Source organism: Phragmites australis, chromosome 4, assembly GCF_958298935.1.
Source record: "Phragmites australis chromosome 4, lpPhrAust1.1, whole genome shotgun sequence".
Taxonomy (NCBI): Eukaryota; Viridiplantae; Streptophyta; class Magnoliopsida; order Poales; family Poaceae; genus Phragmites; species Phragmites australis.
Genome location: NC_084924.1, coordinates 38,617,243 through 38,678,190, shown reverse-complemented (window position 1 = coordinate 38,678,190; position 60,948 = coordinate 38,617,243). Strand labels below are relative to the sequence as shown.

Below are 60,948 nucleotides of genomic sequence, written 5' to 3'. Positions count from 1 at the left end.
TTTTATCAACTACATTGAAACCTTGTTGATTTGATCATTATTGAGTGTCTCAAAGTTTTGGTAGAACATCATAATCAATATAGTAAACTCGTCTATTGATGTTGATACTTTTCTAGACTAAGGGTGTGTTTGGATCTTGGGCAAGAAAGCTTCTAGCCTTGCCGAGCAATGTTCTATGTTTGGAACCTATAATTTTTTTTGGTATTTAGTGGCAAGATTACCTTCTGGGCGAGTAAAACCTTGCTCCATGAGGAGACCTGAATTGGCTAGCTTTTGTCGGCAAGAAAAGAGAGCATGGCAATAAAAGATTGTAACCTCTTGCTGACTACGTAACCAAACTATCGGTGAGGACGAGCACGTTGTAGCTATAATGAGCAAGTTTGCTCATACAACCTATAGTTTCAGTTAGTTAGAGACCCAAACGTACTCTAAACTCTTTTTAAACTGACCAACAATCTTTCCTAAAAAGCTTTTTAATTCTATTAAATGTATAAAGTACCATCAGTAAATTATGCCTTGTGATATAATAAAAATTGATTTCTCCCCAGATTTAGTTTAATGGTACATCTTACCATGATGGTAAACAGACTGGCACTTAACACCCTGCAAATTTTACGCTGTCGAAGACATGGTGGAATTATCCAATAAACCCGGCCATATTTTTTACATGGTGACTTTAGATTTTAGAAACACAAAGTCCACGAACTTCTTATCTAAAAAGTTTCTGGTCCAGCGTTGAAGAACTCCCGGAATCTTAGCACCTTTTCGGCATCACCCCTGGACATCCTCCACCACGAACACCACACAGCCTTCCCCAAAAAAAACAATACAGAAATAAAAATACAAATAAAAAACGGAGGGCCCCTAATTAATCCCGAGACAGAGAAAAGAGAGGGAGACTGAGACAGTGGCCCCACAAGTATTAATCCCCACGTTTCTTTCCTAAAAACGCCCCGCTAATCTCCACCGTAAACCCCACCGGTTAATAGGGATCACTCCTCGTGTTCGTGGTCACGAGGGACTCGAGGGCCACCGCGGTTATCCAACGGCGCGGGGAACGCGCCCGCTCCCACCGACGGTCCGGATCGGAGGCACGTGGCGGAGGGAGGAACCGGCCGACGCGTGGGGTTTAACCGGGAGCAGCCGGTGGCGGCCGGGAGGGTGGCGTGGGCGGAAGCGAGGGGGCCAGTGGGGGGTTTAAGAAGGGGGGTGGTTTTGAGGGTTTTTGGCCAACCCTTAACCACGCTCCACCACCACCAGAAGGAGGAGAAAAAACCAAGGCGGAGGGAGGAGAGAACGGGCGGAGGGAGGAGAGAACGAGAGGAGAGGGAGGGGGAAAGGGGAAATAAAAATAAAAGAGGAGGAGCGAGGCAAGGAGAGGACCCGGAGGAAGGGGAGGGAATAATTCCGCGGCGGTGTGTGGGATTCTCTACGGGTTCGGCCGCGGAAGGAGCCCTGCGGGCGGTGATCCGAGGAGGGCGATCGGAGCCGGGCGCGCGTCGCCGGCGGCTAGGTGAGCCCGGCGTGCGAATTCTGGTGAATTGCGGTGGATTGCGGGGTTTCGGGGCCGGGTCTCGAGCTTTGGTGCCCGGGGTTTTGCTTTCCGTGTTTTTCCGGTGCAATCCTCTCGGGATTTTGCCTGGTTTGGTCCGATCCGCGGCCCTCCGCGGCGAGGTCGGACTGAATTCGCGTTGTTTCGGAGATTCTGGCACATTTCGGAATCGGCTTTTGAATTTGCTTGGTTTTGGCAAATTTCGCCTTGGAGTTGCGCGAATCGGGTGCCGAGATCGGATCTGGCGTCGCTCGATTCGCGAGTTCTTGGACGTTCTTGCGCCAAAGGGGTTTGCAGTTTGCTCCCTTTTTTTAACCGACGCGCTCGCTTTCCTTTTGGCAGTTGCTTAATCCTCACGGATTCCGATGCACAAGGTTTTTTTAAAAAAAAGTTTTTTCTCCTTCTGTCTCTTTTTGATCGCTTGGCGTGCTCGTTTACCTGGCGAATTTATTTGCTTGGGTGCATTAAATTCGGCGGCGAAACCATTTCGCAAAAAGCATCATTTTCTCTCTCTGAAGTCTTAATTGGGATCACGAGTGGAAGTATGAATTCTCTCCATTTCGTTTGCTCCTTCGACGTTCGTTTAATTAATTCGGGTCTTGATACGCTCTTGGAGCGCAGTCAGTTTAAAATTCTTGCCATTTTGGGCGTTCCACGTCTGGATCTCTCACCTTGGGGGTTTGGGATTCTAAATTTGTGCTAATTAATTACACTGCAAACTATGATCGTTCTCTGTTTAATTAATCAAGGGTTTATCCGAGATTTATCCCAAGTTCTTGCGGAGATCCCAATGAATGATTTTCTGTCTTTTTTATTTTGCTGACTACCAGTTTTCCTTTGGTCGATTGCTAATGAATTCTTGAATACTTGCTGTGCAGATTTGTGTTCGGGAACAAGCCATGAACGACGCAACCACCGGTTGTTAACTAAGCAACCCCCTTGTAAATTACAAGCAACTGAAGCGAGGCGCAAGAATGGTGTTCCAGAAGGGGTCGTCGTCAGAGATGGAGTCGTGTGGCGGAAGCCAAGTCGCGGAGATGCCGCGCGTCCCCAAGTCCGCGAGGGTATGCGGCTTTCAGCGCATCGATACGGCACTCGCTTCGCTGCCTTGGCTGGCGAGTCTGACAACGATGGCGTTTCTTGTTCGGTGATATGTGCAGGGCAAGAGGTCGGTGCGGAAGAAGGAGGCCCAGAGCCAGGGCCAGATGATGTGCGCATTTGACCTTCTCGCGACGGTGGCCGGGAAGCTGCTTGAGGGCGAGGGCTCGTTCGGGGACATGAGCGCCGGCGCCCCGACCTTGGCTGCGTGCTCCAAGGATGTCCGCGTGAAGCATGAGCAGTGCGATGAGGAAGTGAAGCATTTCAAGCATGAGGTGACGGATCAGGATAGCTGCAATGAGAGTGCGATACTCCCTCACATTCCCTTTCAGCGGCCCGTGAATCATGCTCGGAATGAGGATCCAAAAGCAAAGTGCGATGCTCAGGACAAGGAATCCTCTATGATCAGTTGTACCAAGGCTGAATTGGGTTGTAATTTCGGGGCAATTGCGGATAGGTGGTCGCCTGAATCCGTGGAGTCAGGAGCCTTCACTGGGGATGCAGTGGCAAGCGTGTTGCCGACGGCTGCAACGGGCTTTCATAAGATTGCACCTGACAGGTATAATTTGCTCGACCCAATGGATGTGGACGTGAAACCGCCTCCTTTGGTCAGCTCAGACAGCACCGGCGAGATACCATTGTATGGCGATCAAATTCGCCGCTCAATCTCCTTTCCAAGGGGTCCGAAGGGAGCGATGGGGTATGCTGTAGATAGAGATGATGATGACGATAAGTCTTCCGGGTGCACTCATCCGAGCATCGCCACTAACAGGGGTTTCAGGCCCAATTGTACAACTGAGCATAGTAGGGTAAATAAGTTGCTCGCTTGTAAGTACAGGAAAGTTGCTACATCCAGGATGCACAGAGGAGATCTTTCCTATAGCGGTGAGCATTGGGAGATCTCAGTCTTCCTTTTCTTTTCAGTAGCATTACATTGATGGTTTTCATGTTCAAACCAGCTGTATCTCACTTGAATTCATTGATCCTGTCAGATGTCGAGCGGAAGCCTTCTTTCCGTAACAAGAAAATGCATTATACACGACAAAGGACACAAAGGAGTACATTTAAGCGGAGGAAGCAGTTTGATCGTCATTCGGTTATAGCATCTGAAGAATTTGGAAGAGCAAATGGAAAGGGAAACACAAAGGCTACTGCAAGAGACTCCCATGCTGCTTCTTTCGAAGGTTTGTTGTACTTTCACCTGGGAATTTCCTCTTCATGCTATTTCCTTCTGCGTTGTTACTTATCTGTGTGTAATAATTTTTTTCTGCAGCACACAAGGGGACCAATTCAATGCCCTTCCAGAAATCTTGTGAATCAAACGATTACCATGGTAAATTTTTAGTCCACAGCAAGTTCATTTAATATCTTACTGTCCATATTTAGTCCTAAGGCTACCTTTGTTTCTCCTTGCAGTGAAACTTGGAATTAAATCTTTCAACGTGCCTGAACTTCTTATTGAAATCCCAGAAACTGCAACGGTTGGCTCACTAAAGGTATGTACAGGACATCTGTTTATTCGTATGCGAAAAGAGACTGCCTGAATTTTCTCCTCAATTGGGTTTCCCATAGTTTAATCATTATTTCCAATGCAGAAAACTGTTCTGGAGGCAGTGAATGCCATTCTTGGAGGTGGTCTACGTGTTGGTGTTCTTCACCATGGAAAGAAAGTCAGAGATGATAGTAAAACGTTAATGCAGGCTGGGATTCGTCATGATGATATGCTGGACAACCTTGGCTTTTCACTTGAGCCCAACTGTACAAAGAATCCGTCACAACTCCCAGCTCCTGAAGATACCAGTTTCCTGGAAACTATTGATACTACTGAACCCCTAGCAAGGTAACAAACTATTCATCAAAAGAAGTTGTTCACATGCTATAATTGGAGGTGAGCCTTCACCCTGACCAATATTGGTACACTTTTAATACAGGATTGCGCCTTCTGACTCATCTTCCAAGCATGGTGAAGTTGATGCTTCCCAGGAACTTGCATTGACCCCCTTAACAGCAAACTATCAGGGGAGTGATCACGATTCTGTGCACTCCCCTGGGGGTATTTCATCGCCTGATAAAGTGTCCACAAACATGCGAGCTATAGTTCCAGTTCCATCTACAGATCCCAATGCAGGGGCTGTAGTTCCCACAAATAAGTCAAAGAGGTCACCGGAGCAGGGGCAGCGCCGAATCAGGCGTCCATTCTCTGTTTCTGAAGTGGAAGCACTTGTGCTTGCAGTTGAAAAGCTTGGAACTGGAAGGTACATAGCTTATTTCCCTCATTTCACCTGACATATAAAATCTCTTGGCCTCTGTTTTCTTACTGTATAGTTATGGATATCATGTAGGTGGCGAGATGTTAAACTCCGTGCTTTTGACAACGCGAAGCACCGGACATACGTTGATCTTAAGGTAATTACTGTCAAATGCTTGACTTTGACTTCAACTGAAGACTAAAACAAATCTCTTTGTATTGCAAATGCGTGTCTAAATATGATAATTGCTTTCCTTATTATCGTTTCCTGATTGATTGATTGATCCCCATGGTTTTCTGTTTTTTGCTCAACTTTTTAATTGCTGCGAAAAGGACTCATCTCCAGGACTTTGCATGGAATTCAATACTTAGGCTTTATGCAGTCCTATTGGGTTAGGTTACTTGGCCGATTCAACCAATAGTTCGGTGCTTGTGGATTTTAGGTTCCTTACCAACAGAACAGTCTAACCGTAATGTTTTTGTGTTCGTAGAAGATTGCAGCCAGCCTCTTGTTCTGCGAAAGCCTTTTGTCCTTATGATTCAGTTAGTGCTGTCCTCACGCTTGAGCTTTGTTGTTTAAATGGGTCATGTGGGTGTAGTACCAGAACACGGTTCACCTAGAAATAAAGGAGACCTATTCGTACACGTCAACTAACTCGGTCCGGACTTTAGAAAAAGTCTCACCGAAGGATCAGATAGCCTTTCCTTTATTGGACTGGAAGCTTCTTTGGCTGCTTTGCATCGCACTTGTTGGCAACTGACTGCATTCTTTGGTCAAATTTTGACTAGGACTGTGAAGTTTGAACATGCATGAACTAACCGTATCAAAATTCTTGTCCCAACAGGACAAGTGGAAGACGCTGGTGCACACGGCGAGCATCTCACCGCAGCAGCGGCGTGGCGAGCCGGTTCCACAGGAGCTGCTCGACCGGGTCCTTGCGGCCCAGGCCTATTGGTCTCAGCAGCAAGCCAAGCTCCAGCCTAAGACGCCCCTGCTGGCTGAGGCTCGCTTGCTCACCTAATAATTTGATCTCCGCTAATGGTCTCCTCGGAAACCATTTGCAGCCTTTGTATAAAGTCAGTCAGTCCCTTCACAGGAGGTTAAGGAAGATATTAGAAAAAAATACATATATAAGGTACAAGAAGCATTGACCGATTTGTTGTAATATCTACTCACCAATTATTCTTTAAGCCAGGTTTCTCTCTCCTTGTGAATTTAACCGAAGGAAAGGGTATTTCTTTGGCAAACTGTACATGTAGATCTGCAGTGTCTACTAATGACTCACAATTTTTACAATTGTGGTTAGAAAAGGGAAGGTCCTGTTTGACCAAGCTCCGGCTCCAGCTTCTGGGTTATATAGCCCAAGTTCTGAAGAATTTGCCTCCTTGAGAAGCCAGAATCCAAAAACCAGTGTGTTTGATTTGAACTGTAGCCTCAAAAGGGTAGCTTTTCCTTTGTAGTTCATGTTAGGCTTCAGAGCTTAGCTAGGGCAACGAAGCCCAGCTTCAGAGCTAGGTCAAAGCGGCACCTAAAGCTTCAGATTCTTTTTGGTTCAATTGAATTCATTCATTCTTTTGTTAGAGGAGAATGATGCAAGGAAAGGAGCGATGGATCTTTGCTTCTCTTTTTTTTCTATTACATTATGTGTACTATGTTCTTTCACCAACTTTGTAGTTATCTCGGTCCACTCACATTTGTAATTGATCAAATTAACAATATGGAAAGGAATTTTTTATGCCACTTGATCACCCTCTTAAACTATGTCTCTTGCCTCTGTGTCCTGTGATTAATTTTGTTCCGAGACTCTGCAGGTGATCCTGCCTGGGATCAGGCCTCAGGCGCTTATTAATTTGTTGTCCTGTGTCAGTACTGCCGCCGGAGATTAATTATTAGAGATTCCTATCCATTAGCCTCAATCATAACACCATGTGCTAGAAGTTTACTGCCGCCATACTACTACTAATCTTATTTACACAAAGGATTTACATGAATGGGTAGTAAGTTTGTACCTCAAACTGTAAAAATCTCAACTTTTAACAGTCCTGGCAAGTTGACTTTTAGTCATGTATGTTCATACAGGGTGCTTACCTTACAATTGACATGTTTCTAGATGAGAATACTTCTCGTTGCTTGCAAAGACTTCAAAGTTTTGAACCGTTGACCTCGGACCCAACTAAGAAAAATCTACCGCGCCAGGCCGGTAGATCCCTTGGGTTGAAGCACGCCCACCTGGCGATGGAGCTAGGTGTTCCGTTCCGTATACTGAAAGTATACTGTGTTGCAGTTGCAGTGTGAGGATTGAAGGACGGAAGCTAGAATATTCCCATGTGTAGATGGCGTATAAACTAGGAGTACAAAAAGAAGGAAGCAAGCAAGGCAGGGAGAGAAGCAAGAGAGCGACGACGGCACAAACCAAACCGGCAACAGGCTGGATGCATAGCTGTTGCTTGCAAGTAAGATTAGGGGAACACCGACACCTTAGCATCTGCAGTGGCCATTGGCCACAAGGCTTGTTAGAATAGAACAGTGCATGCGTGCTAGCTACAACCTTTATGGCCAGATGGATGGATCACCATTAGTTGGGATCAGATCACATGAGATCACGGCAAGTGCTCCTTACCTCCTAGTTGCACAGCCTGGGCCCAACGCGATCTATGCATATACAAGCACGCACCATGATCATTCACACGGGCCTAGCTATATAGAGATATGCATGTGAGACGTACGGGTACATGTATCGATCCATCGATCTCATTCATTGGCATGCCCATACCGATGTATATGTACATCTGTGTGTGTACCATTATCCTCAGATGAAGTGATCGATGTGCTAATTAAGCGGTCCAGCTCAATACAGGTCTCTCTCCCTCTCTCTCTACAAGGAACATGAGAGTGTTTTGAGGCTGATCTGATGGGTAGACGGACGGCACCGCATGCCATGTTCCCTCCATGTGGCTCTCCTCGCCCGATTCTAGCGTCTGGCCGAGATTTGGTCGCGAGGAACCCGCTCCTTCCCGGGCAAATGCAAACGCAGGTCGGCCGGCGGAACCGGCGAGTTTGTTGCGCGCCAACGTACGGCACCCGTCACATGAGCTGAGCCGCTGCATGCGCTTGCCGGTGAGGATATTTTAAAAATTTATCTCTTATAATACTGTTACAACATCCTTAATATTATTATAATATTCTATCTTTATATTAATAATTATACTATTTTCTAACTTCTCACTCTCTCCCTTCAAACCCCAATCATCTTCTATGAATAATAAAAAAAGATAAGAGATAGTATCCCAAATATAAGATATGCCCTCATTCCAGGGACCATTTAGCACTAGATGGAAGAGCTGCTGAAGCGTTCATCCATTCTGGGGAACCAGCAAAATGACAGTTATAGTAGCTGTACAGGGAAGCAGATGGGTAAAAGTTGATGCTGCTGGAGATGGATAGGACGCATCATTTGGAACCGGGAGTCATCGTGGCACGAACACAAGAGATGTTTGAAGAAGCTATGCTGTTTGAGAAAAAAATTGGTGCAAATAAGCAAATGAGCAAATGAATTTAAATATATAAATAATGAATATTGTCCGTTGGATCTCTATTGATCTTACTATTCCACCCGTAGATAGGTTAATTTGCGAAATATCATAAAATAATCTTTTTTAGCAAAAATAATCCTATCAAATTATTATTATGATTTTAATTATTAATAAAAATATAGTTATTAGGACTAACATGTTTATCAAATACATATATACTTTAGTATATCTTATAGATATAATACATAAAGAAAATATCATAGTCAGGACAAAATTTAGTTGAATTGGAGAAGTACCAGGAGATTTGTTCTCACCAAATAGCCTAGTGTACTGAAGGCAGTACTCATCGAAACATATTTAGCAAAGGAGATAGACCTCACTGGATAGTTCGGTGTTGAGTCTCGAGCACTCACCAGAGTGTTTCTGCTTAGAAGGTAAAATAAAACAACCCATTAGATGGTTCGGTGATCAGAGGAGGATACACACCGGAACATTTCTACCAGAGAATGTTACAGCCATTGAAGATGGAAGATCAACTCACCGGATAGTCCAGTGATCACAGAGATAGTTGCATCAGAGTATTTTTATGGAAAAGAAGAGAATGTTCAACTCACCGGATAATCCGGTGTGAATAGGATGTACACCGAATGCTTACACCAGAGTATTTTACACAAAGAGGCTGCAAAGGCGCGGATTGACTAAGGATAACTTACCGGATATTCTGATGATGGAGATGAATTATACACCAGAGTGTCAACTGTTTACAGTGACTTTAAGTGAAAGTCCAAAGGCTAGTTTTTAGTGGTGTATATACTGAATGGTCTGGTGCTTGTATTAATGTTCTCACTGGATCATCAGGTGTTAACAGTAAAGTTGAGTCGTTTTGGCAATGGTTAGTTGGTGGATTTGAGGCTATAAATATTACTCTACTCGGTTATTTGAAGGTAGTGGAGTCCAAAGATACACATTGACACATGAGAAAATATCCAAACCACCAAAGTGCTTAAAGTGAACATTCAAGATAATTAATCACAAGATTAATGAGTGATTAGTGCTTATAGGTCTAGAGATAGTGTTGCTAGGTGATTATTGGCTAGAGAGTGGATCAAAGAGTGATCCTAACTTATACCGGATGGTACGCCGGTGTCTTAAAGTCTTGGTGACTCGTTGGCACCTTGAGCCAGAGTTTCTCAAGCTTGTTGACTCTCTGACTTGGTGTGGAGCGCCAGCAAGACATGTGTACAGGAACGTAAAGATCCTTATCTTGGTGGCTCAAACTCCAAAGTGAAGACGGTGACAAGTGACCGGGAGAGAGGCTAGTCGTGAGACCTTCCCTTTGTGGCTTGGTGGCTCATCCGGATTGAGACATTGTCTTTGTAACTTGGTGACTCAAGAGCAGTGACGGGAAGAGTCTTATGACCGGGATCATATCCTTGGTAGAGCTCTAATGTGGACTAGGAGTGACATTTATGCCATCGATACTACATGATAAAAATCTTTTGTGACGAGTTTATTTTCTCTACCATCTTTACATTATTGCAATTTACTTTTGTACATTTACTTTTCTAAGTAGTTTGTTAGGATTGGTTATAGGTTACAAAACTTTTGAATGGTAGAATAGACATACTAGATAAATCTAGAGCACATTTAGATAAAAATTAATTAAGTTTATCTTGTAAAGTTTTTAAACCAATTAAGTTAGATTTTTAAGTGTCCCAATTTATCCACTTCTTAAGACATCATTAATCATTTCAGTCCTTTAATATGGAAATGCTAAGATCAACAGTAGCCTTTGAATGAGATCAAATAGACGGTATTAATTATATGTAACTATTTACTAGTTTGCATCGAAGATTCTCTGGTTTGAAAAGTGTACCAAGATTTTTAACCCTGACGGTGGAGACTCGTCATCTTTTCTCTGAGAATCTCAAATCCCGGCTGCTCTCCCATGAACCTAGCTGGTGACCCAATATTGAAATATGCTGTAGATTTGTTTTCCATTCAATCTTTTCTATTGGAGTATGCAGGCCTAGCTGCAATTGAGCGTACTTGCTGGTGGCGGTGGTGGGTGACGATGTCAACAGTGGCGTATGCACCAGCTGGAACTGGTCCATGGTGGCGCTTGATTACTCAAGTCAGTCTCTTTATTATCGCCACCAGCCACGTAGGTGCGGATTGACATTTGAATCTGTCTAGTTGCGAGTGAACAAACCGTTATATAAGAATACTCCTAATACTAGTAGGATTTTTTATATTGTCATATCACTTTGATATAATAGTAAATATTTCTCATCTAATGTGTTGTTTCTATAGCTGGTTCATCTAATAAATACTCTCTCTTATGGTCTGTCTAGGGGATTAGAATAAAATCTATGATATCATTCTAGAGCTGTAAATTTCACAAGATAATGCTATCTCATTTCTCTTTTTTAATTGTTTAACATATCAGTAAAAAAATTTACATAACACTTTATTTATATATATGATATCCTACACTAGTAGTAGCCGATCAGATTCAGGAAAAGAAATGGCATCGTCCAATCTAGCTAGTACTTCAAATATCTTCTCCCATGAGGCCTTGATTTATCAGCTAGCTGTGCAGCCGGCATATGCATGCTTCTTCGACGCTATTCCCAGGAATGTCAATAGGCCTCGATTCCCATTTCCGACAGGGAATCCTTTATTAAGATATGAGAATAGGGCTAATTTTTTCATCGTAGGTTTAATAGAAGAAAAGCTCCTCTATCAGATATGATGAAGGTGGAGACGGTTCCCCATCCCTATTCCCGTTTCCCCGCAGAGCTATGGCTCAGCGTGTGTGGTGGCTTGGTTGAAGCGGGTCAGCTGCAGCCAAGGTTGCTGACCCAAGCACAGGAGCGAAGCAAGCTGCATGGCTTGGTGCGGGTTCGGTTGGTGGCCCAGCAGGTGGTTTTAGTGCGAGGCCCATGCGGGAGCAAGCTGAGACTAGTGGTACAGCCTAGCACAGGAGTTGGCCCAGGCGCCAAGTTGTTTCGTGGGCAGTGGGGCAGAGCGTGACCCAGAGCGTGGCCTGCTACTGCATGGGAGTTGTAGCGGGGATAAGGATGGGAAGAAAATATTTCCCACGAGTGGGTGCGGGAATAGGGACGGGGACGAGAAATTTTCTCGGGGATAGGGAATCATTCATCGATGGGGAATTTCCCGTTGATATCCCTAGCTATTCTGAGAAATTAAACATGTTTAGGGCTCATTGTTTTAAAGGATTTTCAGAGGATTCTCCGTTCCTTTGGAATTGGTTCTGTTCATATCGTTACTGAGAAATTAAACATGTTTAGGGCTCATTTGTTTAAAAGGATTTTAAGAGGATTCTACATTCCTTTAGTTCAAAGAATCAAGCAAAGGAATTTCATAAGAATATTGTACCAATCTTATAAAAACGCAGGATTTCCAACATCCAATCGGAATTCATTTTTTGCTAGGCTCGAGACAAACCTATCCAAAATGACTTTTACTCTAAAATTCATGTGTTTTTCAATCCTTTATTTTTCCCCCATCATCCTATCCTATTTCTATATTTTTCTATTCCTACGTTTTTTTTTCAATCTTGTGTTATAAAAGGAGCCATAAACTTTGAAACAAGGTAAAATTAGAACAAGTTGAGAGTAGTCTGCTTTCCGGATCCTTGCGTTTCCTGAGACCGGAGAAAGCACAGAGTTTAAGCATATCCCAAGCTGCCGTATCTATTTTTTGTTTTTTATCATTTCCTGAGCTCTGTATCTTTGCAAAAAAAAGTCCTGACCTCTGTAAGGAAGAACATTTGGACGAGAGATCGGATGAAAACACACGGGAACGATAGGCAATGCGAAGCCGGCAAGTCCCATGCCGCGTGCAGCCATGAACTAACGCGTGGGTTTTGCTTGCTCTCTGGTAGTAGGAGGCTTTAATCTTCTAAGTTGGCCAGGTAAGAGAGGTGGCACCGCACGAGGCGACACGTGAAGAACAAGGACTCCGTGGTCTTTTACAGACGGCTGCAACTCCCAACCAACGCGGCCCGAGGGTTACCTACTCCATCGGTAACCAGCCTTGACGCTGCAAGATAACGCCAAATTAAAACTGGTTAGCGATAGTCTTTTCCGGACAACGACTGCTGCGAACAACGGGCGATAGTCGCTGTCAGTGCAAGCCTCTGTGTGCACGAGAAGAGAGCATGGCATCGGACGGAAGCTTCTTTCCGTTCTGGGGTAGGGGCGTGGCATGGCACGCGGTGAGGTGGTGATGCGAGCGAGCGGAGTGCAATTGTTTGACCCGGGCGACGATGAACGCGAGGGGCTGAGCAGCGGAGCAGGACGACTTGGACTCGTCGCGCAACGCGTATTCTGGCGGCGCCTAGCTGCTGGGGGCATGCGTGCGATGAGACGACCGACGACGTGTGCGGTGTGCGGAGGCGCTGGATGCTTCACGCCGCGTGCTGGCATGGCGGCGTCGGTCCGGGCACGACATGTGGTGACACCACTGTTGTTTCTTTTCCCGATCCATCCAAAAGTTCTGCTCTTTTGTGTGATGCATTCCGGAATACGTTCTACTGTGTTCGAGGCATTGCCAGATGATTTGGTAAAAAGAACAGGCCTTGGTTTTTTTTTTCCGTTCCTTGAGAAGCACAAAATGTAGACTGGAACTATAACGATCAGAGCGACGATCGATAGAACTTGCGCCAGGCTGAAAGCCTGAAACTGGCCCAAAGCAGATCTCCCTGGAAGATGCATGACTTTAAGTTTGGACTTGTTATCACTAGCTTTTTTTTAGGGAAGTGATCACGAATATTCAATCGTCGACACATGCCCTGCTGTTGCACTACTAAACAATGAGAAGCCCAAGCTTGGAGAACTTGGGCCCAAATGACAGCTGCGTCAACCTCCCCTGAGTTTTTTCTTACATTTTCTAACATTACTCCCTCCATTCCAAAATATAAAGCGAATTAGTATTTAGAAAAATCAAACTTGATGAATTTTGATAAACAATTAATTAAATTAGACATATAATTTAATGTACAAAAGTTATATCAATAGATCCGTATTTTATATATCTTTTAATATGATATTAATTTTGTAGCAATTGATAATATATTGTAAAAATAAATTAATGATCAAAGTATATTTTTAAAGACTTTTCTAAATCTTAGTACACCCTATATTTTGGGACGGTGGGAGTAATATTTAAATAATTAGACTCATGATGAAAAGAATTATAAGAATATGCGTCTACCGTCCTCTGAAAGAGTTACAAAGAGATGATAAGCATGCAGCGGTAGTATTGGTACCCTTTACCACTCTCTCAAAGGGTGGTTAGGCCCACCCCCTTACTGCCTCATATCCCCTTACTAGCCTCTTAGAGGACGGTTAGAACTTACCACCATCTAAGAGGGTGGGTAGGCCTCACCACTGGGTGTATCGCACCGTACCGCTCCTCCTTTTGCCACTCTCTCAGAGAGCGGTTAGTCCCCTCACCCTCCACGCTATAAAAAGGTTGAAATTCAGCCAAAATAACCATTCTAATCAAAAAAAAAGAGAGGGGGGGGGGGGGAGAGGAGAGGGAGGCAGCGCAACGATATCAGTTTATGGTAATTTTTCTAAACTTATATTTTTATTAGTAATTAAAATACCACTAGATTTTGGATTTAGCGACATAACAGTAGTTACATTATATAAGATGTAGGGTTTAGCAAGGTAAAAAAAATTGAGGTTTTTCTGTCTTTTTTAGCATATTGTAAATATCTAGTTCAACATGGTAGGATAGCCATCAGATATACAGTTGTATTTAGAGTACGGTATTTTTGATTATCTAGATTTTACAAAATAGTGATGTAGGTAATAATTATAGATAATTAAGTATGCGGGGTTTAATTAGTTTAAATTGGTTAGTTTCTTATGAGCAATATTGATTGTAGTGAACTAAATGTATTGTTAGGTGATCATCGGTTCCGGTAATTTTATCAAAGTTTCGATAATTAGAAGTATAATTTTTGGTGTTAACGTTGGACATATTTTTGGATGTTTTCATGTATATCATATAAGCTATATTTTTAGATATATTATGGTGAAGATCAGATTGGTTACGGCCCTAGTAGTGTAGATCTTTTTGGATTTCAGCATGTCATTAAGGGGCTTAGTAGAGCCAATGAGAGAATCATATTAGGTGTGTGCAAGCGGCTAATACGTGATTTTCAACTGGATCCCTAGCAACATAAGCTTAAGCTAAGAGCTGTGCTAAGCCGTGCTACTCAAAGGTGCTTTGGAGAGCTCGTCCCGATTAATACGACATCTGCTTGGAGGCAACACGTATATATAGCATGTGAAAGTGACCTCCCTCTTGTGCTGCTAGTTGAGGTGTACCAGAAGGATCTAATAGAGATAAACGTTGAGAAGCATTAGTAGGAACAAGTTAGGCAGTGGTGGATGAAGCAGGCAAGGCAACTGTGGGGGATGAGAAGGATGTTAGGGATGTGCAGAAGATGCAACCGAGAGGTGTGGCCGATGAGGAGTACATCTCTAGCACAATTGAAGAGATGGAGAGGGAGGATCAAGAGCTCGAGGAAGCTATTGCCGATGAGGATTCATCCGACGAGGAGGAAAGTGCTCCTGTTTGGGTCCAACAAGGGTAAGGGCAAGATGAGCCCTTACGAGATATGGCGCAATATCCTTGATAGACTCAAACGTGAGAAAAAAGAGCGAAAGAAAAATGAAGACCCAAGCGGAAGAAGAGGGAGATAGAGCTACAAATAGAAGCGCACGAGGCACATATGCCATGGTATAATTGTGGTAAAATAACACGCTAGAAACCGTTCCCACTTGCCACAATTGCTTGGTACCGATGTGGGGTAAGTTTGCACGATATTCTACCGTGCTACAAATTTCATATAATTCACCTACTTCCCTCTAACAATACGACATGTCCAGGTGTAAGTACGAATTGCGTGAACATCAACTACGACTACGATGAGGCAAGGTAATGAGGCGTGCGAATGTTGAATGGTCGAAGATTGTGCTATAGGAGCTTAACAAAGAGTGATGGGATAAGTACCTCACTACATGCGGTAACATTCATGTTCCCCTGCAATGTGTGTGTGGCCTACCGGCTGTGTCGAGACCTGTGGCATGTGAACTGGCACAAGAGTACATGTACAACAAGCTCTACCCCCATAGATGCAACTTGCAAGAGATCTGATGGGAATATCTAGATGAGAAGCCTCCATCTTTTTCACCCACCTAGTAGATGTTTTCTTGCACCTGATAATTTATCTTTCCATAAGGCATGGTTTATTTACCAATGGAATATCACATGCTATTGTAACTTGTAGTAGATTCTATACGAATAGGGTACGAGTCAGTATATATTGCCTTATATACTGATACTGTAGCCACAGATAGGCAATGAATGCTTACGATGACCCTTTTATGTGATGTACTTTAATTTCATCAATGAAATAATCAGGGTTTATCATTCTATCAATATATTTTTTCTAAGCCCAATGTTTTCATAGGATTTCATACATTCCACGTAGAGACAACAATAACTTATTGCTGGATTTTTATAGAATAAAATAACCACACCAAACAATAGCTTCTACAAAGAATCTCTATCAAACATCAATACCATAACTTTTCTAGCTTTCATAAAGAATCTCAGCTCATTTGTCCTTATGCATAATACTACCTTGCTCTAGCCTCTAGTCATGCACATACACTCAGTCCATGCACTAGCCTCCAGCCACCGTAAATAACCTCACCCTCAGCTCTCTCAACCGCAATGTCTTCCTCAGCTCTACCAAACCCATCCAAGAAACATTATAGGATTTTCATCCCGAAGGGGTCGAACCGCTGATGTGCTTATATGGTGACCCTTCTATGTTCCGCGGTCCCAGAAATCTCCTATACCTATGGCAGGTGCTTTTTCATGTGTACCAACTACCAGCATAACCCGTCTCAACATGGACCGTATGAGTACCTACCGGTATAGTGACATAGATCACTTATGTATCACTTTTCATACGATTTCATTCACTGTCTTACTAATCTTTTCTCTTATTTTATTTATTAGTCTCCTCCACATATCTGTGACTTCATAAAATGATTGGACATAGAACAAAACGAGCACCATAAGCAATTAGTTGACATGGAGATACGATAGAGGAGGGAAGCTTACGAACGCTAGGAGTACGGGTAAAAGCATGAGGAACTACGACTGAAGCGTCAGAAGAAGGAGCGCATGAGGAAGATAGCGAAAGAGCGCGCTATGACTGAAGCACACGAATAAGAGAAGGAAAGGAAATGAGAGAGGACTCGTCGCGCTAGGCGGAAGGCCCCGATGCCTTATGAAAGAGCAAATATCCTAGGTGAACTCAGTACAAAGCATATATTGTAATCCAGCCTATTTTTATTCCCTAAAACATGTTAGGTTTAGCAGCGATAAGCTATTTAAGTTAGTCTTTAGACGTACCGTACATGCAAACAAACACCAACGTTTATTGTCATCTTATCTTTATAGTTATGATTCATTCGCATAGCGATAAAAAATCCTATGTCTCATAGAATGTTTATGAACGGATTTAACTTTCGTACCGGGTTATATGATAATAGTAATTGTTCGATAAATTAGATTTTGTATCCTTCTAATGTTACAGTACTAAAAAAATAACTCACACAATTTTACATCAATTAAATAATTAAATGTCAAAAAAATACATATATGATAATTTAAAAATCTGAGAGGACGGTTAGTCCCTGACATTTTTCGCCAAATAAATGTACAAAGTTTTTTTAAATTGTTATATACAAAAGTTATATTAAAAAATCCTAACCATCGATTTAAAGGATGGTAAGGGTTAGGTGACGCTGATCGTAACACCGTGGCAAGAGGGCAGCAAACGTTCTATTACTATAAATATTTTTTGCGAGACATATTTTTGTTAATATTTATGTAGAAAATATATAAATAAAAAAGTCTCGACTAATGCCCTGCCGGTGCAGTACTAAACAATGAGAAGCCCAAGCTTGGAGAACTTGGGCCCAAATGACGGCTGCGTCAACATCCTCCAGGCCCCTGCAGAAACAGAGGGAAGGCCGAGGCCCGCTACCTATGGGCTGTACACGGACGGTTCTACCGGTTCCGTGTGAATTCATCAGATTTCGGCCCATGCTCCCAACGACGCGAGCTCACTAGTCGCGACGCTGAGTTGCTTCTCAAAAAGAACTTTAATTTTTATATTTCTTAATAAAAAATTATAAAAATAGGCAGTAATTTTGAAAAATCTCACATCTAGATAGATGTGGCAAGAATTTTTTCATAACTATTTCGTTTAGTATTTCAAATTTAAAGAGCAATAAAACATAATATTTTTATATTTAAACCTATCGCCTGTTGAAAAAACGACACAAGTAACAGGAGTTCGACTTTTTAAAACGAACGTCTATTTTTATATTTTTCGATATAAGAAATATGATAATAAAAAAATCTTCTCCAAACCGCTTCGGTCTCGTCACCACTTTCGAAGCTGGGCTCGCCACTGCCAGCCCACGTGAACCCGCTCGCGAGTCGCGACTCGGCTCCCCCACGCCCGCACCGCACGGCCGCACCCCGCATCTCCCCGTCCTCCAACCACGCCCGCCGTCCGCGACGCCTCCGCCACCGTTGGCACCCGCGCTGGCACGCGCGCGACTCGAAGGTGAGTCTTCCACACCATCCTCCCCCCCCCCTTCTGCCCGATGCCCGTGCCCGCGTAGGCGCAGTTGCGCGGATAGCCTTTTGCGTGTGTGGTGACGCCCGGTGCCCCGCAGGGTTGCGTGCTTGCGTGTAGCTGCTCGTCTTAGGGTTTGATCCTGAGTTGTCAGGATCTTTTCCGGCTCGGTTTGATCGGTAAAGTGATGTTCTTGTTAGGGGCGCGAGGCTTAGGTTCAGATGCTGTCGCCGTGCCCAATCGCTATCGATTACTGGTAGCAGTTTGTGTGTTCTGTGGGTACTCGTGGAGGTAGTCTGCAAGTTACAACGGGATTTGGGATACCAAGAAGCTGACGCATGCAAATTTGCTTTGGGCTTTGCTGATCTGTTGGACCCGATTGTTCGTGATGATGTCTCGACGATATGATATCTTACTGTTTTGCTTCCCTTGTGTTTGTTTTGAATTGCGTAATTAGATGATACAGATTGCTGTGGTAGTGGAGAATTCAGTATTAAATCATGACAGACTTAAGCTGATGTTGGTTCATCTGGGTTCTTGAAACATTGATCTGATGCGTTATGTGTTCCTGTGTTCCAGATTTCCAGACCGTGATATGTTTTTACTGAACTTGACATGATATGTTGCTAACCTTGTTGCTTTTTGTGTTTCGAAGATGCAGGATAGAATGAGGCGACAGGGACAATACGGTGAAGCGGACATCAATTCCATGGTTGCTTCCCAGTTGCATCACTACCAGGCACAGCAAAGGGTACAACAACAGCCTGACAATAGCTACACTGGAAGAGATCCTGTGCAAGCTTCTGGGGAGCATCAGTACGCTGCTCTGAAGGTGAGACAGAGTCAGTGGGATCGAGGTGAACCAAACATCCAAAGCCAGGTTCCATCATATGCGTATAAGGAAGGCATGTACTGCTGCTTGTTAATTTGATATGTTATTCTTTTGTTTGAAATAACTGCTTCATCTCTTGCAAAATATAATTAATTTCACTTGCACACTCTATATTTTGCAATGGAGGGCCTGAGGGAGTAATTGCATAGCAATTATAAGTTTATTATAATGGGAATGTAGCCGATGTAAACTATTGCTTATTGGCTACAATTCTGTATTATTATGCTGACTGTTAGTGATGCAGGCCAACGAGCTAAGGGTGCACCATCCTTTTATGATGGGCAGAGATCTGATCTAAAGGTTGGTCTAGAAAAGCAGCCAAGCAAGGAATCGAGAGATCAGTCTCGTGCTGATAGGACTGAAACAAGATATGAGGATTATAATCTTCCTCAGACATTTGAAGGTCTTGAGCAAAGTTTTCATGAAGACATTATGATACTATCCAAGGAACTACAGGATGCAGAGGGTTCTGAAAATTCTAGGCACAGGGAGGTATGTCAAATAAAGTTGTTTTTTTCTTTGTTACATGAAGCAATGCATGATCCTAAGTGTCCTCTACCTAGCAAGAGTAGTTTAGCTGGACTAGCAATACAGTAAACGATATTAACAGTTTGATTAGTTTTTCTTCCTGATATTTATTTTCCTTCCTACCATTGCCAGGAGGTCTTTATCCATCTCTTACAAATATTCAATATCATTTTCTTCTTACTGATTATGTCTCTTTGGGCTAATTCAATATTTTTGGTACAATTGTCCTTTTTGAGGAAAAAATAATGCTAATGTGGATGTTGGGAAACTGATAGTTTTATGTTGTTGGTTTTCATTTTTGTATCTTGTACGTTGGTCAGTTTATGTACATTCTCATCCTTAATGCCAGCTTCAGCCCAGACTCATAATAGTTTATAGGGAAAAATGCAACCCCCTAAAAGTCACTTGGATTTTGACTTTACCCCCCAGAAGTTGTATTGTTGCAACCCCCCCCCCCCCCAAGTTTGACTTTGTTGCAAAAAACCCCTCAAAAATTCAAAAAAAATTAAAAAAAATCACAAAAAAATTTCTGAAAAAAAACTAGAGACAATTCTAAGACCTTCTGTGATTTTTTTTTCAAAAATAATATCCTTTGCATCATATTTCATGGAGAGGAAGTTTGAAAAAAAGAAAAATGTGCAGCTCATTTATTAACTCATCTTATTTTAACTTTGTCATGTCTACCATTATTTTTCCTACACAAATCATTGTTTAAGTAAACTAATAAAAGTGGTTTCACTAATTTTGGGGGTGTTATGGATCTATGTAGCACCGATACGGATACGTGTATCGGTATCGGGCCGATACAGATACGCGGATACGTCATTTCCCAAAAATTCTGATACGCGGATACGTTTTACTAATTTTTTTTAAAAAGTAATATAGTGCATATAAACAATAGTAGCATGAACAAATTATCTTGTTCTTGTGATGTTTCTTCTCTCTTTTCCAACAACCAATCCAATGATCCAAGTAGCCAACAGTCAAGGAGTTCCTTCCCCTTCCAGTTCTAGCCAGCCTCCTTATTGAATCAGATAGCATAACAATTAGCACATAGCTACTGCACATATGCAGTTCACATATATTGAAATTGACATAGCAGTTCACAACAATAAGCCATAGAGATAGAGTTCAAAGTTCATCAGTTTGCAGTTCAGGTCTACTTAAAGCTCTATTACATAACAATAAGTCAATAACATAACAGTCTCAAGCGTATGTAGCCACCGTCATGCATACAACCAGTCACCTCACCTACACCGGTCGCCGCCGCCGGAGTTGGGACGAAAGGGAGGCGGCGCAGCTCTCCTGCGGCATGCGCCAGTGTGCGTGAAGAGTGAAGACGGCTAAGGCAGGGAACGCCAGTTCGTTCGCCTGATGTACGCCCGTTTGCGTGGAGTACCTCTCTTGGGCTGGGCCGTATCGTGAAGATGGGCTGATACGTATCGGCCCAAGTATCCCGAATTATGTTATTTATTTTTATTTTGATACTTCTTCGATATGTATCCGTCGCGTATCGGAGGCGTATCGCGTATCGGAGGTGTATCCGATACGGATACGGCACCTAATTGAAGTATCCGTGTTTTAGAGTTATGGATTAGTTATGAATTAATCTATCTGCAACACATTTACTCAATCTTGCACGTTACAATAACTATTTCAAGATTTCATGTATTTTTAGAAGATAGAGGATCATGTAAGAAGACTAAAAAAAATTGGTTTCATGATTTTTGGATTAGTAAATAATTAACTATGCATTTAACTCGAATTAATAAATGAGCTACACGTTTTTCTTTTTTTTCAAACTTACTCTCCATGAAATATGATGCAAAGGATATTATTTTCGAAAAAAAATTCACAAAAGTTCTTAGAATTGTCTCTAGTTTTTTTTAGAATTTTTTGTTATTTTTTTTTGAATTTTTGGGGGTGTTTTTGCAACAAAACCGAACCTTTGGGGGATTTTTTCAACAAAACAAAATCCAAGTGACTTTTTTTGGGGGGGTGGGGGGTGTTTGCATTTTTCCCTAGTTTATATTCAATCGTCTAGCATGGACGGTTCACAGCTTTCAACGAATCTAAGAGGATTTAACATTTAGTTCTCACAAATAATTGCTAAAGAAATATATAAGAATATTATATTCAAAGAAGTATGATGATATATCATGCTTAACGTACTAAACTGAAATGGTGATATTTCCCCTTGCCCTTCATACAATTGTTGTATATTCGTTGGCTTACACTATTATTGTGTTTTAAGGATTCTTCATGCTTAGATTTGTTTCTATAATAGTCCACAAACGAGCTAATTGAAGGTTTTGGTGCATGTACTCAAATTCCATGCTTCTCTTAAAAAAGCTGTCGTAATGCTCGATAATTTTCCATATGCCTTTCTAACATGCGACATGTGAACTCCCAGAAACTGAGGTTGCTGCAGTGAATGTAGTATAGTGTCACCTTCACAGCACTCTGGAGTTGCTATATATGATTGAAGAAACTGTTACTGACAGTATAGGGGTTCTGATTTTTCCGTAGATATACATTAGTTGAAACTAAGACAACTGTTGTTTCATGTTTCTTATGTCTTTGTGCAGAGATTGAACGAGATAAATACACAGTACCAAGAGAAACTATTAGCACTTCGAGCTCGCCAAGCAACCTATAGAGAAGAATTCCTGCATAAGGAATCTCTGGCACGCCAGCAGCAATACCAGCAGGCCAGCATGAGTCATTATGCCAATAATGCCGTGCCTGGGGAGCAGCATGGTTATCATCCAACAGCAGCAGTCACACCTCCTCCTCCTGTTGCTGCTGGAGGTGCTTATGGAGATACTCATAGGGGTTATGCTTCTGGACAGTACGAATCCATGGGTGAGCATCCAGATTACCCAGAGTTCCATGGTGGGGGCAGAGGTCGTGGTTTTGAGCACCCTGTTCAATACCCTGGTGGTCGTGCTTATAATTCTGGTGGCCGGCGATTCTAGAGTTGCTGTCGAACGATCAGTTGATTTGGCCTCAACACCTGATCTCAGTTTGGTGTGCTGTACTCGACACAGGTTGGTTGCAATCTTCTTGAAACCTAAACGCTTGTAAAACCTGTTCTACGATTCAATGCCCCTGGTATGCAAGCATTGAACTACCTTTTCCATTGAGGCTTGCCTACTGCCACTAGTGGCCGCAACTTTGCAAGAGTTTCTTCTGGTTGTAATTTGTAGAGGAAGGAGAGAATAGTGTACCTTATTGTTTATCTGCTATCCATTCATGTTCAATGATCTCGGAGGCGATTAAATTTCATGTTCTTTGTTGTTTCAAAATGACAAAACCAGAGTGCGTCTGCGTCAAGCATCAGAGGTATATTGACGCATCAGAGGTATAAACATCAATGGCTCTGCATATGCTACTTCATTTTTCAGCAGAGTTTTGTGCTGCTTCTTGTTCGGCATGGTTCACTTTTAGCCGACAATTCTTCAGAGAAGCAGTTCAAGAATCTGAGGAAAATACTAACTGGGGTATCTGGAAAACTGGGTGAAAAAAAAATAATTTTGAACTTGCGATACAACGCCGATGTACTGCTAAGATATATAAGTAGAAAACAAGTTGCAACAAGGATTCAACTAGCTATACACAAAGCAAGATATATTACACATTCCCTTCAGAAGCTAAGTTCAGCCCTTCCAAGTCCCTCATCCGTTTCCTGTTTTTACTCCCTTGATATATTACAAAAGGAGGATACTACATTCCAGAGAGGTATGAACATCAGTAACCAGCAATCCTCCTACTTGCCAGTTTTCACTGCACCCTTGGCCTCTTGAAGCCTTTCTAGCACAGTCACAACCTGATCCATGCCTGGCCTGCATCGCGCGTCCATCGACAAGCATTGCAGCGCAAGGGCTGCGGTCTTCTGTGCTGCAGGAAGCGAATACTGAGAACCCAATCGTGAGTCGAGGACATGCATGACCCTCCTCTTGTTGGTGATGTAAGGTCTAGCCCACTCCACAAGGTTGTGTTGGCCAGGCGGGCGGTTCTTGTCCAGAGCACGGTGCCCAGATAGCAACTCCAGAAGAACAACACCGTAGCTGTACACATCGCTCTTTGCGGTCAAATGGCCTGCGCAACATGAGGGCAAAGAATATAAGTTGCCACCAATTATACACACGAAACTCATTCTTGACTTTTACCATCAGAGCATGTGCACAATTTGTAGGTTAAAGAACAAGATGTAAGCAATTGAGTAATCAGAATCTGTGTGTTGACTATACTTGAGTATTAGTAGGAAAGGCGTGTGCAACCACAATTTCTGATTTTATGGTAGTTCGTGCATGGAATCAGCTGGAGAATCTAGTTATATTTTTTGGGACTAACCAAAGGTATGGCAAACATAAAGCACCATTCAAGTAGCATAATGTGCTGCTTCGATGTTTTCCTCTTTACAGGACGGCATACATCATACAGTTCATTCTTTGAGTATTTAAATCATAAGCGTCACATGAGCGAAACATCAAATATCAATCTAGAAGGGACTTCCTTGAGAATTATTTTATGCCCCCCTGATTGCAATAGAGGAATGCGTTGCTTTAAACAAAAGGCACATCTAAGCACAGTGGAGAACCACACCATATAAAACATGGATCTAACACAAGGAAGTATCCTTGTCTTGGAGATTATTTTTCTCCACTAGAGAGGTGTCTTGTAGCCCCACTGTTAGCAGGGCATTGTGTTGGCAGAAACTAGGGACATTGCTTGATCATGAAACCTGACCTATGAATTCTATGCTAGAAAGAATGGGCCTTCTGAACTATAACAAATTAACGTCCTCTCTGTCCTTGTCACTAAACTGTATGAAAATAACAGAAAAGCAATATGATATATCATTGGCTGGTAATTCACGTTACAAAGATTACCTGTTGCAAGATATTCAGGGGCAGCGTAGCCCTGTGTCCCCATGACCCTGGTTGATACATGACTCTTATCACCACTTGGACCATCTTTTGCCAAACCAAAATCAGACAATTTTGCATTGTAATCCTGGAGAAAAAGAAAAAACGAAATACAAATCTTTTAGATCAAAGTTCATTTGGCTTGCACATATTGACTAATATTGTACAGAGACTGATTTGCATGCACACCGAGTCGAGAAGAATATTGGAGGTCTTGAAATCACGGTAAATAACTTTAGCCTGATCACCATGCAGGAAAGCAAGACCTCTGGCAGCTTCAAGCGCAACCTTCATCCGTAAGTTCCATGGGAGCGGTTGGAAGTGCGAACCCCCTGCGATATTATAGCATTATCCCTCTTTAAGCACTCTTGCCTAAGCACTTGCATTGTATATGCCCTAAAGCAAGAAGCCAAGAATGAAAGATATCGCGAAAGAACACTTGAGAGCTTACTCCTGAAAAGATGATGCTCCAAGCTGCCTCTTGGCATGTACTCGTACACCAGAAGCCGTTGTTCATCCTCCAAGCAGTACCCAATGAGTTTCACAAGATTAGGGTGGGATAACTGCCCTAGGTAATTGACTTCAGCCTACAAAGTTATTGCAGTATCAAATCAAAACCACCTTTGTCTCACTGAAGGTTCATCCAAACAGACACAATTGGGATAGAGGGGCACCGACCAGCCATTCCCTGTGCCCTTGGAAACTATCGAGCTTGAGCTTCTTCACCGCAACCATCATCCCAGTACCTGGCTTGACAGGCGCAAGCGTGCGCTCATCCATCCATCCCTTGAACACTGACCCAAAGCCCCCCTCCCCGAGCAGGTTGTCCGGCCGGAAGTTCCTTGTGGAGCCTTTCAGCTCGCTGAACGAGAACTTCCGGAGATTCGAGGACTCCAGGATCTCTGTCTCCGTGCGAGGAGTCGGTGGCACCGACGAAGAAGAGCCAGATGCCTTGGTACCAAAGGTGCTGCTATCGGTTGCATTCTTGCTGCTGTTCTTGGAACCGGTCCCTGGATTACAAGCATCTACTTACTTGGCAAAGAAACTAACACTATTTATGCTTCCAGAATTGAAGTGCTACTTCTTTTGATAATAAACCTGACATTGTTGTAAAGAAAATTTGTTCACCTAAAGTCCTAAAATTGTACAATTTCGCTCACCACTTGTGACTCAATAATCCCAAAAGTGGACCACTAAATTGTTCTCTTCTCGGGGGGATATAAGGGAAACATCGCAAATTTGTTCAAATCAAGGTCGACTATTCTTTGTTCTTTGCAAGTGCAACACAAGGAACCAGTAAACGCCCATTCCCTCTATCGAAAACAAAACAACAATCGCTGCAAGAACCATAGTAAAGAAATGCACTAGGTTTTTAACACGCTGATGTAAACAAGAAACGAGCTTAGCACCTGACAAGTTAGGGGCACTGAAGGAAGGGTTGATCTCGGCGTTCCCCTCAACGCCGGCGCAATTCCCCATCAGGAACAAAGATTCCCAATCAAACCAACCCCCCGAACGAGGCGGCGGCCGCGTGTGGTGCTCCCTGCTGGATTTAACCGAGCTTCGGGGTGCAGGGTGGCAGAAGAACCCGTGGGTTTATTTGGCTTGTGGTGTCCTACTTCCCGTGCTCCGCTGGGCTGGAAGAAGATGTATCTTTGCTGGAGCTGGTGCTGGCGCTGCTGCTGCCTGCCTGAGAGCGAGGGTGGTGGTAGGCGTGGGGTCGGTCAGCTCATTAATGGACAGGCACGGCGCCTTTTCATACACGATTCTCTTTTCTACCTTTTTTCTGTTTTTTGCTCGCATGCGTTTCACCTGTTTTAATTCCGTGAATTCCGTATTGACGGCTATAAACTCCACTGTATTTTACAAAAAATATGTCTCCATCAGTTCGGATAAAACAAATGTGTATTGCCCTAGAGGTGAAGTACGAAAACCAGGATTCTAGATAGCTAGCTGTAGTTGCCATAACATTTTTGGGACATCGCCAAAAAGCTGCGAAAACAAAAAAGAACTAAATAGCTAGTTATGGTTGTGTCGTACTACCTCCATTTTTTAGTTGTCGTTTAAAAATCAAAACGGTCATCAATGCATGTCTTTAGCCATTGTTTTTTTCTAATTATTTGTTATCAAAAGTTACTTGAAATATAATTATTTGAAAGTATTTTTCATTACAAATTTATTAATATCATTTTTATGTGATAAATATTAATCCTTTTATACATATTAAAAGTCAAAAATTTAAGATTTGATTGTAAGTATCCTAAATGTCATATATTAGAACGGAGAGTAAAGTTTTATTGGGACCGTGTCGGAGGGTGAACTCCTGTCGCAGGGATCCTAAGAGACCCCTTTTTAGAGATTCGGCCGGGGGATGATCCTGAACGAGCTTGTTTGGGAAATAAGCGGGAAACGGAAATAAATGCAGTGGCTGGTGGGAGATGATTGTCCTAGTGCGAGAAAGATGGGTGCACCGGGGTTTAGACAGGTTCGGGCCGCACCGGGGCGTAACACCCTACTCCTGTGTGAGTGCTGTATCTATCCTTGAAGGGAATTCTTCAAGGATGTATCTGGTTACCAGAGAGAGCCACTTACAGAGAGCTTGAGGCTCTCGTGTTCTAGCTTGGCTTGAGCTGGTTCGAGCGTCTGCGTCCTCTTTCTTTTTTTTCACCCCTTTACGTGTTCTCCATCCTTTCCTTTTATAGGCGCGCCGACCTCGACATATCCTGAATGGGAAAGAGGGGGTGCGAGTGCCAAGGTGCCACGGAGAAAGGCGTCATCATTCCGTCTTGGCGAAGTGACAGGGGCGGTGGAAAAATGCAGCGCGCATCCGACCACTCGCCACTGTGGATGCCCTCGGACGCCATTAAGGGGGCCCACCGGGCAGCCTCAGAGGTGCCCGGTGCGCCCACCCTGTCTTGTTCTTCTGCCAGGGCAGGGTGGCAGGCGGAGCGCTTCGATTCTGGCAACGTTATCCCGAGGCACCCGGATAAAACGGGACGGGACCCGTGCATTTAATGGACCCACGCCCCCCTGCCAGTGCATGGCAGGGTCTGACACTGGGGCGTGGGCAGCTGAGAATGTCAGGATGTCAGGCCGCGCGTGCCTATTAAATGCGGCATTGGGCCTTTGACTGGCTGACACCCCGACGATAGGACCCTTCGGGTCGTCGGACGATCTTGTGCGAAACTTCGGGGAACCGAGTCCTCGGGGGCTGCCACGTGCAGCCCCGAGCACTCTCTCCCGAGCACTTCGGTGAGACCTTCGGGGAACCGAGTCCTCGGGGGCTGCCACGTGCAGCCCCGAGCACTCTCTCCCGAGTACTTGGGTGAGACCTTCGGGGAACCGAGTCCTCGGGGGCTGCCACGTGCAGCCCCGAGCACTCTCTCCCGAACACTTCGGTGTGACCTTCGGGGAACCGAGTCCTCGGGGGCTGCCACGTGCAGCCCCGAGCACTCTCTCCCGAGTACTTCGGTGTTTGGATCATCGGGGGACTACAGTACTCGGGGATAAGTGAGAAACCTTCCGAGCACTTCCTTCCCGGTACTTGGACTCTGCGGATCATCGGGGAACTGGGGTGCTCGGGAACCTAGAGGCTACGGCCCCGAGCACCTTCCCCCGGGACTTAGTTTCTTCTTATCCTGCAGGGTGGACCTCGCGGGATGGTGACATGTGGCGGATGGCCGGCCCGGTCTCGGGATTCAGGGACCCCTGGTTCCTAATACACCGACAGACCGCTAACTGCAATTTATAACCACTTAAAAAATATTGCATTCCAACTATAAGTTGTGCGTTTGAAATGTAGGTAAACTTTTCGTTTTCTATTGTGATCAAACTGTTTTCAGTTCCCACATTCGAAATAGGTCTAAAAGTTAGTGTCGAGGGTTAGTCTCTCATAATAATTTTGAGGTGTATTAGTTGATGGCGTGTGATCAACATCTTGAATGGGTGTATCTGTTAGAATTTAAGAACATCAAAGATTATTTAGGTTCAGACCTTCTAAGAATAATAGTCCTATATTTTATATATTTTAGTATAGGTGTTTTCTGAACTGGTTATAGATAAGATACTCTCTCGAATCCTAAACACGTTCTTTTCTTTATATACAAGAAAAGGAAAACTTACAGATGAGCCTCTTCCCGTATATCCATATCTAGCTAGATATTCTTTTCAAAGACCATCACCACTCGAAATGCACGCTATACCTTGCACTGGTGGTATTACGGGGACCATCCCATCCCCATAGATATCTCCACTTTTATTTTACTTTGATAACCCCACATGTTCCCTTGACGTGAGCCACAAGTTTATCTGTCAAGTTATTCCGTTCCAGCCCCCTGTGAGTCCACCTGCGAACTCGTCTACTTGCTTGATCGTTCTGCAGACCATGCCCCATATGTCGCATGGTGCCAAGTTGGTTCGTAAAATCTCACTCCTAGCATTTAATACTACGGAACGAGCACTGCCTATATGCGTCGGTTACGATTTTGTTCGCTGAAGAGAAGTGCCTCAGGAAAGAAAATATTTGAATAGAAATTAATAAATACGATTAGACATGTTATATATAGACTTCTGTGATTAACAAAGATTGCTTGCGGGATTCCAATATATCACAAGAAGGTCGATCGCCTAAATCTCATACTGATCGAGTAAGCTTTGACTGATCACGCTGAGTCATGGTTCAATAAATATTTCTCGCCGTTCGTCATACCTATTATGGGGCCTATTAGCTAGAACGTCTTCGTACCTCAATACTCCGACAGTTAGAGTAAATTTTGTTCCCTTCCATCTTTTCAAAATATCACTGTCACTATCGAGACAATGGGTTTTACATAAGCTCGTGGATTTCAATGTCGGTGATTCTAGACACGCTACAGTGTAAATGAGCCTTATGAGCATGGAACTAGAAAATGATTTAATCTCCCAGAAGAATATGAAGGGAACCCTCTCCGTTCCGAACTGGGCTACCGCTGCAATCACTCATGGAACAAATAAGGGTAGTTATTTCTAATTTCTAGTACAACTCAACTTATTCAGCATAGCGTTTTTAGCATTTTGGTCGTGTACAACACACCCCAATACTCTCTTTTGACCCTAATGGTGTTCTCCTTGCAACGCCCAACAAGAATGCAATCATTTATACAACCAAAATACTACTAAAATTTGTATGAAACAGCTGGCCGGTGTTGCAGCAGTGTTGACCAGAGGAGCTACGGTGCAAATGGTGGCGGTGGTTGTTGGAGCTTGGAAGCGTATGGCGCCACCTCCGGGGCTCCGGCAAATCAGGTCCGCATGCTCTTCGCTGTATTCCCTTGAGTCTGTACGACTTGCGAGCTGCACCGCACCGTCTGTGCACATCCTCTTCAGTGTTGGCTAGTTGACAAGTAGCCGCCTAACTGAAGTGCCGAAGTGAGCAATAGTCCCGTTGCAACTCGGAACCACTTTTCGGTGTAGTGGTAGTGACATGAGCCTACGACTCTGTCATCAAGATTCAAGTTTTGCTGCTTAGATTTACGCTACGCTCGCATATGAGTGAGTATAGTATGTGTATGTGTGTGTCCTTATAATCTTAAAAAAATAGTCTAGTTGCAACTTGCAAAACTCTCTCCGGCCAAGACGTCACGAATTGGGGCTTTTATTAATATTATAAATTTGTACGGAAATTTCAAAAATAATATAAAAATACTGGAATTATAAAAATAATACATATTCCTAGCTTGGTCTAAAAAAAATGAGTTTTCGCTTCCTCAGTACGTGAAATATGGGTTTTCACAGTCTCATCCTGCGAAATCTAGATTTTCGCGGTCTGGATATTCGAAAACCCCGTGGAATCCTCACGCAGGTGTAGTAAGGTGGTTTTTATGGTTGAAGGCGCGAAAATTAGTTGTAGCGGTATGAGGGTGTGAAAACAGGTTGTTGCGGCCTTAGTAGGTGAAAAATTGGGTGCTAAAAAATCAGAGGTTTTTGCGTCCTAGGGGCGCAAAAACTCTCCGCCCTTATACGCGCGACAGGTGGCTCCTCCTCTCAGTGCTATTTGCATTCTGCATGATTTGCGTTCGGCCGAACGGGCCGAGAGAGAAAAGAACGAGGAAGAAGGAGGGGAGGAAGGAGGAAGGAGAAAGAAGAAAGGAGAGGAAAGAGAAGGAGTGAGAGGGGCCAGAGGAGAGAGGAGGAAGTAGAAACATCTTTATTGGAAGGTTATTTTTTTATTTTTTTGGTTCATATAAATAATGTAAAGCAGTTTAGAAATTTTAGAAGTAATTTTAGTATAGTTTAGAAATTTTAGTTTAGTTATAGAAATTATAGTGCGATGTAAACATAGTGTTAAGAAATAGTTTAGAAAATGTAGTTTCAATGTAGAAATTATAGCATCAGTGTGAAATAATTAATATTAGGTTATAATTATTAGACGGATGCAATATTTACTATAGGATAAATGAGTTGAGAAATAAAATATATATTTTGTAATGTTATCATAGGTGTATAGTTTAATTTGAGATATTTGGTAGTTGTAGATGTCCATAGAAATAACAAAAATTAGGTTGTAATTATTATACATATGTAATATTTACTTTTGGATATACTAGTCGAGAAGTTAATTATAGAAGTAGCAAAGGTATTATAGATGATATTTGTTGAACGTTACATATATTAGCTAGATGTAACATATAGTTTTATTTTAGACATTTGTTTTAAGTTTAGTTAGATTTTGTATAAATTTTTAATATACAGTAAATTACATGTTTAGGTTGAGCATAATTTTATTACGTTTAAAATTATGTCATGTTACAGATATATCTTGAGCACTATAGGTCTTAGATTAAAGTAAATATTTTGTACATAATATTTATCTTTGTAATATAATTTTAGAAATGTAGTTATTGTTCATTATATTTGAAGTTAGTCACATGAAATTAACTTGGTAATTTATTCGATATATTTATTTTAAGCTATAGTTATGTCAAACACTGTAACTCTTATAGTTTTTTTTATGTAAATAGCAAATCCGTAATAGTCCACGGGATATTGATTTGAGCAATTTCTGTTTACTACCATTGAGCAGTGATCGCCCTCTCCATCATTCCACTTGGTTGGCAGCAGAACTTGTTCGAGAGGTTTCAGGGAGTTCTACCTGAGCCATTGGATAGGGACATGCTACCAATTGCAACGAATCAGAAGCACGGTCCGAAGAAACAGCGGCTGGAGCAGTTCAGGGTTAGTACTAAATTTTATTTTCTTCATTAATTTAAAATTTAAATTAGTTTGTCTATTTATTATCATTACTAACAACCAATGGTATTACGTAGGTGGAGGAAATGGCCGAGGACCCCACAGACTTTCAGGTTGCTCGACACCTGAAGGCTTACTTGCTATGGTTGTTTGGTTGGGTGATGTCCACATCCACCCATAGCAACACCGTGGATGCACGTTGGATAACCTATGCCCAGGCTATTGCTGATGTAGACGATGACGATGACATTCCTCAGGTGTCCTGGGGTTTAATAGTTCTTGGTGCCACATATCGCGGCTTGTGCAAGGCATGTGTGAAGGCACATCCAGAGTCTCTTCTGACGGGGATGCCTCTACTACTTCAACTATGGTCATTTGAGCAATTTCGGGTTGGATGACTCCTTGTGCTGCCTATGCACTACACCTCAGATATGTACAGCGGCGACCACATCGATAAACCAACGATGGGATCACTTTGGACACGTCGACGGGTATGTCATTCAAACTAACTACAAATTTCGTATCCGTAACAATCATTCTCTAACTTAGATGCACCATAATTTTGCAGCCGCAGTGGGCGAGAGTGTAGGTTTGTTCCACGTACGAGGCTTTCACAGAGCAGTTTGACCACTTGCAGCCTGAGATGCTCGTTTGGGAGATGTAGACCACTAACTTGGTGCTCCGACGATCAGCCGAGTGTGGGATCTCCACCTTGTGATATAGGGACTCGACGTTTTGGATGACAAGGAAGAAGCTGGTGTTCGACATATTCGTCGAGGACTATGCTATGCACCAAGTAATGCGCCAGTTCGGATGACACCAGGAGTTCCCTGTTCCATTGGGAGACAGTGTTCCTAGTACAGTGCACCCATAGGTTATAATGTTATGTACCTCATCGTATTTTGTTTGTTGCAATTGTAAAAAAAAATTGAAAGTATATTATATGTTTTCGATGACGGGGCCACATAAGAGCTTAGATGACCTGACCAACAAAATGCAACACCGGTTACAACAGTGGAGCCATGCTCCTGAGGATGTGATCAAGTACGGTGCGCCTTACGATGACTATAGTTAACAGTTGTACCTCCAGTGGTACACTTTGCTACCACTTCTGCCCTGTACCCTGGCCACGCAGGAGTGGCATTGTACTTTGCGGTACGTGAACTATGCAAATTCTCATTATTTTTATATCCATATAGCTACTGGTGGTAATGATTTCTTGTCTACTGCAGTCTGATGACGGGAGATAGATTCACGAGGAGGCGACGAGTTAAGCTACGAGACTGCGCAAGCATGACACAGGTGGGATGGTGATCGATGATATCATTGAAGCGTTGTCCCGTTTGGTCACCAAGGGCCGATGTGTCGTGGAGTGCAAGTCGTGCCGGCAGCCCATCACCTTTGCACATGACTCATGTGCGGCACATTCCACACAGAGGACCCCACGACCTTTGTCCACTAATTGTACACTAGTCTGTAGCGCCCAGACCAGCCAGGAAGCTCTGGATGGCCCGACCACCAACAATACGCTAGTACTCAGCCTCCGCGCCCTTACCAGGCAGGAGGCTCTAGGTGGATCGACCATGGCTATGATAGTCCTCAGCCTGTGCGACCTGACCAGGTAGGAGGCTCTGGTTTTGTCACCCCCGTGTTTATTCCTACGCCTGGTATGCCTGGTATGTGCCTACTCTTTATTCTATAATACTCACATGTTTCTGCATTATACAATACATGTATGATCCGCATGGAGACAATCGTTCAGGTTTTCGGGAGTTCACATGACTGCATTTCTTTGACTATGGAGGGTTGTCCATAATGATGGGCCCCTCTCAGTTGTACAATGTAGCTCCGCTCAGTCTACGCAGCAGGAGGCATAAGGCACCTTCGATCTCCACTAGTTCCCCATACGCGAGCGCCACACGCCCGATTGGTAAACACCTTCCACATATGAGCATCCTTGGGAGATGGAGGGTGTGGACTTTCCAGCACCAGCACGTATGAGAAAGCATGCCAAAGGCAGGCCCAGGGTAGGGGTGCAGGAAGGGGTCATGAGGAGTCTGTGTTGCTTTTATGTTTAATAAAAGTAATTCGTTTTACTTTCCATTTCATTAGTTCAGACTATACTTTGACATGTTTATGTTATTTCTATTTTGTGGTTGTCATATCATGCAGAATGTTTATTTTGGTACTATGTTACCATTCATGTTTTCACTACTTGTGTTCTCGTAGCATCACAAAGTGTAGCAGTGTGCAATCTTAACCGCTTTCAAACTTATCTGCGTGCAACTTTCCACAACAAAACCATTCGCAATATGAACCCTATCACTAGTAATGGATGGTGGCACCATTGAAGTCCTTCAGCAAGGTCAAATGTGGAATGTACGTGATATCGTCTAGAGGGGGGGGGTGAATAGGTGTTTCCTGAAATTTAAAACTTCGCAGCAGATTACTGAATCTGGATACTCCGGGTCAATCCGGAGACTCCAGGTTATACAGAACCCGGATACTCCGGGTTTATCCGGATAATCCAAATTATACAGGAAATTGAAACTTATGAACTTTCAAGCAAATCTGAATGAGTTTATAAGTTACCTCATGTTCTAAGAGATACCTAAATACCTTATCACCAATAACCTGCAGTCACACACACAAACAAGTAGATCAGGAAAATCCCCAAAAATCAACTAGAACAAGTAAATGTGCAATAAAGTAAGCGAGACAAGGATTTGTTCCCGAAGTTCAACCACCTCACAAAGAAGTGTCTATGTCTCTGTTGAGGAACTCACAAAGAGACATATCTCTTTCAACCCTTTCCTTACCAAAGCGAACATAAATATCAAGCTAGGGTTATTTCTCAAATCAAGGGGTAATTCAGACTTTCCGGGGCACTCCACAAGCTTGGGTGCTCTCCGGGTGACACCTTGCCATCTAGGAACTCAAAGCTTCAAGAGTAAAGAACGCGAATCGAAAGCTTGGCGATGACCTCAAGTGCTCAAGATTGGATTTTTTGCTCTCTAGCACTCAATCTCACTTCCCAAACTATAATCTCCAAATCTAGCAAGAATTAAAACTCTAGAGGAGTTACGAGGACTATTGAATGGCTTTGAATGAGTTTGTCCATGAGTTGGTTCAGCAGCTAATGAAGAAGGACGTGTGGGGTATTTATAGTCCACTTCAAAAAACTAGATGTTACTGTGTATTTTGTACTGACCTGGAGTATCCGGGTTCACCCAAAGACTCCAGGTAACACATGGGCACGCAGGCATAAACACTGTCCGGAGCCTCTTCGAAGGGTCCGTAAACACCAGAACCCGGAGTATCCGGCCAACCCGAAACTCTCTCGCGGAGTCTCACAAAGAGACTCCGGCCACAAACCAGACTTTGGAGTATCTGGGCTAACCTGGAGACTCCGAGTTGATCTCTCATGCTCAAACCAAGACTCTCTGCCAGAGTCTCACTCGGAGACTCCGATCACATACCAGACATCGGAGTATCCGACCTGAGCCAGAGACTTCGGGCTCAGACAACAAAAGCCTTTTTCTCAGTGTCCGTGGGTGATTGTGTCTCTCAACTTTTGGTTCTAAAAGAAGATTTTGAGCACTGAGGCACCTTCAAGACTATCAACATGCATCCATCTTGATAGTACGGCTATCCTTAACTCAAATTCAAAATAAAATAAATTAAAGCCTATTGAGTAGCTACATCCCGCTTCTCTTTTCTTTTTGAGGAACGCCAACATCTCTTAACTTATCCAATGGGACTTAAAACCTGTTCATAACTTCAGCAAACCCATTAGTCCCTTAATCATTTGTCATCAATTAGCCAAAACCCACATAGGGGGCCTAGATGTACTTTGAAAATGCAAAGTGATAAATCGACCTGATGAATCAACTCTCGAAGTAAACCTAGCCTTGCTAGGGTAACATAGGTTCTTTCTTTACATCGGTTTGCAAATTAGATGCAATTAGATGTATACTCAATTTTCTATAAATATCATTTATCATTAAGTAAGAAGGTATCACCATCAAAGACAACTCATCAACATTGCTATAGAAAAAGCAATGTGTCTAGAAAACATGTCATGTTTGAAGACATTGAAGGTGGTTCCGAGTTGAAGAGACTGCCTACTCACATAACCGATGCACCAGACCCATGAGGAGGCCTCGAATCTCGTGATCGCTATGACACCGCATGATACCACCTTTTATGAGCGATGTGACCGCACGCTGCCAACTACTCTACGTCCACTGACCCCTCGTTGCAGGAGGATTCCATGCCTCATTGCAGAGACAACAACAACTCATTGCTGATCTTTTTCATAATAAAATGATCATACCAAGCATCAATGTCATAATTTTTTCAGCTTTCACAGGGAATCCTATGCTCTAGCTTACATCTGAGCCGATGCACTCAATCCATGCACCAGCCCCTAGCCATCATAAATAACCCCACCCTCATTAATGGATACACCACTTCTTCCTCAGCTCCCTCAACTGTAATGTCGTTCTCAGCTCTACCAAGCCTACACAAGAAATATTAGGGGATTTTCATTCCCCAGGGGGTCAAACCGTCAATGTGCTTCTGTGTCGACCCTTGTAAGATTCACGAGTCCTAGGACGTCTTCTACACCTATGGTCTACACTTCTTCATGTGTGTCGACTACCAGTATGATAAGCCTTGACATGGACCATATGAGTACCCATCGGTATGGCGATATAGATCACTCATGTGGTACTTTTCATATGATTTCATTCAATGTCTTACTAATATCCCTTCTTGTTTCATTTGTCCAGTCTCCTCCACCTATCTATGACTTTATGCAATGGCTGGATACAGAGCAAAATGAGCACCAAAAGCAGTTGATAAACATGGAGATACGATGGAGGAGAGAAGCTTATGAACGTCGTGAGTACGAGCGACATCAAGAGGAACTATAGATGAAGTGGTATGAGGAGGAGTGCATCAGGAACGTCGCGAATGAGCGCGTCGTGGCTGAAGCACGTGAAGCAGAGAGAGAAAGAAAGTGGGAGAGGGCGCATCGAGCTAAGGCGGAGGGTCCCGATGCTTTGAGAAAGGGCAAATATCCTAGGTGCACTCAGTATAGAGCATCTATTGTAACCCGTCATATTTTCTTTCCCTAAGGCATGTTAGGTTTAGCAGCGAAACACTATTAGGTTAATTTTTAGGCGTACCGTACATGCCAATGTTTGATGTCGTTAGCTCTTAATGGTTCATCAGCATATGTCACATATAACATTTATCAGTATATGTAACCTTCGTATCGAGTTCTATGATCCTTATCTTGCCATTTTTCACTCCTGCAGGTAGCGATAACCTTTTTTTGCGCTCGCAGTATGTAAAGACCTATTTTTGCGCCCTCAAGTCACGATAACTTATTTTCGCGTTTTCAGGCCCCAAAAAACAATTTTTAAAGCCTTCAGGCCATGAAAACTGGTTTTCGAATATCCTGGCTGCGAAAACCTAGATTTCACGTGCTTATGTTGCGAAAACCCAGATTTCATGTGCTGAGGACGCGAAAACTCATTTTTCGCAGGACCATGCCATGAATAGGTATTTTTTTTTTTATAAATTTTGGTATTTCCATTTTATTTTTGAAATTTCCATACAAAGTTATAATATTAAAAAAATGATTAGGAATTTGGGTCGATCCTTTCCATGGCACCGGTCGGAGCAAAGTCCATTGCGGTTGCGGTGGTGGATGTGTACCTATGTAAGTTAGTCCAACTACCTCGCGCTGCTGGATTGACATCCAGTTTTTTTACATATTATTGTATGCAAAAATTAAGAAACATATTTGTATGCATGCACGGTGTACCAGCTAGTAACAGGCGTTCGCCAGTTTGTCGTGAGACATGCATAATATGTCCGAGCATTGTAACAGAATAAAAAATATATAAATCACAACTTTTAAATTCTTACGAATAAAATGAAAATGCGAATTCAAAATATTAGACATCTGTAAAGCACAAATTAATAAAACAACACCTATTTAAATCATTGTATAAAATTGGTGAAAAATAAAGATACAATACAGAGGTAACTGATTCATAACCTACGTGTTCTAAAATTACTCATTGCCTTTGGCAAATGTGTCCTGTGCTACCACCCATTTGGGTTTAGATGACCATGAAAAATATTGGAACAATTTTTTTTATCTAAACTCAGTCCACATATTGAGAATAAAAATGGAATACAATGAAATACGAAGTAAAGGGAGAAAAAGAAAAGGATTTATTGTCCACTGAAACTTCTCCTTTTTATTTCTCATTGTGTGCATCATATTATCTACTGGTGGATACTTAAACATTGTTGGTAGCACAGTAACACACAACGGTTGTAGCAACTATGAACTTGGTGGTAAAGTTAGTGCATGTAATTTCTTAATAGCTCAATAGATAAAAAAAAATGGATAAGTTATATTATTGGTTTGACCTATTAACTGTATGACAAAAACAAATGTAACTTATTCAAAATGAAGCCTACTGCTTAGTGAGAGCATATAGTAAATGAGGAGTTAGCTTCTCTCTGCACAAGTATATCCAAATTTAGAAGCACAAAGTAAATGACCTTAGTTATGAGCAGATGATAGAATTTTACTTTGGCAAAAATATCATCAGATAGATCCACCGGGAAATCAGTTGGCATGCTAAGATGATGACAATTTGAACTACAGTTCAAGCAATTAAGACCTCTCCTATACCTATAGTAACATGAAATAGACATAAGTAAGATTATTACTGGCAACATTGTCTACTGTATTTTTATGCGGCTGCAGAAGAACAAAATTGATGTTCAGAAGGCACACCAAATTTTATTGTTCAACATCAACTTTAGACGCAGTAATTCATTAGAAATAGCAGCCAATTAAACTACTCCTCTAAGCTTTGATGCACTCACTGTCGCTTATACTTCCAACGCACTCTTGCAACAAAACAAATGTAAAATTCTAATAGAAACGGCCACAAAATTGAAAAAAAAAGCATGAGCATGTTGAACCCAATTCAATTTCATTCTTCGAAATCCAAACCAAAGCCATACCTAGTCTAAGGAACCTCCTCTTCATCACCTCGTCGACCCAGTGCTCCCTACCACTGCTACCTGGTTGTGGTGGCAAGTCCCCGCACCCGTCAAAGAAGTGGCATTGGTGGCTCCATCTCTACTCCATGTGCCCTATCTGAGCAAACAAATGCATGGAAGTTACACGAATCGGACAATGGGGTCAAGTCGAAAAAGACGAGGAAGAGCTTGTCCTCCTAAGAGGTGGTCGACTCGAGCAGTAGCGTAGACGATGGGATCAGCGACGATGAGGATGACGTGCTAGCGTCGCCGTCGGTTGGGATGAGATCAGGGCACGTTGGGGAGGGAAGGGTAATGGGGAGGGCATGGACGGTAGTGATGAGGTTGGAGCGGGTGGTTAGGGAAGAAGGACCAACGGATAAGACGGTCCAGTAGCGATATGGAGCCAGGAGCTATCCCAAGGCTACAGTGTGGCTCGATGGTGTTGGGTTCAGGTGGGAACTTGTGTAGGGAGAGAATGTGGTCGGCCACATCCTCCTCCTCCCCAACCTCCCATTGGAAGGCCCGGCTCTATGGCATGCGCGACTGTTGGTCTCGTCGACATGCATGCGTGCATGCATGGGCCGAGGAGAGGAAGAGATGCGGCGTTCGACGAGGGAGGTGAATATGGATAAACACACGAGGTGTGGAGGATAGGGGCGGACGGGGCGGGTGGTTGGAGGAGGCAGGGGCGATTTTCCAAGGGGGGTTCCCAGGTCGGAGAATGAGAACAGTCATGGTTTTGTGAGGTTTTTATCTGTTTTTTTATTAGGTGAGAGTGGGAAAGAGAGATGAGGTGAAGTACGAACTAACTCATACTTTATATAGTAGACTAACCATACATATGTGTTGGTAGTAGGAGTGATTCATATATAACTAGTAGGTAGATTCAGTTGGCGACATCTGCCAGCTGCTTTGTGATAGAAGTATCTCTCATTTTACAGAGATCTTGCCATCATACAGAGTTTTGAAAGGAGTAGGTTTTTCTTCTAGTGATTCGTATATAACTAATAGGTAGATTTAGTTGGCGATATCTGTAAACTGCTTTGTGATGGAAGTATCTCTCTCGTTTCGCAGAGAGTTTACCATCATACAGATATTTTAAGGACTCCATTCCTATGAGAACTGCTTTGTGATGGAAGGAAAGGCTAGCCTCGTGATTAACGACACAGAGATTGTGACCAGCTCCGATACAGCTTATATAATTGCAGTGCCGTGCCCGGAGAAGCATGTGGCATCAGGCTACAAACTGGTAGAACCGCAATGGGAGCGAGGGGGAGGAGAGCAATTACGCAACTCGGGCAGGGTGCCCCGCCTAGCGGGCTGCAGTGCAGGGGAGCGAGCGGCACTCCGAGAATGCGTGTAGATGCACGCATCTGTCTGTCTCAAGCTGGAGTAGCTTGGCTTTTCGCCGCCGCTCGATCGTGGCGCTCGGGCGAGGCAACCGGCCGGGTCAAGATGGGCGCGAGTCCGCCGGCCGAGGACTCGCCGCTGCTTTCTGCGCGCGGGCAAGAAGCGACCGGCGCGGCTCAGCCACAAGCGCGCGCCACGCCATAAATTCTGCCACTACTAGGCCGGTTCCGGGATGAGTTGATTGACTCCTCGACCGTCACCGGAACCGGATCGGACCGTTTCTTCGGTCCTCTCCTGGAGGGGATGGACCATGTGTGCATGCTGATGCAGAAGAGATCATCGTACCGACGCCTTCAGCTTACGCGGCGTGATCTCGAGTTCTCGATGCGATGTAACGTCCCACGTTGAGTCTTGATGGTACCAAGCGAGGCTAAATATGACCATGGTGGCGCAACTGTCCTCTTAAGGCCACGAGGCGCAACCTGCAGGAATGTCGTAGCACATAGCGAAACCGTGACAGCCGCGGGCAACGTTGACCCCAAGAGCATGCATCCATTCCACTCGATTTTTTTAAAGATAACGGAATGATACATATTCCAGCTATTACATTTAAAGATGTACATAGTTATTCATTATTTTACGATATAAACTGCATCAGTGTCGGATCCAGCTAGGTGGCACGGTGTGCCGTGAACCATCCTAAGAATTTACACTAGTCTAAGGCTAGTATAGGTGTGTAAGCTTATTTAAGATAGATTTCAGACTTAATTATATTGATATGTTAAATTATATTAAGTTGAATCATACTTTCTTACAATTCTAAATCTGCCGTCAGACTGTATCTACCATATAGCTGAAATCACCAACTAAGCAATTAAGATCTAACAGGTAGATAACGTTCATCTTAAAAACCTATTATACTGTTAAACCATCATCCATATTTAATAAAGATATCTATGATCATTGCCTCTAAAAGGCAGTATGCGGTACGTATTGTGCACTGCTCCTCCTCCTTCTATAATAATGTCCATAACTAAATCAAATATGTAGATTTAAAAATTACCTATATAGAAAACTGATTATGTACTTTATCAAACACCACATCATTCCGACTGAGCCAAAACGCCCAACAAATAACGCTTGCCTCCAACAAAAATTTATTTTGAGCTTCATTCCTATTCCATTTAACCATGATCTAAACATATTGGATATACTAAGAAAAGGTTATAAACCAAAAGTGATTTGTAAAACTAAAACTACAATTAATCAAAAGGTGTTGAATAATTTTATTTTTACTAAAAAACAATGATTTTCAATCTTACCAATTTCGTTTAACTAAGTTATCTTTTATAAAAAAAAACTCCAATACATAAAAACTGTACAAATATCTTAATTTGAAGGAAAAGTTTTAGGTTCCACACATAATGATTACGATCAATTTGAATCTATTACAACCATATAACAGAGAATTCCACGCGATCTTGGAGTGCCTACAGTGACAGGTGATGCCAACAGTTTCCTTTCAGGAGGAAATCGACAACCGTAGACTCGTGTACGGCTCTTCCACGGCATGCGTTCCTGGACGAAAAGGAAAGGAAACGAAAGCTGGCTTTGCTGTTGGGCCAATTTGGGCCGACTATAGCTGACTCGTACACTTCTCAGCGCCTAGCGACGATGGGCCGACAGCATCGTTTCGCGCAGTGGCCCCTGGGCCGATCATAGCGCAGGGACGATCACGCGCGAATCGCCGAGAAACGCAGGGCTGACGAGCTAACAACTGGGTCGCACGTAAAGCTCGGCCGCGCACACGGCAAACGCACGCCTGGAGGAAATCTGCCACCGCAAGGCCCTCGTTAGGGTCCAGGCCGCGAGTTCAGAGCTGGCTAGAAATCAGCCCGCGCGCCGCTAGAAACTGGATTCGGCCGTGCGGCCCACGAGGAGAAGGCCGTGCGGCCCCTCAGAAACTGCGCCCGCGCGGCGCAGCACATGCGGCTGGCCGCCGGGCCGGGAGACATCTGGAGAGATCCGATGGACGAGGCGCTGAGATCGGTGCAGTCACTCACGCGGGAGAGATCCGATGGTGTGGTGGCGTCAGCCGCCGAGGCGCCGATGCCCGATGGCAACTTTGTTGGCACGTCCTCCTCCCCGGCAAACGGATTTTACCGTAGCGCATCGCGGCCTGGTTTGACCTCCCTCTCCCAGACCCGGTTCTTTATTCGCGCTCCATCTGCTTGCGCCCCAACCACCCAGTTCGAGCGGCCTCACCTCTCGTTTCCGTGTACGCCATTGCCGTGATAGCCCAAGGATCACACACACTCACACGTGCAATGCGAGTCTGCGAGTGAGGTGCGTGTGGCATAACCTCGCTTCCACGTGAGCAGTACAACACCACGCGCATGGCATAACCTTTTCATCAGACTTCCAAGCCGTGCCTTGGCTAATCTGATACAAGATGACAACCAAGGTTTCCTTTGTTTTGTCTAGACTCTGCACTACGGGATCGATCATACAGTTTAAAAAATAAGGGACGCACCGGCGGACCTATTGTTTTGAAATATGGGAGTAGTTAGTTCTTAGTCTTGTGTCTACTCCCATATAGTATAAACAATTTGGTTTTGTTGGTCATGCCACCAGTGAAATTCAATCGAAGCTATTAGTCACGTTACTTGCTATGGGCACCAAGCTTTTAAGTCCACATTTGGAAGGGTTGCACATTTGCACTTACATACTCAATTCTGATATAGTCTCCCAGCCTCCACGGTTGATTTTATAAGCTGTAGTTCGACTTACATCCATGAAATTAATGTATTTTATTATCTAAAAAATTAAATCAATGTATTTTGATATCTAATAGAGTAACAGACGTTCATACATAACCTTACTCTTTTGCGGTGGCCATATTACCAGTAAACGGTGACAATTGATAAGAAAAAAGGGGTCACCATTAGCACTAAAGTGCATGATGTACCTCATTTATTAACACGAGAAAGGATACTTCACATCTCAAAGAGGATGCGATATTTATAACTGCATCGAGTTAGAAAGTTGAGGATACCGAAAGAGTTGTACGTCATCTCATTGACCTCATCAGAACCTCCTACAAAGCTGCACACAGATCGATATATTACCCGCCATTGCATTTTTGTAAGTTATAGACAATATATAACTGATGAAATTCAAAAGTGTCATAATAATGATGACACCTGTAAAGTAGTTTAGCATGGTGGCACGCCTCCTACAGACCTTACACTCTGTCACTTGAGGGTGAACTGTGACCTGTTGTCCCTTCTACGTGTAATAAGTTCCTAATAGTTGAATCGGTGTGCCTGCACCTAGAAATGAGTGCGTCTCTTGTCATCATATCTTCAAGATATAGAGACATTTGTATATATATATCTCAATGAATTCGAATATATCCCACATTTAGATATGGCTGCACTAATTGTATAAATATCCTGTTACCCGCATCGCCTCTATATAAGGGAGGAGAAGCAAGCCATTTTCAATCCACCATTTCCCTCAATGGCTTAAAAACATTCCATAGGAAGCATTGCTAGAGAAATTATGATGTGTTGAGTTGTAGGTACCCCAAGCAAGTGTGCCTCCATTCACTCAAAAGTGGGCCTGCCCCTTGTGGCATCACTCAACTCCAACTAGTCAACTCCCATAAACAAACCACCCTCTCCCCCTACCCTCCCTTTCCCAAAAGGTCAACTCACCCATCCCCTCCACTCCGCCGATCCCCAAAATCCAAAGCCCAAGGAAACGAAATGGGCAATGGCATCGCCAAGAACCCATGCTTCTCCGGCGATGCCTACGCCGCCGCCGTCGCGTCCGACACTCTCCCCGACGACAGCCATGGCCACTCCTTCACCTACGTGCCATCGGTCGCCGCCTTCGACCAGCCCCCGACGGCTGCCGCCATGTCGTCGGAGCCGGCGTTTTTCTCGCTGTCCGGCGCGGCCATCAGCGCTAACGTGGCGACGTCCGCGTCGATGCCGTCGTTCCGTCTGCTCAACGAGCTAACGTGGCCGCCGACGACCGCGTGCACCTTCGAGAGCTCGCGCTCCTTCGCCGCCGTGCCGCTCCAGGCCGCACCACCTAGGCTGTCCATGTCCGGACCGCTCCAGTCGATGTCCAGTCGTTTCTCCGAAACGTCCGGCTCCGCGTCCACCATCTCCGGCCCGCTCTCGGACCGTCCCTTCATGTCTGGCGCGCTTGACCGCTCCTTGTCCGTCTCCTACTCCGTGAGGCTTCAACCCAGCGTTTCTCAGCTCATCGCTGGGCGCCGCGCCGCGAGCTCCTCCCGCCGCAATGAGCGATCACTTCTCCGGTTCTTGTTCAGGGCCGCCTCCAGGCTCCAGTTCAGGTCGCTGCGCTATGGCCGTCGGCCACACGAACCTGCTGAGCCGATAAAGGTCTCCTTCAGCGACGGGGACTACCGCTCGCCGTCGAACGGCAATGTGGAGTGGGCTCAAGGCATGGCCGGCGAGGACCGGTTCCATGTCGCGGTATCGGAGGAGCACGGCTGGGTGTTCGTCGGGATTTACGACGGCTTCAATGGCCCCGACGCGACCGACTACCTCTTCGCCAACCTCTACGTTGCCGTGCACAGCGAGCTAAAAGGCGTGCTCTGGGACGACATCCAAGGCGGCGACGGCTCCAGGTGCAGTCACCAAGAACCTTCTCCAACCAATGCCGGACGCCTCTGTTTCGCGGAGGAGGGAGGCGACAGCGCGGAGGCTAAACGTAGACGAACGGAACGGCCCGTGGCAGGCAACGCCTCGGCAATGCATCGCGACGTCCTGAGGGCGCTGGCGCGGGCGCTGAGGAACACAGAGGAGGCGTTCTTCGAGGCGGCGGAGGAGCGCGCGGCTGAGAGCCCGGAGCTGGGGCTGATGGGGTCGTGCGTGCTGGTGATGCTGATGAAGGGCGCGGACGTGTACGTGATGAACGTCGGGGACAGCCGCGCCGTGCTGGCGCGGAGGTCGGAGCCCGACCTCAAGGACATCCTCGGCAAGGCGGCGCAGGACCTGCAGCAGTTCAAGGCCGAGATCATGCGCGAGCTCGAGGCGCACGACAGGGACGGCCTCCAAACCGTGCAGCTCACCCCTGAGCATAGCACGGCCGTCGAGGAAGTACACCATCTTTTCCTCTGTCCTCTTATTCATAGCTTGAATTATGACTAAGAATTCATCGTCATATGTTATCGTTAGTTCATAAAAGATATTTAACTGTGCTGAAAGAAGCCGACATGATAAGACAGCAAACCTGTTACAATTGGATTTTTTTTAAACTGTGCTCCCTGCAACATCCTCGATCATGTGGTGCATCGATGTTTAGTTCATGAAGCTGTTCTTGTCGGGAATTTGGGTGATGCAGGAGGTGAGGAGGATCAAGGGCCAGCATCTGAGTGATCGGAATGCGATCGTCAATGGCCGGGTGAAGGGGAAGCTCAACGTGACAAGAGCATTTGGGGTTGGCTACCTGAAGCAGGTACACTTCTGTTTCCTTTTCAGTGTGCATGCTCAAGTACATCTCTGTTGTCAGTCAGGTTTCTGCAGTTGGCGGAATTTCTTCTAGATAGCGTTAAAGATGTGCAGTTCTTCTGAACATGCTCTGTGCATTGTCCTATCACAATCTGGGACTAGAGTAACCAATCACGCAGAAGGTTCCGATTAATTCTGTATGACGAGTTGTTCTTTGCATCTGTGCGTAGGCCCTCCAAATTATGGTTGATTAGTGACTGTCGAACAGTAGCTCAGTAGCCTCTGATTCTACGCATGTCGGCGAAAATTACAGAAAACCTGTGATTGTGAGCGGGAATTCATACACCCCGTACTGTGATTCGCTCAAATGTGGATCTGCATATCTGACGGCTCCGTCGACGTCCATTATTTTCTCTGGCAGCCAAAGTGGAACAGCAGGCTGCTGGAAGCCTTCAAGATCAACTACGTCGGCACGGACCCATATGTGACCTGCACCCCGTCGCTGTGCCACCACCGCATCGGCTCGGCGGACAAGTTCCTGGTGCTGTCCTCCGACGGGCTCTACCAGTACTTCACCAACAAGGAGGTGGTCGACCAGGTGGAGACGTTCACCGCCGCGCAACCCGACGGCGACCCCGCGCAGCACCTCGTCGCGGAGCTCGTGATCCGCGCCGCGAGGAAGGCTGGTGAGCAATGGGCCCCCTATTCAGAGACTCAGACCCCGGTCTCTCGACAGCCGCGCAAACTTTCTTTTCTTGACACTGCTGTGTGATCGGATCGCAGGGATGGCGTCGCACGAGCTGCTCGACATACCGCACGGCGCGAGGAGGCGCTACCATGACGACGTGTCCATCATCGTGATCTCGTTCGAGGGGAGGATATGGAGGTCCTCTGTCTAGGTGCGAGTGTTTCAGGATGCAGAGTTAGAAGAAGAGATGGAAATGGAACCGGATGCTTCGTTCAGTAGGGTACAGTCGACCATCTGAAGGGCGAGAGTATTGTGCTGCCGATAGATTGCTGGAGCACATGCGCCATGAAAAGAGCTGCCTCTTGTTTCACCTTCCGAGACAACCATGTTCGCTTCTGCCGAAACTGTTGTACATAGTTCGCCAGGAGGAACTCAAGTAGGCTTATGTAATCCTAAAAAAAAAAAGGGAAAAACAAAAACAAAGAAATAGTAGTAGCATGTAACTAGGCTTATTTGCGATCGAAAGAAGAAGAAGAAGAAAGGGGTATATTGAATAAGAACTGCTCTTGTCTGTCGCGCTCTCAACTTACAGTAGAAACATTGGAATCGGTATGTTCCGGTTCCAGGACACCTGGGGGTAAACATCGGCTGCATTCATATCGCTAACACCAAATCATTCAAACAGGTGTCTCATGGGTGGTTAGCATACTAGTCATTTCATGTCTTCTGCAAGGGGAAAAAAATACTAGTACCGTGTGACTAAACATCCTTGTCTGACGGAGCAAACGTCATAACGCCCATCACAAGCTCTTTTTCCAGTGCAAGAAACATAGATTAAAATAACCCCCAATGATTCATCAACGTTCAATTCGACTGTGTCAAAAACGCTATCGTAATCATACTGTTTAAATACCGTGGTCATAACGTCAAGGCGAAATTCCACTACACAACTAGAAAGATCACGTGTTAAAATACAGTCAAATGTGACAGTGGCAAGATAAATTTGTCTGAAGCGATGCCCCATCGTTTCGTAGTTTCGCGAGTGTTATGAGAGCAAATCACACTGTTTAAAAATCACAATGTTTATTAAGTATATCCCTATATCTTACCGCACGCCATAGTTGCGTGTGGTTCTTCGTGTCCAGTAGGTTCGGATTTGTGCATGCGTAGTGCATCGGCCTATATCTTGGGCTTGATCGCCAGCGATTTAGCTGTGTCAGCCGTTTAATGGAAGTCCTTAGTTTCTGTACAAAAATCACATTGTCTAAACTACTATCTATCTATTATATTATTAATTGGGGAAAAAAATAAGCCACTACATTTACTCTCAAAGTCATGAAATTATCACGTTAATCAGAAAAAAGAAAAGGATTTAGACCCTCATTGTTACGACTATCTGACAGTCTAGATTAAATAAAAAGTCCATACAAATACGATTAATAAGTAGGTAAATTCGGAAATCAAAGAGTACATATCAATTAAGATTAATAAATACCTATATTCGGAATTATTTTTTTTTAGAAAATTAGCAGTTCGATTTTCATATTGTTTGGGATGCAAAATATCTAAATAAAGAGTCCAAATAAAATAAAATAAATAATAATTAAAATTAGGGTTAGGTTAAAAAAAATAAGAATCCATATCAAATATAGTCTTATAAAAATATCAAATCTATTATCTTAATATTTGAGGTGAAAGAGAGTCAGCACGTTCGCTCTCAAGGTTACAAAATTAACACGTTAATCTGAAAACAAGATCTAGACTACTCACAATTATAAACATCTAACAGTTTAAATTTAACAAAGAGTTCATATCAAATACGACTAATAATTAGATAATTTTGAAATTAAAATTAAAATTTATGGAAAAAAAGTTTCAGATTGATTACAATTCAACCAGTGTTTCAAATTGATTTGCTATCGTACAAGGGGAGAAAAAGAAACTCCATAACTAATTGGATTAGACACCGTACGGAAAAAATCCAAAACCAATCGGTAACCGATTCGATAACAAATGATGTCTCGGTAACACAAGCCTATATATTTAAAAAATACACCTATGCATATGTCTCGGTAACCAATTGGTTTTGCATTGCTCCTTCGTCTCCGTTCGTCTCCTACATGGAAGGAACGACTTGATGCGGCAAGACTCACAGAAGTTGAAGATTACATGTAAGACTTTCTTCATTATATGTGATTCTTTTCCTTCAGATTAGTTTTCAGATTGGTTTTCACCAAAAGATTGTCGGCTGGTGTCCGTCCTCCCTTCCAGCCTCTCCACTGACACGACAACACCTGATGAGATATCTCGGCCCTCACATGCTTCCTCTGCTTCTTTCATTGTCATAACAACTAAGCAATTAATATGAAAATCCTGATTTAGACTAGCATACAAATTATACATCTGGCACAATCTTCCAATCAAATATAAAGGACGTAATTACCAGTCACCGTCCTGTAGTCTCCGTAATTCCTTTCACATTGTATATAGATCCATGCATGTCTGCTTTATAACACCACCATGATGCCTGAAGAACATGCATCTATCTTTTTCTTCAAACAGCAAGAATTCAATGATAACAATCTAATTTGATTCTGTTGCGTCGTAGAACTACAAAGCTGTTGTTTAAATGACATGACCATGAAGTAGCATAGAACGAATTAACATTGTTAAGATTTGAAGTGTACATGCGCTTAATCGGCGTCATTGCGTGGTGACCACGCACGGCATGGCTAGTGCCGTTGGTAGTTGGCGTGCATGTAGGCATGCCCTGTACTCACGGATCATGGATCCACTTTCATCGATGTAACGTTGTAACTCCCCCTATATAAATAGAACACGATCCCAAGGGGATCAATGCGCTTGGCAATTCCTTTCTCCTTTGTTTTCTTCATGGTACCAGAGCCGTGATCTAGTCACTTGCCGCAGCCATGTTAGGATCTCCACGATCCTCAACCTCCGGCAACTCGCTTTCCGCAATCTCGCAATCCGGCATTATGCCCGCGCCATCATTCAGCCACATGATCCATGTGAAACTGACGCAGGAGAACTACCTGCTATGGAAGACTCAGATCTTACCATATCTGAGGAGCCAGGGCATCCTCGGCTATGTCGACGGATCTATTCCGCGCCCTAGCCAAACCGTCCAAGCTCCTCCCGGTGAAGACGGACGACGCAGCATCATTGTCAACCCTGAATTCACCACCTGGTATCACCAGGACCAGTTCGTGCTGAGCGGCATCATCTCCTCTGTCAGCGAGGAAGTGATCGGCATCCTGGTAGGGGTGACGACCTCGCGCGACGCCTGGTGTGAGCTGGAGAAGACCTTCGCGGCGAGCTCACGTGCGCGCATTATGCAGATACGTATGCAGCTCAACACCACGCAGAAGAAGGACATGAACGTTGCCGACTACTACAGCAAAATGAAGCGCCTCGCCGATACACTTGCAGCCATCGGCAAGTCTCTTGAGGATGAAGAGTTCATCGCGTACCTGCTGCGCGGCCTTGGCTCCGAGTACGACTCCCTGGTGACAAGCATCACCACGCGCATCGACCAGTACTCCATCAGCGACGTCTACGCTCACATGCTGAGCTACAAGATGCGCATCGAGCAGAACAACACCGACATCCAGGTCTCTGCTAACATGGCTAACAGGATCCAAGGGCGTGGCGGCCGGAACCGAGGACGCGGTCGCAACAGCAACCGCTCTCCCAGCGGGCGTCGCCCGAATCAAGGGGGATCTTCATCTTCGATCTTTGGTGGACAACAGAAGGATGTGTTGTGTCAAGTCTGTGGCAAGACCGGACACGACGCACTCCGCTGTTGGTACCGCTTCGACCACAGCTACCAGCCGGATGACACCACCAAGGTTGCAGCAACTGCGATAACAAACGGGTACACCATCGATCCAAGCTGGTGCGTCGACTCGGGAGCTACGGACCACATCACCAACGACCTGGAACGACTGACGACTAGGGAACGCTACTACACTGGTGATCAGATTCAGGCTGCGAATGGTTCAGGTATGGCCATTACCCATGTTGGAAGTTCATTTATTTCTGGTTCAGATCGACCCTTATACTTAAATCATATCCTTCATGCTCCTAGCATCAATCGAAATCTGATCTCTGTTCGTAAGTTAGCTATCGACAACAATGCATTTGTTGAGTTTTATCCAAATTCCTTCTTTGTTAAGGATCAAAACACGAAGACAACTCTGCTCACAGGAAGATGTAGAAATGGTCTCTACATTCTTCCGAATAAACGATCCAGCCAGGCTCTTCTCTCAGCCAGATTGACTCCAGAGCATTGGCATCGTCAATTGGGCCATCCAGCCTCTCCAATTACTCATCGAATTCTGCAGAACAATAGCTTAGCTGTAGCCACTGACAACAGTCTTGCTTCAGTGTGTGGTGCCTGTCAGCAAGGCAAGGCACACCAGCTTCCATTTGATTCCTCTTCACATGTAGCCTCTGCTCCTTTAGAAATAATCCATACAGATGTTTGGGGACCTACTCTTCCTTCTGTACACAATGCTAAATACTATGTATCCTTTGTTGATGAATTTAGTAGATTTGTGTGGATTTATTTTTTGAAGTGCAAGTCTGAAGTTGAGTCTGTGTTCATCCAGTTTCAGAAATATGTTGAAAACCTTCTTAGTCTGAAAATTCGTTCGGTTCAGTCCGACTGGGGGGGGGGGGGAGAGTATCATAGGCTGCACTCTTATTTTGCTCACTCAGGGATCACTCATCGCATTTCTTGCCCTCACACACACCAACAGAACGGTCTTATCGAACGAAAGCATCGCCACATCGTTGAAATCGGGCTTACTTTGCTTGCGCAGTCCCAGATGCCTCTCCGATTTTGGGATGAGGCCTTTCATACAGCGTGCTATCTTATTAATCGTATGCCTAGCTCAACTATTCAGTATGACACTCCTATACACAAACTCCTCCGCACTGAACCTGACTACAAATCACTTCGCGTTTTTGGTTGCGCTTGCTGGCCAAACCTTCGTGCCTACAACTCGCGAAAGTTAAATTTCAGAACCAAGCAGTGCATATTTCTGGGGTACAACTCATCACACAAAGGCTACAAGTGCCTTGATAGATCAACAGGGAGAGTTTACATATCTCGTGATGTAGTTTTTGACGAGGGAATCTTTCCTTTTGCCACCCAAACATCCACTGGAAACCTATCACCAAAAACCTCACATCATCCTACTCTGCTATCTAGCCTTAACCAGCATCCTATATACAATGAACAAGCTCTCATAAACACTGACAATGCAAATCCTACTCCTATTGAACCAGTTGTAAATGATTTTCCCTTGGATAATGACCTACATGAACCTGCTCCTAACACTGATGTCATTGCAAGTAGTACTTCTCCTGCAGGTTCTTCAGGTACAAACTCTGATAGAGGTGCTGTCAGCTCAGCAGCAGATGAACCTGTTCAAGAAGGTGGTCAGATTGATCATCAGACATCAGAAGAAGTTGCACGTCATCCAATGCGCACAAGACTTCGAGATAATATCAAGAAACCCAAAGAGTTCACTGACAGAACTGTGCGATATTAAGGCAAACTGCAAGGTTTCAGTAGAGTTGTGTCTGTCGAACATCCGACAACAGGTCTTGCTGCATCAGTCTCTGGAGTTTCTGAACCTGAAAGTCTGCAGGAAGCCTTGAAGCATTCTGGGTGGAAGAAAGCCATGGATGATGAGTATTCTGCACTGATGAAAAATGATACATGGGAGTTAGTGCCACTAAGAAAGGGAATGAATCTGATTGACAACAAATGGGTGTACATGGTGAAAAGAAAATCTGATGGTTCGGTGGAAAGGCTCAAAGCTCGGCTGGTAGCTAAGGGTTTCAAACAGAAGTATGGGGTTGATTATCTAGACACCTACTCTCCAGTTGTGAAGCCTACAACTGTTAGGGTAATACTGTCACTAGCAGCATCAAAGGGATGGACCATGCATCAGATAGACATCCAAAATACCTTCCTGCATGGGTTTCTAAAAGAAGCAGTCTTCATGAAGCAACCACCAGGCTACGAAAAACAAGATCAATCTTCAGAGTATGTGTGCAGACTGAAAAAGGCATTGTATGGGCTGAAACAAGCTCCTAGAGCCTGGCACTCTAGACTGATAAGCAAGCTGCAGGAATTAGGTTTCAGAGGTTCAAAGGCTGATGCTTCATTATTTGTTTTCAGTCAAAGTGGAGTGACAATGTACATGCTGATATATGTTGATGACATAATCATTGTCAGCTCCTCTCCTTCAGCAACCAAGAAGCTAATTCAGCAATTAACAAGTGAGTTTGCTGTTAAAGATCTTGGACACCTTGATTACTTTCTGGGTATTCAAGTAAAATCAAACAAGAATGGTGTTCTTTTGACACAGAAAAGATATGCTAGTGACATACTGAGGAGAGCAAACATGGAGAATTGTAAGCCTATCTCAACTCCCATGGCATCAGATGAGAAACTAGCAAGAGACCAAGGCAGCTTACTGTCAGAAAAGGAGAAGTTTCAGTACAGGAGTATTGTTGGGGGACTTCAGTACCTCACTATAACAAGACCAGACTTGTCCTTTGCAGTCAATCGAGTTTGTCAGTATATACAATCTCCTACTGATGTACACTGGGCTGCAGTGAAGCGTGTGCTCAGATATATCAAAGGCACACTAAAACAAGGTCTGAAAATTCAGAGATCAAGTAGTCTTACTCTCGGTGCATTTTCAGATGCGGGCTGGGCAGGATGCCCCGATGACCGGCGATCAACCAGTGGGTTTGCTGTCTTCTTGGGCTCAAACCTAGTATCTTGGAGCTCTCGCAAACAAGCAACAGTCTCAAGATCGAGCACTGAGGCTGAGTATAAGGCGATTGCAAATGTGACGGCTGAAATTATCTGGTTGCAGTCTCTACTGAAAGAACTTGATGTCTATCAACACAAGGCACCCAGGCTATGGTGTAACAACCTTAGAGCAACCTATCTTACAGCCAATCCTATGTTTCATGCTCGAACTAAGCACATTGGAGTGGATTTCCACTTTGTTCGTGAGCAGGTAGCAAGGAAGGCCATGGAAGTAAGGTTTATCTCCTCAAAGGATCAGCTTGCAGACATATTCACCAAGCCCCTGTCAAGATTACCATTCAGCGTCATCTGCTACAATCTCAACCTGGCAACACCCGGTTGAAATTGAGGGAGGGTGTTAAGATTTGAAGTGTACATGCGCTTAATCGGCGTCATGGCGTGGTGACCACGCACGGCATGGCTAGTGCCGTTGGTAGTTGGCGTGCATGTAGGCATGCCCTGTACTCACGGATCATGGATCCACTTCCATCGATGTAACGTTGTAACTCCCCCTATATAAATAGGACACAATCCCAAGGGGATCAATGCGCTTGGCAATTCCTTTCTCCTTTGTTTTCTTCAAACAGTATCCTTTAATTGGCAGACTATGAAACAAACAATTTATTTAATAACAGTGACATGGGAGACAATTTGTGGGTGCAGCATCATCTTTAACAACATATCTAATTTAAGACTCACTGAGACACTGTTATAGTGGAATTATTTACCACCGCACCAAAAATGTATGCATGTTCATGAAACTAGCCAAATGACCTTGCTAACGGATTCGAAATAAACTATATTATGCACAGTACATATATTTATGCGGTAATTGGATGATTTTTCTGCATTCCATGTCATTGGGAAAAGCTATGCTTCACCATGCGTCCGCTTCTCGAGCCACCTGCTAAAATCTACACTAAAGACCACTGAGAAAATGTTAAAAAAGGCACCCACTCTTACTTTTTAGTCTCATTGTTTACACCATGCATAACATAACTGACAATAAGAAACTGCACTGTTTACATTTTGGAGTTTACAAAGAAGACTATTGGATGCAAGATGATTGGATAGTATTTTTACTCAATTATATGGGAATGTACTCAATAAAACTCCATGAAGGCACCAGTCATTTCTTGAGAAAAATATGGCTGCATTTCAACTATAAAGGAGAATGGGAGTGGCAGCGGCAACATGATGACAGGATTGCCGGCAAAAATTCAAAATTAGACAATATATATGAGCGTATTTATAGAAATAGATAATATGTAGTCGTATTTACTAATTTAGCATCCGTATTCGGCACACCGTGTACCGAAAATGTATTTTCAATACATTGTGTATCGAAAAAGTATTTTCAGTACACTGTGTACCAAAAAGCCATATTCGACATATGGTGTGCCGAATATGGCACTGTACCCCGTATTCGGCACACGGAATATGCCTTTTTCCTGTACCAAAGCACGAATCTCATATTATTATTTAAATAATCAGAGATTGTGACGTGACCGCACAAGAAAAAGGTATATTCGGCACATCGTATACCCAATACGGAACTGTAGTTGTATTCGGCACACTGTGTACCAAATATGGCCCATATTCAGGACACAGTGTACTGAATATAGCACTGTAGCCCATATTCAGCACACCGTATGCTGAATATAGCTTTTTGGTACACGGTGTGCTGAATACGGATACTAAATTAATAAATACGACTACATGTTATTTATTTCGATAAATATATTCTTATATGTTATCTAATTTTAAATTTTTGCCGTGAATTGCCAGCTGCGGCCACCGATTCTCATTTGGCAAAGGCTTTCCTCCCTCCTAACAAACACTGACAACGATGTCGGTGGTTCAGATTTGAAAATGCCACTGCTCACTCCGTTGAAGGATACCGTGGTAGGGATTTGCAACCACCAATCTGTCGCCGCCTTTGGTGATTGAAATTCAACCTTTGAGGTGATTGGGAACCTTTGACAACAAATACCGCTCAATTGCTTCCAGTCAAAATAATTTCTAAACCAACCTATTAGCCAAGGTGGCGTTTGGATAGGCTGGATGAGGATATAATTTTTTATGATTATAATACCATTTTTTAAAGATAAAGGGAAATTAAGCAGATAACATACGGTACTCCAAAGTTTGCCAGAATATCATCTTCTTTACTCCATTCTCCTCTCTCAACCAAACCAAGAAAACAGTAACAATCAAAAAGGAAAACGAAAGAAAGAAAACACTAGAAAGGAAGCAGCAAACAGATCCCAGCATTCCACTCCGCATTCATCAATTCACAGCGACAAATATTGTCCTGCATGATCAAAAGCAGACCAACACGGCACAAACACTCAACATGACAACCTAAATGATCAGAGCGCTGCAGTGCTGCTTGATAATTCTGCAGCTGATTATGCGCAAAAATATGCTACACTATATGTTACTAGAACATAACTCACACCTTGCGCTTTTTTGCCATCATATGCGACGTTTAGTGTATCTAATTTGGCTCTATATGTCTCTAATAATTATAGCTAAATAGATAAAAATCCAGCAAACATGTTTGTACCTTCATACAATAAATATCAAATACGATTAATAAATAGCTAAATTTGAAAATCAAAGAGTCCATATCAAATATGATTAAGAAATAGATAAATTCGGAATTAAAAATTATGGAAGATTAGCAGTTCTATTTACATACAGTTTGGGAAGCAAAATATCAAAATAAAGAGTCCAAATAAAATAAAATAAATAATAATTAAAATTAGGTTTAGAATAGAAAAAAGAAGAATCCATATAACTATAGTCTTAGAAAAAATATCAAATTATTATAAAATCAAATAACTAAATAAAGAGTCAATGTAAAACACAATTTAACATAGCTAAAATTCATTATAAAAATAATATTTTTTAAATTGTTACTAATAGAATAGCTTAAGAAGCACTGTGTTGCTAAAGGTCGTCGCATCAAGCAGGACGCAAGCAAGACAAACTTATTCTGATTTTGTTTGGAATGCCTATACCTGACGTACGATTTTAACAGTTGATCAAAATATATACGAATTAAACTAATACATGTATACGATTTGAGTACAAGTTTGAAGCATAAGTAATTTTCTCTTCTACTAACATATTTTTTTTATCTCTTCTCTAATTTTATACGTTTTGTAACTAAATGACACTAAACTCATAAAAAAACTAAAAGACTAATTCTTAATCAAAGGTTATCATGACAATATATTACAGCTAGGCTAGTCATGCTATTAGCATGAGTCACCTTGCTAGTTATTATAAAAATCAAATACCAAGATAAGAAGTCCATATAAAATACAATTAATCAATATCTAAAATTCATAATAAAAGATAATGATTTTTTAAAATTCTTAGTAAGATAATATATTAAGAAGCACCATGTAGCTCAAGGTCATCACATCAAGTAGGCAGCAGGCAAGGCACAACATGCATGCAAGATAAAACTATTCTGATTTTCGTTGGGCTGCCTACACCTGACGCACAATTTTGACAGTTGATCAAAACGTATATGAATCAAATAAATACGTGTATACGATCTGGGTACAAGTTTGGAGCATAAATAATTTTTATTTCTTCTTCTAATTTTATGCATTTTGTAACTAAATGACACTACTTCATAAAAAACTGAAGAGACTATTTTTTAATCAAAGATTATCAAAACAAAACATTACAACGAGGCAAGCCACGCTATTAGCGTGGGCCACATTACTAGTTATTATTTTAAGTAGTGGTAATACTTTTAACTACAAAGTAGAGACCAAAGAAAAGCATGAGTAATAGGGTTTTCTTTTTTAAAAAGGAGGGACATCAAATCAACAGATTCTGAGCTATATGCATGGAAAAAGCGACAATGGGCATGTTTGGTTACCCATATGGCCTAGTGTCACGTCCCAAAATGCTAACCATGTGATTAAACATTCATAATTATCATGACATGGTGTTTATGCATATTCATTTGATAAATTGAGTTTAAAATGCGTTTCAAAAGTTATGCATTTTGAACCTTCACGTATTTCCCCCATATACACGTGAGTATTTGAGAGTCAAAATAGCTTAGAAGCTAATTACGAGAAACCCCATAGATATTAGAAAAGAAAAAGAATAAAAAAGGAAAAGGTATGAGACTTTCAGCACCAAACTGCTCTCGTGGTCTGACCAGGACTCCCCGCGGTTTGACCGCCCGCACACAGAGGCTCCCTTAAGTGGTAGATTTCCTCTCTCCCTCACTCTCTCTTCTCCCATTGCCTCTCTCACTCTCTTGCCTTGCAAAAACGCTAGAGAGATGGTGTAATCCGTTCGTCGCGTTTGAAGGCCAGAGATCAAAAGTGGGAACTCCTCCCGAACTTCCCGGAGGACTTCCCCGAGCTTCTTCCCCCTTTCCTCCCTCCTGGAAGGGTTTCCTCTCTTTTTATTCCTCCGCGAGCCCAATCACCCTCTGGGAGTCTAATTGGTGGATCGAGGCTTCCCCGATGGATTACGATCCAGTACAAAGTTCCTCTATGCCATGGTAAACATCCCTCTACTATTTTCTCATCGATTCCTAGCTCTAGCCGACCGCCATTTTGATTTGGACTGGAAAGCCCTAGGAAAGCTAGGTCTAGATCTCATTTTGGGGGTTTTAGAGAGCGTTATGCCGATGGTCCAAGCGAGTGAAGGTGACGCCAATCTACCGGAGTTCTGTGACTGTTGCGCCGGGAGTATCAGGCAATCACCCGAGCAGCAAGGCAAGCATCTAAGCATATTGCATCCTTTAGTTTCAATTAAATGGAGTCTAAATTGAATAGTCATTGCTTAAGTATGTTTGCATGTTTAGCAAGTCGATATCGGGCTTATATGGGTAGAACCTTTGTTGATTGCATTACCTCTACCTTGAGTATTTGATTATCCATATCCTTGTAGCCTTGATAACATTGTTGATATCTAACTTACAAGTTGTCCGATATACTTAGCAATGCTTAGGTCCTCGGTAGAAGATGAGCAATGGTTCAACAGTTGTTCGTGAGTTTAGGGCTTACTTATTATTTACAAATACAATGACAATGATGCGGGTTGCATGAGATGTGAGAATGAGGCAAGATGTGGGCGGTGCTAGGGGTATTTTTTTTTCACCGGAGGAGTTCTTCGGTGTAGTTCAGGAGAGGAGCCTGGATGCTATAGACCGCTTGCATCATTTAAGCACTTTTCGTTGATGCCGTTGGCTTTAGCACTTTTGTACTTACTACATGTCGCATATGTGAACGACAAGATGAGTACTTTTGTAGTTGGGGCCTTTTGGCATGCGAGTCGATGGTGTTGTCGATATAATCGGCTTGTAAGGGTATCCAGTTTGCTTCAGGAGTAGTTCTAGATGACCCCTTGTACCTATTGGTGCCTGTGTGGACACGTGAGCCGAATGGTCATCGAGTCGTGTAGGTAAAGGAGTACCCCTGCAGGGTGTAAAAATAATTTGAATTGCCACGCTCTCGGTCATGAGCATGCTTCTGTCCATCCACATCGGTCGTAGAGTTTCCTAATTTGCGGATATATGATATGGTATGGTATGTTGTGAATGGTGGTTTATGAGTATTGATTACATGAGTTGGTTCTAGTTATATTTATGTTCAAGTTGTTGGTTACATGGTATAAAGGTATTTTTGGTTAAGTATGGATGCTCACGTATAGGTGTCTAGGTTACTTACGCATGTGAATCTACGTAGCCTTGTGGCCTACCCCTTGCTACTGACTTAAATGAATAATTCTTGGAGTCAGATTATTATATGTACCCATTATGGATTAAGTCTTATGAGTACCTTTGTACTCACGCTGGTCTTTCAGATTCTACCGGTGAGGAGTAGCTCATGTTTGACTACTTCACACCCGTCGATGTAGGGGGCGGGAATGAGTAGTGCAAATTACTCATGTGGCGAGGTTTTTGGGTGGAGCCTAAGGGCATATGGCTTCATCTAGCTTTTGTTGGTTCATAGATGTTATTCTTCTGCTGCGTAATTTCTTGTTCTGGCTAGCAGGTGAGCTTTTCTTTAGTCCTCCTAACTTCTTTTTGTTGTAAATTACTATAAATAGTTGAATGCTTAAGAACTTGCAATATAATTTAATTACTCGATCTTTCTTAAGCTTTGTTGTGATGCTATATGATGGAAGACATGTATTCTAATCTTGGGAACAAAACATGTGCCAGGACTATCAGAATGGTATTCTAGTTAATCATGGTCGTGATTAAGTAAATAATCATCCTGACGATTAATTGAAATATTATTTGGTCGGTTCCTCACAACATGGTATCAGAGCTTAGTTTAATGAAGTAGCATAAAACCACTTAAGACGTGGGTTAGTAACGGGTGTCAACATCGCTAAGCAATCCACTAAAGTTTCTTTTTACCTTTTCATGCTAATATGTATAAACTTGGTATATTATGCCTCTAAATATAATGAACGGTTGTTTGCAGCATTGAGTGTTTATTTCCGTATGGTGATGTCTTTATGGATCTTGTTTCATTGACGAGAAATGTAAGGAACGCATCCCGATGGCAGTACATATTGGGGGCTCAACCAGTGTGAGGTAGGGGCCTAGTATGTTCCGTACGGTGATGGTACGGAAAGTAAATATGTTAGCAATAACATATAAATATCCACCATACGATGTTAGTTATGGTCGTCTACTGATGTGGCGATTACATGGGGTATCCTATAAGGTGACGATATGGGAAGTGAATACGTTAGCAACAACGTATGAAATATTGCTTGTGCGGCGAGATGCACAAGCACCGTTCATGCGAGAAAAAAGGTAGCGTGAAGGGTGATGATTAGTAATTATTATATATGAATGCCTGTGATCTTGATGTTTGTTGCGGAGAGAAACGCTAGGGAAAGAAACATATAGATAGGGATCGAGTGTGTCCTCATTTCCCTGTTGCTCATATAGCATGCATTTTTCCAAAAATATGGTATTTTTCATCCAAGTGAGTGATATCCGACTAATGCTATGTTGCTATGTCAGAAGTTGACCTTTCCCTTTTTTTTTTATCTTATCGCCGCAACAGGATGAGTACCCGCTAACATCTCAAAGATCTTCTCAAGGGTTCTAATGAGAACAACCCTACACCGCCTCCACCGCCGAGTATGGTAGATGTTCTCATGCAAATAGAACAACACCGTCAAGATCAGACGACGCTCCTGGAAGCTATCGTGCGTAACACGACCCCTCAAGGAGGAGGTGGAGTTGGATGCCGGGACGACTTCTTGGATTTCCTTAGGACTCAGCTATCCACCTTCACATAGGCTAAGGATCCTCTCGATGCCGACCACTGGCTTCATACCATCGAGAAGAAGCTTGTGCTTCTCCGGTGTGAGGTCCACGAGAAGGCTCTCTTCGCCGCCCATCAGCTTTAGGGTGTTGCTGGCGCATGGTAGTCCAACTTTCTGGCCATGCACGCCACCAACCACTGGGTGTCTTGGACAGAGTTCCACGAAGCCTTATGTGACTATCAGATTCCCAAAGGGATTATGGAGATCAAAAGGCAGGAGTTTCTAGATCTCAAGTAGGGAGGCAGGTTAGTGATGGAGTATGTGCAGGTGTTCAACCACTTTGCACAGTATGCGCCAAAAGAGGTTAACATCGATGAGCGGAAGCAATACCATTTTGTGAAAGACCACTCTTCCAAGATGCAATACCGCTTATCGTCTCATGAGTTCGCCGATTTCAACAAGTTGGTGAGCACCTCCCTCATTGTCAA

At 43.5% G+C, this 60,948-nt stretch overlaps 4 protein-coding genes across 4 annotated transcripts; 3 read left to right on the top strand and 1 right to left on the bottom strand.

Moving 5' to 3' along the window:
* The first annotated feature begins 1,235 nt into the window (after positions 1–1,235).
* On the top strand, positions 1,236–6,639 carry LOC133916412 (telomere repeat-binding protein 5-like). Its single transcript, XM_062360065.1, has 10 exons — positions 1,236–1,513; positions 2,431–2,616; positions 2,713–3,535; positions 3,643–3,834; positions 3,924–3,983; positions 4,067–4,146; positions 4,246–4,490; positions 4,582–4,905; positions 4,993–5,056; positions 5,744–6,639. The coding sequence occupies exons 2-10, from the start codon at positions 2,527–2,529 to the stop codon at positions 5,918–5,920; spliced, it is 2,055 nt and encodes a 684-aa protein (XP_062216049.1). The 5' UTR covers positions 1,236–1,513; positions 2,431–2,526; the 3' UTR covers positions 5,921–6,639.
* An 11,307-nt stretch (positions 6,640–17,946) lies between these two features.
* Positions 17,947–22,827, top strand: LOC133916411 (uncharacterized). Its single transcript, XM_062360064.1, has 4 exons — positions 17,947–18,129; positions 18,797–19,046; positions 19,278–19,525; positions 22,150–22,827. Exons 2-4 carry the CDS (start codon positions 18,797–18,799, stop codon positions 22,537–22,539), a joined length of 888 nt encoding a protein of 295 aa, XP_062216048.1. The 5' UTR covers positions 17,947–18,129; the 3' UTR covers positions 22,540–22,827.
* Positions 22,828–23,103: 276 nt separating this feature from the next.
* Positions 23,104–26,233, bottom strand: LOC133916410 (receptor-like cytoplasmic kinase 176). The gene is made up of 6 exons (XM_062360063.1): positions 25,902–26,233; positions 25,171–25,502; positions 24,944–25,079; positions 24,682–24,824; positions 24,457–24,580; positions 23,104–23,662 (listed from the first exon to the last, which is right to left on the bottom strand). Exons 1-6 carry the CDS (start codon positions 25,969–25,971, stop codon positions 23,331–23,333), a joined length of 1,137 nt encoding a protein of 378 aa, XP_062216047.1. The 5' UTR covers positions 25,972–26,233; the 3' UTR covers positions 23,104–23,330.
* A 17,634-nt stretch (positions 26,234–43,867) lies between these two features.
* LOC133914384 (probable protein phosphatase 2C 31) lies at positions 43,868–46,857 on the top strand. Its single transcript, XM_062357500.1, has 4 exons — positions 43,868–45,287; positions 45,532–45,645; positions 46,060–46,324; positions 46,422–46,857. Exons 1-4 carry the CDS (start codon positions 43,920–43,922, stop codon positions 46,535–46,537), a joined length of 1,863 nt encoding a protein of 620 aa, XP_062213484.1. The 5' UTR covers positions 43,868–43,919; the 3' UTR covers positions 46,538–46,857.
* The last annotated feature ends 14,091 nt before the right edge of the window (positions 46,858–60,948 follow it).

Coding starts and splice junctions, on each gene's coding strand:
- LOC133916412 (XM_062360065.1), top strand. CDS start 2,527: ATGGTGTTCCAGAAGGGGTCGTCGTCAGAGATGGAGTCGTGTGGCGGA. Junction 2,617..2,712: donor GCGTCCCCAAGTCCGCGAGG/GTATGCGGCTTT, acceptor TGATATGTGCAG/GGCAAGAGGTCGGTGCGGAA. Junction 3,835..3,923: donor CCATGCTGCTTCTTTCGAAG/GTTTGTTGTACT, acceptor TTTTTTCTGCAG/CACACAAGGGGACCAATTCA.
- LOC133916411 (XM_062360064.1), top strand. CDS start 18,797: ATGCAGGATAGAATGAGGCGACAGGGACAATACGGTGAAGCGGACATC. Junction 19,047..19,277: donor ATCATATGCGTATAAGGAAG/GCATGTACTGCT, acceptor TTAGTGATGCAG/GCCAACGAGCTAAGGGTGCA. Junction 19,526..22,149: donor AAAATTCTAGGCACAGGGAG/GTATGTCAAATA, acceptor GTCTTTGTGCAG/AGATTGAACGAGATAAATAC.
- LOC133916410 (XM_062360063.1), bottom strand. CDS start 25,971: ATGGGGAATTGCGCCGGCGTTGAGGGGAACGCCGAGATCAACCCTTCC. Junction 25,503..25,901: donor CAGTGCCCCTAACTTGTCAG/GTGCTAAGCTCG, acceptor CTTGTAATCCAG/GGACCGGTTCCAAGAACAGC. Junction 24,581..24,681: donor CCAATATTCTTCTCGACTCG/GTGTGCATGCAA, acceptor CTTTTTCTCCAG/GATTACAATGCAAAATTGTC.
- LOC133914384 (XM_062357500.1), top strand. CDS start 43,920: ATGGGCAATGGCATCGCCAAGAACCCATGCTTCTCCGGCGATGCCTAC. Junction 45,288..45,531: donor ATAGCACGGCCGTCGAGGAA/GTACACCATCTT, acceptor TGGGTGATGCAG/GAGGTGAGGAGGATCAAGGG. Junction 46,325..46,421: donor CCGCGCCGCGAGGAAGGCTG/GTGAGCAATGGG, acceptor ATCGGATCGCAG/GGATGGCGTCGCACGAGCTG.